The following is a 71,295-nucleotide window of genomic DNA, read 5'->3' on the forward strand; positions in this document are numbered from 1 at the left end:
AGTTTACTAATTTTGTTATCTATATAGTATAATTATATTAAAAACAACATCTTGTGTTTTTGCCATTATCTAATTCAAATGCTACTATGATCACAACACTTAGTAGTGACAAAAATGGTTAGCAACTTCCATAGTTAGACCAAAGCATGCATTCAAATGCATAACTTTGAAGTAAATACTCTCACTAATTTCCATAACATCTTGCAGTTTCATTTCCACGAGAAGGCTTAAACTCACCAAATTTTTAGCATTAATTTCAATAATATCAAAAATTTTAAAAATTACAGAACCACATACACAAGCACAGCTTTTCTTACTTCTTAGATGGCTATAAACAAAAATTTGAAACTATCACATCTTTTCCAACTAATCCAAGAACACAAGTAAAATTTAGAATATCTGTGACCATGATAGTTTTCAGATCTGAAAATTTCACATGAAAATGTCAGTTAATACCATAAACTGTGGTACCTTTGCTTAACTTAGTAACTCTTCCACTTACACAATAGTTCCTCATAGGCAAACGTTTTCCCTATTTTAGAAAGGCTTTGCTTCAACTTTGTAAGCGTGGCCGAGTTCAACTTGATCCCCCTTTCAATCATATCCTCGCCACACTTCACTGCTTCTGGAAGCCGGTTCATGTCGCGAAGCCCCACAACCAACAAGTTGCCAGTTTCATCCAAATCAAAAGTGTAACTCTCAATCATACACCGCCACACCTTGAGTCCCATATGGGGATCCCCGGAAGCTATGTACGTCTTGACTGCTGCACAGCAGTCTTGATGCATAGGCACAAACTCATTTTTAATCATCTCCTTGAACACCGGAATGGCCTCTCTGAGCCGTTTGTGCTCGATCAAGCTATGGAACAGTACACCATAGGTCTCTGAATCAGGAAACGCTTGGTAATAAACCATCTCATCTAATAACTTCTCAGCTGCATCAAAATCCCTTGTACTGCAAAACAATGAAATCAACGATTTGTACATCGCTGCATTTGGAAGACAAATGTTCTTCCCCACAATCGCATCCCAAACTACCTTAGCTGATCTGACATCACTCTTCCTAACAGATTCATCAATAGCAAACTTGAAAAACTTCATCCCGGGATAACACCCCCTTTCAGTCATCGCACTAAAATCCTTCATCGCTTCACGCATTCCATCCGGACCCTCAATCAGAGTACACAGGAACGAATCATAAGCACGTGCATTCCTCTTATCCCATCCAATATCACTCACCATTTCAGAGAAAGTAATCCGCGCTCTGCCCACTTCCCTTTCCCTCTCCCAACCCTCAAGTAGTATCGCATACGTTTCAGCATCAACCCTGACCCTCTCCTTGACAATCCGAAAATATTTCTCAGCCAGTCGAGTCTTTCCACGACTGCAGATTGCATATAGCAAGCAGTTCAAAGCTGCAACATCACTTGGAATGCCGTATTGATCCATGACCTCAAAACTAGTAATAGCATCCTGCACGCGATCAGAAACCACATAATTATCGAATACAGACTTAAAAGTAGCCATGGAGAGCAAAAATTCTTTCCTCATGGACTTAATTGCATCCCACATTGCTTCAAACAAGCAATTCCTCCCCAACAAATCAACAATCAAATCCCACGCCTGAGCACTATGCCTTTCATTCAACTGCAAACTCGCCCACCGGAAAAATTTCACCGCAGACCCCGGGCAATCGTAACTCAATTTAAGCACCTTCACCACGTCTTCCGGAGAAACCCTAACACCAGATTCTTCTAGCACTCTCTCCACAGCCGTAGCAGGGGTTTTAGCGACAATTTCACACAAAATTTTCAGCTTTGGGGCTACAGAAGGTGCTTCATGATACGGAGCGGAATTAGATCGCTTACCAAATACACGGTGGCCGGAATCGAGATGCGGGGTGAATTGATTGTAGGAGTCCCCAAAATTAAAATCGGGATATCGGTGGTGATGGGGTTTTTTGTGTCGGTCGAGTTTAGACGATGATGAAGAGGACGAATCTTCGTCTTGCGATCTTTTCCTTGAGTTCCTCATGGATTTCAATTTTTGATTGCAGCAACGAGCGTAATCAATCGGATAATTTAGGGATTATCTGAAACCCTAGATACCACCGAAGGGTCTAACAGAAACATTCATCATCAGCTAATGGAGTGGCAAATTTCTCTCTTCGGGTCATTATACTAATAAGATTCCCAATTTAGGAAGTTTATTTTTAAATTCCAGCAGAGTGAGAGACGCATAACTCGTCTCATTAACCGGAGACGCATAAGTTTCATGTGTCTAATAGGTGGACGTGGGGCGATGACGAGATATCCTTTTTTTTAGAATCAATTTCCTTTTACCTATGGATTCACATGTGAAATCGTTGAACGTCTTCCTTTCGATGCAGAGGAACGTGGTGCCGAAGCGTGGTGAAGTCCCATGTTTTTGTTTTGAGCATCGAGAAACGTCGGAGGAAGAGTCGGTGCATAGGAACATGGTCTGACTCTGAACAGGGCGTGGTGTTTGTCTTCCTCTCAATTCCGATTAAAGTATGCGACTTTTACTTTTGCGAGATTTAAAAAATAAGCTTCTCAATTTCGAGAGAGAGATTAGATTTGAATATGGCGATTTCAGAGGTGAAATTGAAGAATTTTCCAACTATACCCCTCTGCATCGATCAATATATTGGTTCATCCATATCCGCTATTTAGATCCAGTGGATCAGGATCGGTCCTACTTAAATCAAGTTTAAAAAAATACTAAAAAATTGACCAAAATCAGAAAACAAATAATGATTTTACTCTTGCAAAAAGCAGGATAATTGCTTGGAGTATCACTCTGCAACATTTTACAATCAAAATTTCGGACCCATGTAGATAATTTTAAAGGTTAACAATATAATATATTTAGGATTTGAAACATTATGTTTTGTGTTAGGTTTGTGTTTCAACAGTTTTATAATATTCAAATCATCCACTTACTAGGACTTGTTGTTTAGGTTGTATACAGATGAAAAAAAAATATAAACCTACATAAAATCGAGGTAATGCTATTGGGTCCCATAAACCTCGGTGTCAAGCCCAAATCGCAATAGGGTCCAGTAGAATAAACTACACGCATTCGATAACCTAATAAAATCATATGTACACTTGGCAATCATTATGGCATTCTATTCAAATAATTTGATATGATAATTTTAGCATTATTACATCAATTTCATATCCTAATTGAATTTTACGTCTTATATATGTAAATAACAGAAGTTTTAAAAATCAGTGGAATATAAAATAATAAATTAATTTTATAGTAAAATATAAGTGAAGTAAATTACTACTCCCTTAGTTTCTTTATAGCTTAGTTATTTTTTCATTTCGAAAAGTTTCTTCATAGTTGAGTCATTTCCATATATAGTAACCTTTTTCTCTCTCTTATTTTACTCTCTCTTACTTTATTATCTCTAATTTATTCACGTTTTCCTTTAATCTCTCTACATTTTTCATAATCTCTTACTTTTTTATATAATTTATTTAACACTCTCAATATCTCTTCTTAAACTCCGTACGAAAAGTTCCACTTCAATGATTAGAGAATAGAGGGAGTAGAATTTAACGGACTAAAATAATAAAATGTAATTTTTATGGTGGGACGGCGGAATTACTTTATCATGTGTTAAAAAAGGTTAGGAATAATTTCTTTCTATCTCATTATCCTTCTCTCACTTTAAAAGGCATCCATTTAATTATAATTTAAAAATCTACTAATTTAGGCTAAATTAATTTCCATTTGAGAATCATATTAGTATCAAACACATAATTAGGGGCAAAGCATTAATGAATTCGAAGGCGCAGAAGAACAGATCTCCTCTGTCAAGAACGGTTGTTGAGAGTATTTCGATCCGATCACGAAATAATTCCAATAAATTAATTGGGTGGTCACCAAACTCAAATTGCACCTCCAAAAATTATTATTTTTATACCAAATAGTATTAATTGCATCTTCCCAAATAATGTGAAGTCAATAATTCTATCAAACAATCACTTAACCATAAGCTTCCCCTCCTTCTCTCCCTCTATTTTATTCTCTTCATTTTTCAGTATTCTTTTCTTTTTCTTACATTAATGGATTCTAATTGTCTCTTCCAACTCCCAACTCCAGACATTGTGCTACTAATTTTTGGTAGTTGCAGAATCTAATCTCTTGACTGAAAAAGGGTTTGCGTAGTGCAATTTATTCTTCGCTTTGGGTTTTTGAAATTGGGACCATCTCTCACCTTCTCCCATTATTCTGTATAGAGATTCACCAGACTCCCTTTTTTTAGTAGGTTGTTTAAGCACATTTGCATCAATTTCCCCAATTCTATCTTCCTTTTCACTCTTGACTTATTTCCTCTCCTTTAAAGCAAACTCGATTCCCATCTTTTCATCCTTTATCTTGCTTTCCCGTTTCTGGGTTTCTGTGCTCTTTTCTTTTCGTATTGAGAGATCCCTTTTGGATAAAAAATGGGGTTTTCAAGAAATAGTTGCATCGACGCCACGGAGCCTCCGCAATTTCATGTAAAGACTCAAGCTTTATGTGGTGATCAGTTGTTGTATGACTGCGAGAGCTCTGAATTGGACGATTGCGAGGTAAAGTTCAAGTCTTTGCTGCATAAGATGTTCTGGGATTTCGGTCTGGGCTGTGTGATCCCCCGCCGCCAGCGGCGGAGCTCCGGCAAGAATGGGGAGAAGGGTGGGCGGGGTTTGGACCACAACAAGGCCTGGCTGCTGGCGGAGTCCGGCGGCTGCGGGGCGGAGGAGCCGCACTCGGTTCACTCCTCTTTCAGGTTCAGCTTGTGCTCTCAGGTTGAGCTGGAGTCCATGGCTGTGAATCGAAGCAATACTGCCACAGTTTTGATGGTGAATTTGGATAGTGGTGTGTTGACTGATTCAAAATCAGAAGATTTGAAATGGAGAAGAATTGAGTCTTTGGAGAGGAGAATTTCCCCCCTGGCTCATTCTCTGATTAGGTTCAGCTACTCTGATATCCTCTCTGCCACCAGAAATTTCTCCAAAGGTAATTAGATGCTTCATTTTCAATGTTTCTGAAATTTGATGTTGATATGAATGGAATTTGATGATTGAATCAGAAATTGTTTGTGTTGAGTAGGTAGGGTGTTGGGGAGAGGGGCATTGAGCTGTGTGTTTAGAGGGAGAGTGGGATTCATGAGGCGTGCTGTGGCGATCAAGAGGTTGGAGAGGGACGATAAGGAGTCTTCCAAGGCGTTTTGCAGGGAATTGATGATTGCTAGCTCTTTGCATAACCCTCACATTGTTCCACTGGTAGGGTTCTGTTTAGATGCTGAGATGGGCTTGTTTTTGGTGTACAAGTACGTCTCCGGTGGAAGCTTGGAACGATCCTTGCACGGTATTATTCAGTTTTTGTTCGTAGCATTAGTCTTGATTCCAAATTTCCAATCTGGTTTAGTGATTTGAAATGTGTTGTTTACAAATTGCAGGGAAGAAGAGGGGTTGTCCAGCTCTGCCATGGCTGGTTAGGTACAAGGTCGCAGTGGGGATTGCTGAGGCAATCGACTACTTGCACAATGGAACGGAAAGATGTGTTGTTCACAGGGACATAAAGCCCTCAAACATCCTCGTTTCCTCCAGGAAGACGCCCAAAGTAAGGGGAAAAGCCTCGTTTGCGAACTCTTCTTGCTTAACTTGTTTTTCTAGTGCTAAACGTTTTCCAAAATGATCTTGTCAGTTGTGTGACTTTGGCTTGGCAACATGGACTCCTGCGCCTTCGGTGCCATTCCTTTGCAAAACCGTTAAAGGAACATTTGGGTATGAATCTTCGTAGTTTATGTGAAAGAAATGCTTACTAGTCCTATGCTTCTTGATTTTAATGGTGGGAGTTTGTTTCATTGTTCAGATACTTGGCACCGGAATACTTCCAGCATGGGAAAGTGTCGGATAAAACTGATGTTTACGCCTTTGGCGTCGTGCTCTTGGAACTCATCACTGGTAGGAAGCCGATTGAATCCAGCAGAGGGCCGGGAGAAGAGAATCTGGTTCAATGGGTATGCCTTGACTTTTGTTTATGTCTTTAAGCTGCGTTTTTAGCATTTTCGAATCTTGAATATCGAGTTTTTAATGAAAATGATGTATTTGTTCCCATTTGTTCATGACAGGCAAAGCCCCTATTGCAGCAAGGAGGTGTAGAAAAACTGCTAGATCCACGGCTCGTACTCACCCTGAAGAGCACGAGTCAAGTCACACGGATGGCACGAGCTGCAGCTGCCTGCATAAACAACGAGTCGAGGAGGCCGGAGATGGGAGAGATTGTCACGATATTAAAAGGAGACGAATCCGGTGCCTTAACCAGAAACAAGACTCTCAAGAATAGTGTGAATGATTCTCACATTGAGTTGCTGCGGACAAAGAGTGAAATGAAAAATCACTTCGCCTTGGCCATGCTCGGAGTTGATCTCGACGACGAAGACAGCCTTGATCGCCGGTGATCCGCAGCCTCACAACATTGACCTTTTCTTATTTTTAGGCAGTTTTAAGGAGAAACTTAGGGTTAGGCACAACAAGTTTGACTTTTGTATAGAAAGCCCCTATTGTTGTCTGAACTTTTTTGGTATCATAATTTTTGGAATGATACATTTGGTACAATTGATAACCCCTTTTTTCGCACAACATGAGCTGTGTGTTGCCTTATAGAAGGGGATGTGCAACGCGTGTGTGAAAATTTTACGCAACGTTGAAGAACGCTCGACACAACGTGTACCACGCCTGCCTGTGTAAGTTACGTTGCACGCCTTTATTCGCGCAATGGTTGTTGTGTGACATAAAATAAAAACAAGCATGCATTTGATATCAAACAAAACATTATAGTCATGTATAAAAAGAAAGAAAAGAATGTAATAGTGAATGAATTTGAGAGGAAAAAAATGAACAAGTTAGAATATCTTGGCCACATCCTTGACTAGTCCCCTATTTGCACGAGCAAAGGTGGTGAACTCTTCGTAGGAGATGAAGCCGTCGCCATCAGAGTCGATTTCGACCATCATGTTCTGGACTTCTTCGGGGGTGACGCAGCCGAGCGTCTTGAGGGCGTCGCCGAGCTCGCTGGCCGAGATCTGGCCGTCACCGTTGGCATCGAAGTGCTTGAAGAGCCGCTCGCGGTCAGCTACATCTTGTGGATCATCATCGGCCATTTTTTGTTTCTTGAGAAATTTGGAGTTGTTTTTAAACCGAATTGTTAGACTGTGGAAAGCATTAGGTTAATATTATGATGTGGTTTGGTTAGAGAGCATAAGGTCATCCTTGATAGTAGGGGTGGAAGGTGGATTTACTATAAATGTATGTGGCCATCCAATTTTTCCTCCCAAACCAGTCGTTATCATATTTCAATTTCTCTATCTCATATATCTTATTTTATCACATTGTGCATTTTAATTTTTTTAGGGAGTCCTATATGGTCAAGTGATGATGTTAATTGATTATGATAGGAATCCTTTAGCGATTCAAGAAACATGCACCCTCAATTAATAATAGTGTAGAATAAATTTTTCTTTAAATACAATATGAACATGTGCCAACTTTGACTCAAATTTTTAATTGAACCAACCATGTGGTTCCCATAATTGATGATAGGAATAATATGTGAAAACAGTATCATATTCGATGCATGTTTCTGAAAACAGAGAACATTTTGGCCCCCATCTTTCAGATTGACATCTTGTATGTCCCCATTTATGCAATCTTGTAACAATAATTATCTATCATACTATTCTTGCTCATGAATATAGTCAAAAGTTACAGAAAATATATAAATGACTAAAATCTATTTTGGTCTTAAACATATGTCTGTTTTACGATTTTGAGCTAGAATACTAAGTTTGATACCTTCTTGTCCTTGACTTATTGATTTGATACATTTTTTGTCAAATTTTGACGGAGACGTAAAAAACTTGGCGGTCAATTCTTATTTGGCCCAATTAATATACTAATTCATACTTAAAAAACACAAAAGTATTTATAAAGATGAAGAGATGGATTTTCTCATCTCCCCTTAACCTGGATTCACCAATTTCACCTTCTTAACCCAAAATACGACTCCATTTCACTTGGACCTATCATTTCCAAATTTAATTGCCATACGCCACAATAAAATTCGAAATCGTCAATTTAAGAACACTAAACGTTGCGACCTCTTATCTAACACATAGGTTCAAACCATCCCAGATCGAGAAGAATCAAATTTAAAATCTTGCATATTGAGCTGTAAATAAGTCAAGAGCTAAGAATATTATGATTCGATAAAAATCGTTCGGGCTTCCATAAGAGAAAGAAGCACAGTTCAAACTTAATCATGCCTGAACCTTTAGCTAGTGACCAAGCTCATGGTCATATTTGTGTTCAATACAAGATGTCTGCAAGAAAACTCGAAACGACCAAGTCTATCCTAGATAACATCCCTGAAAACAACAATCAAATCAGCCTCTCTACACGGGAAAAGAGCGATACCTTGGAAATGAGTTCTAAGCTACAGGCTTGAGCAGGGCTTTGAGCACTGTCTCTCTGGTGGGCAGAGCAGGAATAGCGCCTCTTTCCATCACGGTCAACGCTCCACAAGCATTAGCGAATCTCAGTGCATCTCTCAGTCGATCCTCATTCTGTAAACGGGTCGTGGTGGATGTTATATTTGCATACATGTTTCAGAAAAACCAATAGAAAGCGACAAAATAATAGTGCTTCTCAGTAACAAATCAAGACTGGATTAAGAGCTGCTCCAATATAACTTGTGTCAGATAATTGTATATACGACTTGCTCGAGTTTTTGGAATTACCTTTCTAGAAACTTCTTGTATTCAACGTAAATAATTAGTGAATCATCATTTGTTTTGTTTACGAGTGAATCCATAATAAGAACGAACAGAAGACACATTCTGCAGAGTAAGACAAATGGATAGCAATAATATTACCTGAAGCAACGAGGTGTCAAGAGCTAACTGAGAAAGGATTCCGGCCACAAAAGCATCCCCAGCACCTGTTGTATCAACAGCTTCCGCTTTCAGACCCTTCACCCTTCCACTAAACTCCTGGCAATGGAAAATCATGCAGCATAAGCAGTTGTTAAATAACATATGCGGCACGCTTTCTCAATAATCCTATACTGGAATATGCATCAGAAAATTTAATACTCCCTCCGTCCACGAAAAATAGGACACATTGTGAATGACACAGGTTTTATTGTGGAATTGGTAAAGTAAGAGATAAGCGAAAAAAGTAAGAGAGAAGTAGTGAATGGCACAGGTTTTATTGTGGAATTGGTAAAGTAAGAGAGAAGGGAAAAAAGTAAGAGAAGTTGTTGAAAACTTTCCTTTTCTAAACATGGTCTTTCGTGGACAACCAAAAATGGCAAATGTGGTCTATTTTTCGTGGTTGGAGGGAGTATTTAACTGGATTTTTCATTTGTGAGGGATTGATAGATACAGAAGACTAAAAGGACCTGATGTAGTTTACCGAGATTATCTAATTTCTAAAGGTAACCTTTTTCATGTTAAGAGATATAGAAACAAATGGTTGAAATAGAACTGTGCTTGATCGAATTTGCAGACCAGTTCAGAAAAATAAGATCCTATCTATACGAACCAATAAGAGATCCAAAACATTTGAAGCCATAATGTTACTAATACAAAGACAGCATATATAAAGTGTAACCTTAGCCGAAAACAACCTTATCTATACGAACCAATAAGAGATCCTTGATAATATATAAATACACAAATGAAAAGATTTCATCACTCTTGGACTGAGACTAATTACACCATGCACTGCAGTTTGACTTGTAAAGACAGGATACCTTGGTATAGTATCGGCAACCTTCTGGACCTTCAGTTACCAGGAGTAACTTGAGATTTTCATGGTACAGTTTCCGAACTACATTATCGTCATACGGGTCTTCTCCTTGAGTCAGAAAGCTTATCTCCTCCTCGCTGATCTGATGTTTTTACATCATCCATAACATAAGAGTTAGACCTCATTGGAGCTACGGGGAACAAGTAGGAACAACCGAGTACCTTAATAATATCCGCTGTATCCCATATGCTAAGAATGCCTTCTCTGGCACTATCTGCAGATGGCCACAATGGAAGCCTCAAATTAGGATCATACGACAAGATCACACCGGCCTCCTTTGCAGCCTTCGCAGCAGCTATGTGGGCAGATTTGCAAGGTTCTGTAATCAAGCTTATAGAGCCGTAGTGGAAAATTTTGGCCTGGATGAAGTTCATAATCAATGATCATTTGATCGTCTAAGATCATAAAACCATACTGAATCTTCAACTAATTTTTACTTAACTTAAATAATTGACAAGTGTTTTGGATATCTAATGCACAATGAATTGGTGAAAATGAGAGAGTTGCTACCTTTCTTATCAACTCAAAGTCAAGTTCGGCCTCCTGGAGCAACATATCCGCACTGGGATTGCGATAAAACATGAACTCGCGCTCCCCATCTTTCCTGAGAGTTACAAAAGCAAGTGCAGTTCGAGCACCGGGATCAAACCTCATTCCTTCGTTATTCACATTATTCTCCTTAAGAATATTTGCAAGCATGTATCCAAATTCATCCTCTCCCACCTGAGCACAAATCACACATCAGTTCTCTTCCAAACACTTTAAGCAACAGCTTCCTCGTTTCTTACTAATCTCAAGCTGAATCACCATAACGAATGATGACTAATCAATTCTGGCAAGATGAAGCAAGCTTATCACAAATACCTTCCCTATGAATGCTGATGCACCGCCAAGTCGAGCAATGCCAACAGCCACATTAGCAGGTGCACCTCCAGGAGCTTTCTTAAATGCCGGTGCTTCAGCCAAAGCAAGTCCACTTGTGGTTGGCACAAAATCGATAAGCATTTCCCCGAAGCAAACCACAAGAGATGAATCATCTGCTTCAAATGGGCCATTACCACTTTCTACTGCTTTCCCTATGAAACAAGTAATCAGACTAAGCAAATTACCAAACCAATCAACCAACAAAAAAAAGCAATTCCCTTTCTTGATGCAAAGAAAATCATGTCCAATCCATTCCAACACAATTTAACAATGCAACTTCTAGCTTTCAGATTCTTTGTTAAACCCCAAAACTAACCTCATTTTCTCTCCACAACCACTTAACAAGCACAAATTATTAGGGTAGCTAATAACTATGGATATGTAACAATAACACTAGAAATTGATGAGAGGGGGAGTGATTCTCACCTTGAATTCTGAATCTTGGAAGCGATGGGGAAGATAATCTTGATGGTTTGATGCTGCAGTGCCTGAAGAGAGAAGCTTGAGGGTTGAAAGAGACACAGCAGAAGCTCACGGCAGCACTATGAAGAGCCATTTATTTCAATCACTGCAAAATTGGGAGGGAAGGGGAAAAAGGGTAAACTTGAGTAATTCACTGTGAATTCTCAGTTCGAAGAATTCGAGGGAACGATCAATTCTTAATTTTGGCGTTAGAATTTATGGAATATAGAAAGGGGGCGCGGCTGCGGCAACACAACCTTGGATTAATCGATGTAGAAACAAAATTTCCAGCAAAACAAACGTAAATTTAGAGATAAGAAAAGAAAAATGAAAAGAGCAATAATTGTTGGGGAAAGTGAGTGAAGCTCACAAATCATTGGGCGCACACAATCACAACCCACAAACATATCTGAATTTATGTTAGCATATAGTCTATTATGCTTCATTCATAACAAATTATTCAGTATTCATTTTTTTCAATTTTCAGTTTAATAATGAACTCCATTTTAATTGTTGTTTTAGTATGTTCTTTCATGTTGATGGTGTTTTGTCTTTGTCAGTTGTTGACCAATGTGGATCTCCTATTCCAATACTCCTACACTATTCTTACTCCAACACTCATAATAAAATAATGTTATAAAATCCCACCATCACTTACATGTTTATAATATTAGTTTATTTTATTGTGAGTGTTGGAGTAGGAGATCCTTTTCGGTTGTTGACATACTTTTATTAAGTTGTTACATCAACATTGCCTCGCTGATCAACCTTTTCATTCAAGCGGGAAAATTGTGAATTCTCTATGGAGGTACTACCCGGCGTTTTCGAAGCCTCTCTTTTCGACTTCCTCTTGCTCGCTTTGTGTCCAACAAGACGGGTCTCTGACGCTACCTCCGTGTAAAAACTCTATTCCATAAAATGATCAGGACGAGTTATATCTCGGTTGATGAGTTGCGGTTGTCGCTCCTCAAGTGCGGCGTGGTATGTTCACTCACGGAATGTCATAAAATGATCAAATCCCTGACCGTCGGTACCCGCGTAAGTTTCGAGCAATTCAAAAAGAATGTAACTCAGGGTTATGAATTTCATTAAACTGCTAGTTTTTTCGTTTCTTCTTTTTTCCCGAGAAAAATTGAGTTGTTGAAATTACTGATGTGAATAAAAGAGTTAGCATTTAATTAATGGAATCAATATAGTCCAGTTCCATTTTTAATTTCAATTTTTATTATTATTATTATTATTATTATTATTATTATTATTATATCGTTGTAGATTAATTTTTTTGTGGTTGAATAAGTGTATTTGGATTGGTAAAGATCAGCAACTTAGACATTATTGTATGAGGTGACGAGTTCGAACCCTCTTTACATTATTTGTAATTTTCTCTTTTATATAGAAGTTCACTTAAAAAAATAAAAAATAAAACCGATACACTTGAATTGATGTTTGGAAGAGAAAAATTAATGGAATTATGCCCGCGCTTTATGCCTCAAAATTCAGTTTCAATACTAGAAAGAACTTTACCACTTTCTACATGTAAAATATCATGCAGTAACCTCTTATCGATTGGATTGACAACTTAATCTGCATGTGTACCCTTATATGTCCAAATACACATATTTTCACGCAGTAACCTTAAAGTAGTCTCTTAATTTATTCTCACCATATACTATAATACACAAAACACATGGATCCCTTTCAATAATTTATCCAGCATTTGGTAACACATACCAACTCTCAAGCAATATCCTGCTTGAAAACACCAACTAACTGTATGCATCACACCACCAACCATCTAGAGAGGAAAAGCACACACCAACTACCTCTAGGGAAATGAGAGCATGTTTCTGCATAGTGAGCTATGCGTAAGTAACGCTAACAGTTAACGCAGCACAAGGCAATCTTGAGGGAGATGTGGGGAGACTTGTGTAGTGCCAGAGCCATAACTAGTCTCCTCTGTGCTGATAAAGTCCCTGTCTTCTTGCAAATTAGCAGCCTCACGGACGTACTGTTCCACCTCCTGGAATCTCTCATCTGAGAGAGAAACATCCGAGAGAAGCTTCCATGCATATTGTTCAGAAGCTTCATCGTAATCCTTTCTCCGCTTGAGCACCATATGTCCACTTATTTCCCAGACAGCAGGGTTCACCTGAGTATCAAGAAGCTCCTGCTCTACTTCTCCACGTGCTTGTTTCTCAGCATAGCACTGCAGTCCATCATAACGGACGGAGACTATAAATCTCCTTTTCAGGAACATTTGACAATTATAATAGCCTATGTACAGTAATTCTAACCCCCCCCCCCCCCCCAAAAAAAAAAAAAAATCATATTTTGCCACATTTCCCTGATAGTGTGCTATTCCCAATTCCAATGGAAAACGAAGCAACGTGGAAAGGGATAATAAACTTTAATAGTAGGCATATAATAGTAAAACATATAGCTGCAAGGTAAGAAACCAGGTGTCCAAGGCAATAATTGAACATAACAATTACTGGGGTGTGAGATGAGAAGGGATCAAAGATCCATACTTGCTAGTTGCTACAGCACAGCACTAATTTGGCTTCCGTCAAATATTTCAACAGTGGTCAGAAGATAAAACTAGTAGTAATTCGCTAAGTATGATTGTTAAGCATGAAATTTGATGGTAACTAGAAGGTCATGAACACTAAAAAGGACCAATCTGATTAGTCAAATTCGACAACCAAATCACAATTCTCTAGACCATCAGCTGATGATAGAGTAGACCAATGATTGGGCATTTCAATGTATTGGGACCTTAGGAGTAAAACTAAATGATAACGTCAGAGGAATCTATGATCATTGACAATATAAATATTGGAGTGTTCATAATACATTGGTCGAGACCAAAAAATTAAAGGATGGACAGGAAAAGAGATCACCTGAGGTAGTAGAAATACTCTCTTTCCACAATCAGAAATAAGTAGATTGAAAGCAACATTGTTACTTTCGAGAAGGATGCAAGAGCTTGCTACGGCATCACATAGATCACGCAACTTATTTCCACCCTCAAAGACAAGTCCTTTGACAGGATAATTCAGCAGCTTAGAGACCATCACCCTAGTATCTTTGCTGCTCATTATTTTGCATGTTGGTGCTTTCTCGATTGGAAAAGGGGCAGACAAGAAGTATGCCTGCCATTGATGCAATGTTACGGTAACATAGCTATAAGAACTAAGAGCCAGATAACTCTAAGCAGTTTATACCTGAAAGTGAAGATGGTTGATGGTGGCAAATGCACCTAAACTGTTATAGCCCACTCTGAAAAAGGGATTCGACGCCTCTTTAGCAAAGTGAAGAGCAAGCATAAGGCCGTCATGAACAATTTTCTGGGGTAAGCAATCAAGGACCCGGGGAATTAGAAGCACATGTCCGTACTCAATGGGACTCACCTGAAAAAAGTTGTTGTGATCTATAAGAAGAAACAAACACAAGGCCATTGCAAGCCGGCATCAGATCAGAAATCTAAAAAGGTAGTGAAATAGCATACATTAATTGCAACGACACTGGCCGAGGGATCAATTTGAGAGCAAGGAAAATAACTAGTTTTTCCATCTTCACTTGGCTCAAACCTGAAGAGCACTTCCTCTTGACCCACTTTTGTAAAGTTGAATTTGTTCTTGTCAAAAGGTTGGAGAACCTTGTCAACCCGAAACTCTGTCGGCCGTTTCTTAAGGTGACGTCCTTCATTCAGCTGTGCCACAAAGCCATATGTTCCAGGAATAACCTTAGTCTCACAAGAGGTAACATCATACCTGAAAAGCCCCCGAGTCATACGATTTTCCCACTGCCCTAGCAACAAATTGTTTAAATAGGACTTTTCAGGAGATTTGCCATCACAAGATGCATCAACTTCGTCGTGACCTTGCTCTTCCTCATCCGTACTGAATGCATAGAGAGGCAGCTTCGAAACTGAGAAGTTAAACATACTCAGAAAAGAAGATAACTGGAATTGCTATCCAAACACAAATCTATCACACTGTCTTGCTCGGTAGAATTATTCCACCAATGCGATTGATAAACAAACTTGCTGAAAAGGGGGCATTCAAAAAACAAAACAAAATCAAAGATGGAATCTTCACGATTACATTACATGCATCTGTACCGGAAAATTAATAAATCCATAGCCAATTTACATAATATCGCCGAAATAAAATAAAACAAATCTTACGATCAAATTCCGAAACCCTAAAAGCATAAAACCGCATATGATAGACGAGAATGTACCAGGCAAGCAGCAGCTTCCGAGGCAATTTCGGCCGCAGCCCTGCGCCATAGATGCGAGGTCATCAGTAGACGCATTCTCCTGGTAGTTAGAAACCACGGTGGCAACCCTCTTTATCGTCAATTTCCTCTCTAATACAGACACCATATCTACGAACCACTCTCGGTTATACTCAAAGGGGATAGGATGATTATGGAAGAAAAATTACGAGAAATGAATTAATTAAAAAAAAGTCAGAGTTAGGCGGCGAAAGAGAAGAAGGGGCCGCCGCCGGCGAGGAAGAGGAGATCGGATGGGGAGCCGCCTTCGGAGGGTAAGGCACCCCGGCCGCCGTGCGGGGAAGGAATCCGGCCCTTGTCGTCCACCGTAAGACTGGACGGCGAAGATCTCCGGAGATGGTGGATGGTTGGCGGTTGGAAGAGATAATCAAATGAAGCCGTGATTGTGTTTGGAAATTGAACCGAGGAAAAAATTAGACGACGCCACCACGAATTGGATGGTGAGAGAGATGGAGCATAGCGTGGATCAGAGAGATGGTAATCGCTAATCCGCCGGAGTATGTGGTGGAATGGTTGGATTGAGAGAGAGAGATGAAGAAAAGAGGGATGGGGTTTGGATTTTGACATTTGTAAATGCTCTGTATCTGTTCGGGTCAAAATTAGGAGGCTGGGCCTCTTGACCCGTTTGGATTTTAATGGGCCCTCAGTTCACATTCCAAATCGGCGGGAAATTCAGTTGATGTTTCCAATTTTTTTTGTAAACCAAAAAATAGGAAAATGGTAGTAATTGAAATTAGGAGGTTGGGCCTTTTCTCGTTGTTATATAAGAAGTTTCCATGACAACCGATTTCGTCATATATTCCCTCCAATTTTTTTAAAATAGCAACTATCTCAATTTTGGTCTGTTCCTTAAAAATATTTTTGGACATAGACCCCGCAATTCACTAATTCTATTTTCACAATTTTTTCTATTTTCACAATATTTCTATTTTCACTTTACTTTTCACTTACTTTACCAATTGTGTATTAAAATCTGTGTCGTTTCAAATGTTTCTATTTTTTTAATACGGAGAAAGTATTTATTACTCCCACCCTATCGCATATGTATAGGCCATAAACTTTGCATGAGCACTTCGATTTATTTCCGACAAATTTGCATATAGATAAATAATTAGAAGTGTGAAAAGAGAGATTGAGGTGTGAAAAAATTGAAGGAATATTTATAGAGAAAATAGTAGTATATATTAAATTAATAGAACTAACAAAAAAAAAAAAAAACTAAAATTTCACACGGAAGCCAGTCAATCAGCCGGGGCCGAACATGGGGTGTAAAGCCCAACGACCTTATGGAGAAGAGTACCTGGAATGTAGACCCACTGGGTTGGCAACCAAGCAAGGGTGGATGCAGAAAATATTTTGGTATGAGCTATTTATTCTAAAATCAAAGTTCATTTTGAAACAATAATATTCATATACTTCGTTGAAAATGGTAGAGACTTTTGCACAATAATTTACATTTTAGTCAATTGCCAACTAATTAACAATCCCAAATTAAGACCAAATCTTAGTCATTAGGTTATGAGATATAATGATTGAAATAATGACAAATTGATTATATTTTAAATTTAAAAAGTTATTAAATAAATTTAAATGGTATTAATGTCAATGATTATATATGGAAGTTAAAAATAACCTCTTTCTCTCTCCTCAAAATCATCTTAACATTTAAAATTTATGTAACTCTCTCGATTTAGCATATTTTTCCGTAAAAAATTTATCAAGTTAAAGGTAATTTCATAAGGATTCTAACGAGATGTCAATTGCATATATTTCGACGATGATCGGATGATGAAATTTTATAATTTTTATTTCAATTTTCGTATATGCTAAACATATTTTATATCAACAAATGTATCAAAAACTATCAATATAATGCATGTACAATATTAATAAAACTGTGTTGATGTTTTCGGGTACTTATGTTGAAATTATCATGTCAATGTGTTGATATTTGTAATAAACAATGTTGATATAAAAAAACCCGTGAAAATTATTACTCTCTCCGTCGCCATTAGAAGGTCTCATTTAGTGGAATAAGGTTCCCACTTATGTAGATTAATTTTAAATGAAATGTGAATGAAATGAGTTAGTGGAAGGCGAGACTATATTACCATTTATGGTAAAAGTGAACCGAGATTCCCATTCACGGACGGACTAAAATGGAAAAACGGGACTCCTATTCGCAGACAGAGGGAGTATATTATAACAAATTGACTATTTTACCATTTTGTTGATATTTTATCTACTATTGATTGAAATCCTTGAGCTTTAATCTTATCCACTCATTTTAAGATCTAATAGTGTATAATTGAATTTAGTTGTGAGTCGGATGCTATGGGTATTTTAACATGACCCATTTACATAAAATGCCATAAATTTAAAGATATTACTACTATTTAATAAAAAAAATTAAAATAAATAGAGCTTAAACTTCTCGTAGCTTGTACATGGTTCCGCGTTCCGCCATTGACCCGGGCGGAGCATCCAAAAACAACGTATGTTGATCAGTTTTCCTGACAATATTCGATTGATGCATGAACTTTGACGGCCATGTTAATATTAGATTTAAGTGTATTACCTAGCAATATTTTTTAATTACTGAGCATAAATTTTAATGAAGCTGTGACAACAATCCTTCTTCGCTCTTTCTAATAATTCATCATCATTACTTAACCAAGAATGTTGAGCATTAGCATGTCAAAATATTTGTGTTGGCTGGCCGATAAAGTATATAGAATCAAATAAATAGATCTTGTTATAAAATAATTGAAGATTAACCTCAAATTTGATATTGTTGATTGTGCAAACTACAGTTCAATAAATTTTCAAAATTCAGGCTATAAATGAAACCTCAAAAGTTCACACTATAAAATATACTAAATCAAAATTAAGGTTAGATAAAGTTGAAACATTTTTCAAAGTTCGGACTATAAAGTAAAATAAATAAAAATTTAATATATATGCTGAAAGGCTTAAAGTTGATTATATATAAGTTATACAATTAACCACTTTTTTAATACTACAATGAGAGACAAGGAAAGGAATGGAGAAAGGGAAAGAAAGATATACTACTTGACATTGCACATGGGACGGGAATAAATAATTGTTTCGAGATAAATCAAATTATAAAATATGTTATCATCAACTTACCTAATCTTGCATAAATTATGTACGGTACCTCATAATGATTGCATATAATCCGAAATATGCAAGAATATGTAAACGATTTACTTACCTAAATATGGATTTTATTGGTAAAATAGCCCATTAATTAGTTGCCCAAAATATAATGGTTTAGAATATTAAAAAAGGGGAACAAATTCCATGCATGAGAGAGTTTCTTGTTAACTTCCAAATATGAGTGAGACCGTGAGAAACAATTCTGTTTCGCATTTCTAAAGTTGAAAGACATGTTTCAGTTTCGTATTCACCTAGAAAAAACAATGTAGTTGGATAGCTCAAATTATGAAGTGGTAGATTTAAGTGCCTCTGTATTTAATTGGATTAAGTTTGAATCTAATTAATTCGTAGTAGTATTTTTAGGTGGTGTTCGGTTGTCATGATTAAGTTGTGGGCTTATTTTAGTTGGAGGGAGGAAGCTATGACTAATTATCATGAGGCTATCTATCTAAGATTAAGTTGAGGGGATCAATCTTATGAACCAAACATAATACATATTTAATTATGAGATTTAGTCTTGCCAACCGAACACCCCCTTAGTTTATTCTTAAGGACTTCAAACACAAAAGCACAAAAATGGGATGGGAGATGTGAACTCAGGATTTTGATGAGTACAAGATCTTAATACCACCAAACACACCACTTGATCAATTGAAATATTTACAATTTATGAGGTGTTTTCATTGAGTTTCAGTTTCATTTAAATGAAACTCAAACGCGTCGCATCTTGGAGATGCGAAATTAAAACGTGTCTTACCCACTTTTAGAGCTAAAAAAAATCTTCCAAACAGCATACACATGTATCATTGGTGAAGTTACTTTCTTCTCCCAAGTTTACAACAAAATGGTTATAGATGGATTAGATGCCCAACCCATTGCCCTAGGCAAGAATAAACGTAAATGAGAACAATTCTAACAACCTTCATTTTAAGAATCACGTCAATACTAGGTGATGTTTATTTAAAGGTTATATATATATTTGAATCGATTAATATTATCAACAATCATAAGCTAATTAAGATTTGAGGATTGCTTATTTAATTTATAGACATTAATTAGGTGTAAGGTTACACCAACATACAATCAATATCATTTAAAAATACATGTTTATGAATTAAGATCTCAACTTGTATTTTATTACATTAGCTATATTATTATTATTATTATTATTATTATTATTATTATTATTATTATTATTTATTTGATAAGGATCCATGTGTTTTATGATTCATTTCCCAAGGATTACCCATTTAATGATGCTTGATCTAACTATTTTTGTGAGATTGATTTTCAATTTATCAATAAAACAAAGGATAAGGTAGACCTAACCACAAAAGTTGAATCTAAACAAGAATTGATGGAAGATTAGGAATGGAAAGCATGTGTATAATGATGAGATGAAAGAGTTATGACCTTAGGACCTTGACCAAAATAATGGAAACAACCCTAGGCAACTTTCAATAGCTCTATCACCCCTTGGCTCCACTACTCAATGGATACACTCCATTGATGCATACCTCTACTTGAATCAATTTATGAAATTGAGACAAGCAACCTTCAAGGAAGGAATTGGATACATTCCTCAAAGAGGAAAAACTCACTAGGGAGATAATTTCAATCACAATCTTATCTTAATCTTAATCTAGAATGAAAAATGACACCAAAAGGTATTTATACTAAGGGCCCAAAATGTGGAAAAAGGCCCTCAAAAACTAAGACTCGGGTGATTTACCCGGTCGGGTGAATTGCAGGGTGCAAAACACCCGCCCGGGTGTTCTCTCTGGACTCCCTCGCCAGTTCTTCTGTAAAACCGCCATAACTCCCTCATTCGGACTCCGATTGAGATGTGCAAGATACCCACGCGAAGCTGTTTCCAAGAAGAAGACGATGATAGTGGTTTCATAGCTTTCGGATATCATCTTGATAGGGCGGTTTCCGGTTGAATCCAGCTGCAGTTGAAATCCTTGATGCACGACTTCCAAGATCGTATCATTCTCCCCTTCTTGGAAAGGATTTGTCCTCAAATCTGAGCCTTCCCTCTTCCTCGCTTCTCTGGCCATCCCTCGAGCTGTATTGGGTATGTGGCATGACCTCCCTCTTATCCTTGGGCCCCAATCAATCCATGGCTCATGCCGAAGTGAAGACCCTTGACGTCTAGCACTCGTGGTCTCATCATCGACGTCTAGCACTCGTGGTCTCATCATCATCACATCACCATCATCATCATCATCATCATCATCATCATCATCATCATCATCATCATCATCATCATCATCATCATCATCATCATCATTATTATTATTATTATTATTATTATTATTATTATTATTATTATTATTATTATTATTATTATTATTATTATTATTATTATTATTATTCATGTAATGTACACATGTTCGATTGTTAAAATAAAATACAAATTGTTTCACTGTCTAAATATGCAATCATCTTGTCAATACAGTCACATCTAGCTGTGTTGATTAGTTTTAGCCATGACAAATGTTTCAATTTATTTCGTGTTATATTATGTATTTTTAGTGCGGCAGCCTGCCTAATTAGTATTCTTAATTAGCTAGATTATCTGAGTGGCATAGATATATTACTGTTACACACCTTAGTACCTTAATCATACATACTAAATTAGAGTGTTTATTTTGCAGTGTATGGATTTTTATTGGGACAATTTCCCGTTTATATAATCACGCAAACTTTAATGAGTATTATTTGAACGACTACTCACTTGTTATAATAGTATTAATATTTTTTTCCTGTAAATAGTACTCCTACTTTATAAATTTATACAAATTAAAGTATTTCCGGGTACTATTGTACATGTTTGAACTTTTAAAGTGTATGAAAGGTAAAGTTTCCTTTTACATATTTTACAAGAAAATTTCCTAAACGTCGTAATTGTAAGGAATCCAAGGTTGTATATTAATCGATTAATTACGTTCAATTATCATCAACAATTATTAATTATCTAATTAAGACTTTAAAATTCCCATCTATAAACATTAGGTGTAAGGTTACACCAACCATCAAACCAATAGCAATTAAAAATTGTTCCAACAACACTATAAATCGAGAAGATAAACCCCCCTATTAACTCAAACACTAAACTTATCCAAATTCAGCAATGGCAAACCAAGTAGAAACCCTAGTTGCTAGTTCTCCAACAAAAACCCCATCTGAAAAATACTACACTTTCTTCAAATTCCGCCTAACCGAGATCGTCACCATATATCCCGCCGTTTATAAGAGTGCTGAGGTCATCGAAGGAGAGCTAGGGGTCGCCGGCTGCAAAACGCTCTGGACTTATGCTCTCGGTATAAATTTCTTTTCGACACTGTTGGCAATTGAAACTAAAAAAATAACATATAACTGTCCCACATCGGTGTCAAGAGAAAACTGAAACTAGTAAATAAATCTCATGGGTCACTCCTCCTATCACCAATTGATTTTAGGATGGAACCCATCGATTTCTATCAGACACTACTATTAATATTCAGATCCAATTTCTAAGTGTTTGATATCAAACCTATTTTTGCATGCAGGAGAGCTATCAATGGGGATGAAGGTTTTGAGTGAAGTGATAGATGATGCTACAAAAACCATAAAACTTACTGTGTTGGACGGAGATGTGTTGAAATTGTACAAGAGTTTTGCGTGCACACTTAAAGTGAGTGAGGGTTCGGCGCAATGGGTTATAGAGTATGAGAGAGCAAGTCCTCTCACTCTACCTCCTCTGGCCTATGTTCCCATTTTAACGACTCTCATCACTCTTGTGGATGCCTACCTCCTCATCAACTAAAACCGCAATGGGTTGGTTATGACTTATGTGTGTATTGATGGTCATGACGACCATTTTATTGTGTTAATATTGTTATGTTGTTTGGAATGGTTATTTGATGCATGTGTTATGCATACTATGTATTTTAATTTTATTAAATAAAACCCATTGTGGGCATGGTTTGTTGTAAATTGAGTATTTGTACTGTATATGCATCTTGCATTTTATCCGTTATTTTTTATATAATATAAGTGGAAATGCAATGTTTAATTGTTTTGCTTTAACATGGAAACTTCATAATATATGTTGTTTAATTAGTGCATTCTGAAAAGAGCTTCCAAGAAAATGGAAATTCTCTCGAGCCGAAGTAGTATAAACTAATATTAGAGGATGCAATTGGAAAGCATCTTAAAAAAGCATAAGAATAAATTAATTTATCCTTCATTTAAGACGTTTTATTTTACATTTTAAATTATTGTTAATTTTAAAAAATTTTCAATGCAAGTAATTGTGTCTTAATTTTTACTACTACCTCCGTCCCCCAAAATTTGCTACACTTTGACCCGACACGGGTTTTAAGAAATGTAATGGAAAGTGAGTTGAAAAAGTTGGTGGGATGTGGGTCCTACTTTTAAAGTATTAGTTTTATAATAAAATGTGAGTAGGAATGAGTTAGTGGAATATGAGGTCCACTACCAAAAATGGTAAAAGTGAAGTGTATCAAATTTTCAGGGACGGACCGAAATGGTAATATGTATCAAATTTTCAGGGACAGAGGTAGTATGTCCTTAAAATATACTCTCTTCGTCGCTACAAAAATCTTACTCCTTCCATCCCACAAGAATATGCACTCTTTCTTTTTTAGTCTGTTCCATTAAAATATGTACTTTCTAATTTTGGAAAGTCTTTTCTCTCTAATAAAGTGGGACCCATTCTCCACTAACAATACTTCATTTACTTTTTCTCTCTACCTTTCTCTTACTTTAACAATTTTACATTAAAACCCGTGCTGAACCTAAAGTGCATAATCTTTGGGGACGGATGAAGTATATTATAAGGATAAAAAAATCGAAAAGCAATCACTTGCGTTGGAAAATTTTAACAATATCAACAATTTAAGACGCAAAAGAAAGTGTTCCGAAATTTAAGGACAAATTAACTTAAACTTTTGCATTTTTAGGACGCTTCCACTTGCGTCCTCTAATTTTAGTTGGGACACCAACAATATTGATATTTTTTGAAGTGTAGGTGGTATATTTAGAAACAAAAACTACCATCTTTAACTGCATTAAAAAATGTCCTTAACGTTTTTTTTTGTTCTATTGCATCCATCAATAAACTTCTCATTTTGTCATTTTCGTCCGTCCACCAATAAACTACTCATTTGCTTTTTACTAGTTTTGGTAATATACTCCAGGTTTCACTAAATTTATTTGCAATATTTTGTTACTCTCTTTGTTCCATAGTAGTTGAATCATTTTGTCATTTTGGTACGTTCCATAGTGGTGAAGTCATTTCCTTTTTAGTAAAAGTCACACATTTAATTTCTTTTCACTTACTTTACTCTCTCTTACTATTTTGTCTCTTCATCTCTCTATCTTTTTCATTTCCTACTTTATTCTTCCTTTACTTAACACATTTAACACAATTTTTCTTTAATCTCGTGCTGAAAAGAAACGGTACCCCTACCGTGGATGGAGTACTATAAAACTAAAAGTAGGATCCACCACTAACCTTTTCAACCAACTTTCTACTATATTTCTTATAATGAAATGAGTGACTTTAGGTGGGACGTTCCAAAAAGAAATACGAGACACTTTTGGTGAAACGGAAAAAGAAGCGTCTCACTTAATTCTCTCTATATTATTCTCTTTCTTACTTTACACTCTCTCCACTCTAACTATTTTATACTCCCTCCGTTCCACTAGAAGTGACTATTACCTAAAAACTTGTGCCCAAAAGAAATGTGTCACATGTAACGGGACGGAGGGAGTATTATTTTCCCAAAACGAGTGCGGAAAAAAAAGCGTCTCACTTATCTTGGGACGTAAGAAGTACTCCTTCCGTCCCATAATAGATGTCACACTTTCCTTTTTAGTTTGTACCACAAAAGATGTCACATTTTCATTTTTGAAAAAAGTTCTCTCTCACATGAATATAAAAATTATATTTTCTCTCTTCATTTAACACACAAAACAAAACCTCCTAAAATTCCGTGCCGTCTCACAAGTGTGACATCTTTTAGGAGACGGAGGGAGTATTTGTTATGATATATTTTGAATTTTTATATTGAATACACACACAATGGAGCTCCAATTAAAAATATTTTTTACACCCTTCACTGTTGTTATCTCTGCGTTATGCGAGTTGAATTTTCTCAATACTCTGCAGCATTAATTCGATATAATAGATATCCTCATCCATTTATAGCCTACACATCATCACAGATTCTATAATCTCATCTATATTGGTGGTTTTGACGAGATATTAAAAATCTAATTGTCGAGATAATTATCCTAGCATCTAATACGTATATACTGTTGACATGATAATCATGTGTTGTCTGCAAAAATCAACCACAATAATTAATAATGAAAACATGCAAAGAGAAATAATAATTAATAAAAGCATAAGTTCGTCATCGCTGAGTTTGCATTAGTTGATGGGTAGGTAACTGGTGAGTAGATCACTATAATTACAAAATAATTTTTCACTACGAAATAATACGCGCATTTCGTGATTCACGTTACTTAAGACTAATGGATTTATATATTTGAGAAAAATTACTAGTTTCTAAATTAATGGAGAGATAGGTTTCGTATTCTAGAATTATAATGTTTATAAGAGAAACTTTTTTTAACGACGGAGTGTAGGATAGAATTAAGACCAACCTTTATTAATTATTGTTGTATTCGTATAATAGAGTTTCAACCCAAAAACGGTTGAACATGTGAAAGTGAAATCGTATTTATTGCAACTAAGTTTTAGTACTAATACAAATATATAGTATTATTTGTTGCTTGTATACTTATACTGTTATACATATTTAAGCTACTATTTCAAGTAAGAAAGTTAATCAAATATGATTCTTACATTCCTACTTTTACATATTGATTTTGTAATAAAATGTGAGTGAAAATAAGTTAGTGTAATGTGAGATTCAGTACTAAAAATTGCAGTAAAATATAAGTGTGACATGTTAAAAGTTCAGTCATATCCATAACTCATGCATGCATAAGTACACGGGCGGCGCCAGCATGTATGGAGCAGGGTCAAATGCCCCTCCTCATGCCTTCAACATTATTGTATTTTTACATAAAAATTCTCAATTATATTAACAAAATACTCTAAATGCCCCTCTCAAATGCATAAAATTTTTCTATATAATATATTTTTGCCCATCCTGAAGTGAAATCCTAACTCTGCCCCTGCATAAGTATCTAGTTTCATTAATTAAAATTGACTGATTAAATTTGAAGAATAACTACGCAATTATTATCTCAATCCACTAATTATTTAAGCCCAGTCGTGAATCATTAGTTAAGATATCTTCTCCGATTTCAAAGTGGGCCACTAATTACAAGATTCTTTAGGTGTGGATTAGATGAATATACAACCAATACTATTTAAATAATGTTGCCACAGCAATATAAATTCAGAAGATAATAGTATTGCAAGTCCAAACACACTGAACTAAATACTACAACCAAAATGGCAAACAAGGTAGAAACCCTAGTTGCAAGCGCTGCAATCAAATGCCCAGCTGATAAGTTCTACAATTTCTTCAAGCTCGACATGAACGAAATTGTCAAGATATTCCCGGCAGCCTTCACCGGAGTTGAGCTCGTCGAAGGGGAGGAGGGCGCCGTTGGCTGCGTCAAGATCTGGCACTACATTGTTGGTATAAAATGTTCCACAAATTAAATCATATATTTTGGTGGATATTATATAGTTTGATGCATACTATATTTATTTGATGACAGGAGCAATTCCAACAACTGCCAAGGCTTTGATAGAGGCAATAGATGATGCTGCAAAAATCATCACATTTTCTATTTTGGAAGGAGATCTTCTGAAAGTGTACAAGAGTTTTAAAGTGACTCTTAGTGTGAGTGATGGTTTGGCAAAATGGAGCTTTGAGTATGAGAAATCTACTATTCTCTCTCCTCCTCCTCAACTCTATGTTCCTCTTGCCGTTACTCTCTGCACTCTCGTCGATGCCTATCTTCTCATCAACTGAGTTGCGTTCCTTTTATCTCCGATTTGTAATCGTTTCATCTCCTATACTATCCTACTGTCTGGTTATGTGTGTTGATGCTACTCATGTTTGGATTTGATGTATTATGTGTATCACACCAGTTCGTGTGATCATATATAAAATAATATAAGTTTCCCTTTGTGTGATAATATGTACAGTACTATATTTGATATACTTTCTGCTTCATGTTTTTAAAATATATTATAAGGATGTAATTTACTACTCCCTCGGAGGGAGTAATAATTAGTAAAATTTAACTAATAACAATCATTTTCTTCGTCCCTGAAAAATATGAATGTTTGGTTCGACACAGATTTTAATGATAATGCAAATAGTGTTAGTAGTGTACTGATATAAGTTTGAATAAAATGATGTGTCGTTTAATTTTTCCAAAATTAGAAAGTTCATACTTTTTAAGGACAGATTAGTTAGGAAATACTCCATCCGTCCCACAAAAGATGTCACACTTATGGACGGCACGAGATTTTAGGAGGTTTTGTTTTGTAAGTTAATGTGAGAGAGAACTTTTTCCAAAAATGGAAACGTGACATCTTTAATGGAACAAACTAAAAAGGAAAGTGTGACATCTTTATGGGACGGAGGGAGTACTAATTTATACTTTTCAGGGATAGATGAAGTGATAAATATGGATCATTAGATTTAAAGATATGATGGTCGGGGTGCGTTAAAATGACAACACCTCTTAAAATAACAACATACAACCATTCCTAACCAATCATTTGTACATGTGGACGAATAATCAGCTGTCATATGACAATCATAAAAGATGCGGGTAAATTTTCTCTGCCAGCAATATCCAATACGCTAGACAACAATCTATAGATTGCTGTCTAGCGTTTATACTATTGTCGTGTAGCGTTTATAATATTGCTGGATACGTGGTGTCACAGTGTCACTTTAAAAGGTGTTTTCATTTTAACACAAACCTATTATAATGGCCTAATACAATGTTAGCGTGTAACAAAAAGTGATTTGAACTATAAAATGAACAAGCAATATATATGAGAAGTTGTCGCTCCTAATACATTAGACATAATATGGAAACATTGAATTATCAAATCATTCTTATAGATTGAGACGTGGAAAATACTCCATATATGTTGCTAACATAAACACGTTAAAGAAGGGGTTAACTTTGTGGATAGCTAAATATACGGTTGTATTATATGCAAAATTAGTGTCAATACACAACTTAGAACAATTACGTGAAGGTCATTATTAGAAGACACGAAGTTCATGTGTTTTTAGTTCATTTAAAATATATTCCTGTTATCGTTGATTCATCTCGTGATTTTGTCAAACATATTACACGGAAAATGTTAATGAACTAAAAACTCACTAATTATAAACTTCTTGTTATGACAATGACCTAATCTATTTTGGTTTGACGTTCTGCATTTAAAATTAATTTTACTGTGATCAAACACTACCAAACATACATCCCAAGGTTATTAAAGATACTATGGATGCACGGGATGCTAGAGCCACTATTATTCGTCTCTATTGACAAAGTCTACTACCAAGCTATGGATTGAACAAGTTTGGATTGATAGTGAAAATACCCAAATTTGATTAAATATTGATAATTGCATTATACCGTAAAAAGTAGAAAATACCCAAATTCGATTAAATATTGATAATTGCATTATACCGTAAAAAGTAGAAAATACCCAAATTCGATCAATTTAATGTTATAAAATTTTATTCTTTAGTTGGGCAGTTCTATATGTGGCTCAATCTTTTAAAGATCCACTTAAACAAATATGGATTACTTATAGCTCCCAAAAGAAGTAAAGAATTATCAGGAGTACATGCATCTAGGCCTTTCAAATCATGTATCCACAGATACCCGATCCGAAAATTTCGAGTACCCGATCCCGAATTTCCCAAAAACTACTACCCGATACCCGATCCGAAAATGATTTCAGATACCCGGATACACGACTCGGGTATCCAGTCCCGAAAAATCGGGTATCCAGTCAGCAGTCACGATTGGACACCGGTGGTAGAGGGCAACAACGGTGGACAATTGTGGTTGGGCAGTAGGTGGTGGGCGGCGGTGGATGGCCGAGAGCGCTGCACTGGGAGTATAATTCTGTTTTTGTATGTGTAAATAAAACAATTTGATAGGCTTTTGTTTCTTTGCAAATAAAGTGGTGTAAAATGATTAATTAACTATTTCTATAACCTATTACACTAAATTAAGTTATGAAGGAAGAAATATACGAGTATTTTGAAGGAAGACAAAATAGCTTAGAAAACAAAGTACGGCGTCTGTTTTTGGGAGCACAGCTTGGTGCTGTGCTTGTTTCCACTGCAGAGGTGACTTCACAGGGAAGAGTTTTTGGGATACATTTAATTATTTAATTTTTTAAATAATAAAATAAATATATAATTTATTAAATTTAAAAAAAAATAAAAATTCGGATAATTCGGGTATATTCGATCGGTTATCAGATTACCCGATATTTGATAATTCCAAAATCATGTACCTGAACCCGATCTCGAAACCCGAAAAATTGGGTATCGATATCCAATATCCAATTATCCAATTTTTTGGGTTTGGATATTGGATATTCAATATCCGATATCCATTTTGACACCCCTACATGCATCTATATGAATGTGCTGGTGTTATAAATGCAAGCCCAATTCCGAGCCCAACAACCAACGTTGAGGGAACGTTCTACAGATTGATAAAATTGCAAAACAAACGTCCGATTTGTTCAATAGTATTACTTCCTCCGTCCATAATAATAATCTTATTTATAGACGACACGAGTTTTAATGAAAAATTGATAAAGTAAAATAGAGAAGGAGAAAAAGTAGAAGGTAAGAGTAACAAGGGAGAAAAAGTGAGTAAAATATGAGAGCATAGCAGTGGTGACCGATAGCAAGGCTAAGCAATCGGTCACCATATCGGCTCCTACCGGCTCCCATTGTGGAGTGGGAGCCGATGAACACCTCCAATCCCCTCCCGCCCAGGGCCGCTCCATCGTCTCAGTCGATGGGCAATTGACTTTTCATAGGCCCTGCCATCGGCTCCCATTGCAGGGAGCCGAGGCTAATATTTTTTTATTATTATTAAATTTCTTCTCCTATTATAAATTCCTTACTATCTCATTCATTTCACACACCACATCTCAATTAAATTATTTGACATTGATATAAAAAATAAAATAAAATAAAATAGTGATGATGTGGAAATGAGATGTGTTCTGAGATAGGCTATGGGATGAGCTCTCATTGCTGGGAGATAGGCTCTGAGATGGGCCTGCTGACGTGACAGGAGAAAATTGAGATAAGCCCTGAGATATGCTCCGGAGAAAGGTCACCACTGCTAATGCTTTGAGAGAGATGTGAAAAAGTGAGTAAAGTATAAGAGAAAAACTTTCTATATTTTCGTGAAGGTGTTTTTGGAAAAAAAAAACTTTCCATATTTAGAAATGGAACTATATTTTGTGTACATCCCAAAATGACAAAATGAGATTATTATTCATGGACGGAGGGAGTATGATTTTTTTTATTTTGAAAAATTGTACTCCCTTCGTTCCTTCATAGTTGAGTCCTTTTTTCATTTTTAGGAGTTCCCTCATAGTTTGGGTCATTTCGATATATAGCAATACTAACATTGTTTCACACTCTTACTCTATTATCTCTACTTATTCACTTTCTACTTATACTCTACACTTTTTTTTTTATCTTTCTTACTTTTTTTTATAATCTATTGAACACACTAAACCTCATTTTCTTAAACTCCGTGTTGCAAATTTTCGTCTCAGTTATAAGAGAACGGATGAAGTATTTATCTTTATTCTTTTTAATTTATGGATATTTATAAACTTTCATCCATCTTTAATATAAGGTCATATATTTTTTTTTGGAAAGAAAGGATAACGAAAATATGGAGGAATAGTTTGAATTAAAGATTGCGACACATGTAAACAAACAAAAAAAAAAAATTGTCCAGCCCAGCGGGACAGCCTGCCAGCCCGTCGAGCTGGCCCGCTTAACCCACCGCCTGATTTTTGATCGGTTTATAACTTATCAGCCCTTTAAATTTCACCGTGCTTAAATTATCGATTTCATATTTAACTGACATCCCTAGTTGCACTAATTGTTTTCTTCGACTAAATTGGGTCCACTCGATTGATCTATCTAATCGGTGATAGACTGATAGTCATTGAATTAAGGTTTATTATAAGGAACAATTGACTATAAACCTTAAAAATATTATTCGGATAAATAATTGCATTTCAATATTCACCTTTATGTATATAGAAGGGCAATAATGGCTGTCAACCTTGGATACCCTTCCCTTGGAACACTATAGGCCCCACCAATTCTAGAAATTAAGAAGGGTATTATGATAATATTGATAATTGTAGGGATATTGACATATAATATCATGGAACTTTTCTAAGAAGGGTATTATGATAATATTGATAATTGTAGGGATATTGACATCTAATATCATGGAACTTTCAAAAAGTTAAGTTTTTCCAATGAACTTTAAAATTGGCAAATAATATCACGAACTTTTTGCAAGTTCCATGATACTCCCTCCGTCCTAAGGAAGATGACCCCTTCCTTGGACAGCACGGAAATTTATGCAACTTTATTTTGTGTTGAGTGGAGAGACTAAAGTAAGAGAGATGAAATAAAATAAAGATAAATGAGTTTCCATTTTAAGTAATGAGTCATCTTAGTCGAGACAAACTAAAAAAGAAAGTGAGTCATCTTCAATGGAATGGAGGGAGTATATGTAAACATAATATTAGAGCCGTGATCAATTGCTAATTATTGCTCCCCCCGTCTCACAAGAATATACACTTTTCAATTTTAAAAACTCTCTTCTCTCTAATGGGGTGTGACCCATTTTCCACTGATTACTTTTTCTTTTTACCTCTCTATTAATTACCAATTTTATATTAAAACTCGTGCCAAACCAACGTGTATATTCTTTGAAAACAGAAGGAGTACTAATTTTTGATACAGAACTCAGAACTTTTTTCAATTTTGTATGATCAACACAAAACTGTCATTATAGATGAATTGCTTTAGTGAAAATTGTCAATGTTATTTTGGAGAAGGTCTAATGTCCTAAAGTGGTGTTCTATTATGTTTGGAGAAGGTCGTATGTCTTAAAATGGTTGTCTTTATTATTCCTAAAACTTTCTCAATCTTTATTCATTCACCTATTCACTTTTAAGTTCGCTTTCTGAGCATATGTTATGGCTTGATTTACAAAGGGGAATTGCATGGAGTTCACATTACATTCTTGAACTGATGTTGTATAGGGACGGACATGTTTGAATTGTAGCCATGAGAATTTTGAGGATATTAGAAATGAGTCATTCATGCCTTAAAAGATCTTATAAGGGGAATATTATTCATACTTATATAAACAGGCTAGCATCATTACCAAGTTGACATGGAACAAGATTTAAGATTTTTTAATAGAGGATGTGTTAATTAAATAAAAATATATTGAAATGATAGTGAGGTAAATTTTGGGGTCCAAGCAGGTATACGTAAGAATCATGTCGGTGAAATAAGATACTACATTAATGCAATGTCGTTGGAATATACCAAATGGACCTCCTACCAGTAAAATGATATATATGTCAAGAAACTACACACCAACGCTTTGATAAATGCTCAATACTACTCATCACTTGCCAAGAGAGGCATTTATTTTTGATACAATATTTAAGAAAAAGGATTTTTGGTAGTAAAATGAGAAGTTAATAAAGTAAGAGAAAGAATAAAGTAGAGAGAAAAAACTAAGATATAGAATGCTAAAAAAAGAAACTGAGCCACTTATATTTAGACGAAAAAGAAATATGAATAATTTAGCAAGGGATAGAGAAAGTATGTTATTTTGTCCATTACTGGATTCAAAAACTTATGTTGATCGATTTTATTCCGATCAACTACTGTTACAACATATTGGAGGTGTATTAGTATATAGAAAGGAACAAAATTTGAAAGTTTAATGGAGTAGTTAATTTCTCTCCCAACAATTTTATCTACCAGTATTAGGTTTATCCTCAAAATTTTGTGTTTTGGGGACAGAAAACTAAGCATTAATTCTTCGAACTGACAAGATATGGGCATAAAACACAATGCTATTTCCTGATTTGATGCTACACCAAATTCGGAGGGTTCATCTATAACATTAATTTTTCCTTTTTTACAAACAGCTATCCCCATTATTAATTTATTAATCATATATGATCAACTCTAACAAACTTTTTATTCATATGTTCAACTCTAATAAACTTTCTAAGTATTAATTATGTTTCTTATGACAATTAATGAGTCAATAAAAATGAAAATCTACCATGACATGATAGTATAATAAATGAAAATCATTAGGCACCTTAACTCAGAAAAATATGACCATAAGCTAGTCTCAAAAAATCATTAATCACATTTAAATTATCATCAACTTCTTCTTTTCCATTTTGCTCCGAAACTTTTGAGGACATAATTAGTCTAAATTCATTAATATTTTTTGAATTCAAATCCTAACATTTAAAGTTTATATGTACTAGTAATTTATTAAAAAACTTTTGAATTATACAATAATATAATGTGTTGTAAATAATAAGTAAAAATACACATTGGATTTTCTAAAAAACAGTAACTATACATATTTATATATTTTTGCATAATAACAAAAATACATCAGCAAGTACATTATTATTATTATTATTATTATTATTATTATTATTATTATTATTATTATTATTATTATTATTATTATTAAATGTGATGTATATATATACATCTAAAATTATATTAATATATATGCAAGTAATAATTTAAAAAATCTAAGTTAAAGTATGTCCTAAAAGAGGTAAAATAGGCAAGAAAAAGTTGAGAAGGATTTGAAATGTGAGTAATGATAGTATTACAGAAACATGTGGTTATATTTTTTCGAAATCAGGGTTGATATGGGTGCATCCTTTATTTTGTAAGGATCGATTTAATTTGAAGTTCATGAAGTGCATGATGTGTAATGAAATATTAATACAATGAACACTTTTATTATATTTTTAGAGTTTATCTCACATTTCATTTTACACACAACAAGCATAAAGATATGTGTATATCAATCATCAAACATCAAAGCCTTCTTCATCGGCGCCACCTAGATCGTCGCCAGTAAACGCGCCAGGTCATCATCGGAGAACATAAACGGATTATTTTCCCCATTTTCCGACATCTTGAGCAAGTCTCCCCACCATCGCATGCATTCGTCCATATCATCCTGCTGAGCCGATGAAGACGGCCTTGTTGGATCGTTGTTCGTGGGAGGTTTCTCAGCCGGCATGGATGAGTTCGATATGATTAGTTTGGTGGACCAAGCCGGTGGGTGTGAGTTGGAGAAGGTTCAAGCTCGAGGCCTTACGATGTTGCTCTCGGTGATGGTTTTTTCTTTGGGCGGTCGCTTCGAAATGTGGCTGTTCCAGAAGTTCTTGACGTCGTTGGCAGTCCGTCCGGGAAGTCTGCCGGCGATCAACGACCATCTGCCTCCGTTGTTAAATAAGAAAACGTGTTCAAATTAATTAAACATAACACGTTGAATAATACTTATTTTATTTTTAAAAAAACATAAAAAGTTGAATTGAAAAAACCTAGTACTAAATCACATGCTAAAAAGTGTTAATTTCAAGTTTTCAATGTGAATCGCTGAGATGTCACAACCAAATCACAGTTTGTTGCTTTGTAGATATAAATAAGTGGGGATGACAATTATTTATTGCTTCGAATTTCTTGACTTGAATTTGAGTGAATAGTACTTAGGGTTTGTTCGCTAATTTATTAAGGAGACAGATAAATAAGCTTCAATTGTATTGAAATTTCCCATACACTCGTTTCGATTGAGCATTTATAGTTAATCAGGTTATATAATTTTTAGGATTTAATTACAAGTAATTAGGATTCTTTATATATATAGCACTAGGAAATGAACATGATGAAGATTTGCCTGTTTCCTAACAATTTATGAAGCCTAACAATGAGATCAACTTCATCATTAGTAAAAAAGCCTCTATTGAGATCAGGTATGAGATAATTGAGCCATCTCAGCCTGCAACCCTTCCTACATCTGTTCAACCCTGCAAATATTTATAGTGCTAATAAATTAGAGAAGAAGAAGTAAAATTGTTTGTTTGAAATTGAAGAAGGATGCATGATAATTAAGTTACCAGCTCGGAGAGGGACGAGATGCCATTTGCCTTCTCCGTATTCACGAATGCAGTCTCTGAGAAGATGATCTTCCTCTTTAGTCCAAGCTCCTTTTCTCATTCCATTATTACTTTTATTTTCCATTTCGTTGTGGCGACAAAATGGAGGCGCCTAATGTTCTTTATTTATAACACAAGAAAATGGCTAAGGGGGTGAAAGTAACAGTCGGAAGATTAATTTGTAGGCAATTTATTGAACACATCACTCATGCTTCCATCACTTTTAATGCTCTTCTTCTTCTTCTTCTTCTACCGATCTGATTGACGACGTGTGACTGTGTGTATAGTAAATAATTAATTAAGTTGCCTTTATAGAGTACTCATACGTTTGCTCAACCCATTGGATTTGCTTCAAACAATATAAAAAATCTTAATTAAATAAATACTCCAAATAATAATAGATTAAAATTATAACACTATGTTTATAAATCACAAAGAAAATTACAGATTACAAATTATAAATAATGAGACAACACAATAATTAAATAAAAAATATTACTACAACGTCAAAGGCTTTATTGACCACATATATATATATATGAAAAATAGGCGGTGAACAACTTGTGTTCAAACTATAGTCAATCTTAGCTCCTACTCATAGAGGTGAATCCATACATAGAATTATATTAACGAATAGTTTTTAAATAATGATTAATGAATAGTACATTTGAAGTCTTCAGAGAACTAAATCTGGCAAGACCGCATGAGCATGCATACATCTTAGGAATATTAATATTCTCACCCATACAACAACAAAAATATTTTGGTCTTTTAATTTTAGATTATTTAACCAATTGTAACTTCGCCGAAGGATTCTGGTTGGCTTGATGGAGGTGCTGATGGGGTTGGATTCGGACTGACTGGCTGCATCGAGGCTAAGTTTGAGGAATTCGGTAAATTGTATCGCGAATATTTGTCGGGTATTTGTGTTTGGGTTGAAATTGGCGTTTGAACGGTCAGATTTTGACATTTTGTTTGCTCACAGGGCCTAGGAAAAGCGGTCGGGAAAGGTATGGCCCTGGGATAGTGATGAACTCTCTCTGAGTCCCCACTCTAATAACTTGGCTTGATACCATCTTGGCAGTGGCGGACGCAGAAAAAAATTATGGCAGGGGCTGCATTATATACTTCTTCCATCTTGTTTCATACTCCGTATATCCTTTTTCGTTCGTCTAAGAAAAACTAAATCATTTACCCTCTTTTATTATTTTTCATAATTGGACTCCATATTCCACTAACGACACTTATTACATTTTATTAAAATTAATAGTATATGAAAATATGACTTAAATTTTTTCACTAACTTTTTTAACAGTTTTTCAAACCTAAACAAGAGTTAAAGTAAGATACATAAAATAATAAATCACGAATGGGGGGAATAATTTTTTAGTAATATACATATGAAAAAATATACATAGACAAAATATTAAAATTTCAATTAATTAAATCAAAATTGTCTTACAATAACGTTGTAAATGATAATAAATATACTTACTTTGAGACAAACTTCAAATTATCCAACCTAAACACATCAAACTCTAATCCTAGCATTACAAACTCTAACCCCAAACATAATAAACTTAAATCACAAAATTCTAACATTCAATCCACCATAATTTCTTTTATATTTTCATGCTTAATATATATAGTACAATAAATATTAAAATTTGTTAAAAAATTGAACTGAAAAGATGAAAAAAAAGAGTTAAAAGTTGAAAAGTCAAATACACATGCTCTTTTTGAAAATTGTACTACATTTTTAAATTTTATTACATATTGTACTATTTATTTCTTGGGAGTTGGGTCTTCTTCTTCCCCAAGGCCAAAACCATGACAGCTTATTTCTTCATTTGTCTCTGTATATTTTTCAAGCTGAAATTCATTTCAGCCCCTTCCATCATTCAATCTCGAATAATTTAGTCTTTAATAGCACTGATTTAGGAAGGGCTGAAAATTGTATATTGAAATTTTTAAAAAATTTAACAATAGAAAATAAGAAAAGAAAAATTTGTTGGCATGTGCTGAAGCCCCTCCCCTGGAGCTGCCCAAGGTTTACCGAATCGACGGTTAAAACCGAAACCGTAATCGGCAGTTACGGTTCCGAACCGAAACCGCGAAAATATGCCGAACCGAAATCGTGAATTTTAGAACCGTGGTTCGGTTCAGGTTCCAAATTTTTCGAACCGAAACCGCGACCGAACCGCCGGTTTCGGACGGTTCCGAACCGGCGGTTTCACGGTTCCGAACCGCCAACGCAATGATAAATTTAAACATAGTTAATCCTTATATTAAAAATATACTCCATTAAATAAAACATTGCTGAATGATCCGGTTTATGAGTTTTATACTCTTATATAAATAACTTTCATTTTTAGATTTGGTAATATCTGTAGAAACAATAATGTGGGACAAAATTTTGTAGCAAAAATAACTTTATAATACTATTTGGTAAAATTGGATGGTAAAAACATAAGATAAAAGATAATAAAATAAAAATAACTAAATTACAAGATGGAGTCTATGTTGTATGGTTTATGGTAATAACTTTATAATACTATTTCCGATTTTATTAATTAACACATTTTTTTACGTATGGAATCTATGGAGTATGGATAATTATTAATAAATATTTATCCAACATTTTAAAATAAACTTAGAAGAATTGATTACTTTAAATAAAGTATAATAAATTAACATTGGTTAATGTTGGAGTCTTCAAAATTGATTAGTTGAGTCTTCAAAATTGATTGGTTGACGGTGGGCGATGGCTGCACTATTCAAAATTGATTGCATAAAACACCATTTCTTTTATTTTTATTTATTTATTTATTTATTCTTAAATGTTGATTTTAAATTCAAATTGGATCTCATTTCTCTCTATTTTTATCTATATTAAATACTCCTCTCTATCCTTACTTACACTCACCTCATTTTAGTGTTAACAACTCAATTTAAACTATCAATTTCCTTGTTCCAATTTATTTTATAATTTCAAACTATATGGCAAAAAAAAATTAACGGAAAAAACCGTGAAACCGCTAAACTGAACCTAAATCGCTACGAACCGTCCAAAAACCGGCGGTTCCGAACCGAAACCGAAACCGCCGGTTTTCGAACCGAAACCGAAACCGTGAAACAGACTCACGGTTCGGTTTCGGTTCCGGTTCCATATTTCCCAAAACCGGAACCGACAGTTCCGAACCGAAACCGCCGGTTCATGAACCGTGGACAGGTCTACCCTCCCCAGCTCTACATGTGTCCGCCACTGCATCTTGGAGATGGTAAGCGAAAGAGGCAAGGATTGATATGCTAGACATTGTGATTCGTACAAGATAGTATACACATTTTCTTATTTCTAAATGGATAATTGGGTACAATTCCTCCCTCGTATATAGGAGAGAGGATCACTAAGTAAGAAAAGAATTCATTCTATTATAGAGGCTATATTACTTATTACTAATATTTTATGATCTAAATTGTATCAATCACAAATCTTTTTCCTTCTATATATGCTTTGACAGTTTCATCCACCGATAAGACTACTTTTAGAAAACAAATACTCCCTCCGTTTTATAGTAATGGATGTATTTCTTTTCGGTACGAAAATTAAGAAAAATTGTGTTAAGTGAGTTAAGTAAAGGGAGAATAAAGTGGAAAATGAAAAAGGTAGAGAGGTGAAGAGAGAAAAAAGTAAGAGAGAGTAAAGTAGGTGTGAAAAAATGTGTTGACTTTTATTAAAAAGAGAAATGACTCTATTAATTACTATAAAACAGAGAGAATAGAATAGTAGTACTCCTTTTGCCCCAAGATAGTTAAGCCCTATTCATTTGCCATCTCATGTTAATTGAATCATTTTATTTTTGACAAAAACTTTATCCTCTCACCTACTTTACTTTTTCATTCGTTCAAATACTTTATCCTCTCTTGCTTTATGCTCCTTATATTGAACTTTAACTATCATCTTCTTAAATTTCATATAAGAGGAGAGAGTATTATTTTATTTCGATTTTTATAACGAATTGAACTATTTTGAATTAGGAATGGTGTCTTACAACGTGTATAGTGGGCAGATACATTAGCATATTCCACTCCTGTCTGATCTTGGGAATCTGATGGCGTGGTTTATTTTGTTTCATACACAGATGATAGAAAATAAAATGAACCTTTTTCTTCAATTGTCCGCGCAATGTCAACTTTTTCTTGAATCTTGATATTTTCTATTTTTTTCTAGTTATTCTTTAATGAACACCAAACATTTAGCCGAATGTTATCAATGGACTCAAGTTCTTTACACATTCTACTTGATCAAATATAAGAGAAATCGAAATGGCAAAGAATACGAGTTTTCGAATGATCCAACGAAGGATATACATGGTACGTGAAAGGCAATTAGAATAAGCGCGAATGAGGGAAGTAACAAAATAACGTGGTGCAGGGGTGCATTCAACACAAGAGAAGCAGAGGATTAAATCATCCACACGCGCGGTGCATGAGGAAGCTAGTTAGTTAGTTGGTGTGTTAGATTGAGTGATGTTATTAGTCAGTACTCGCAGCATATATAAGCTGCCATTTCCCATTTTGTAAGGCATGATTTGGATTAATGCAAAATATCTTCTCCTCCCCATCTTCTTCTAATAGTGCATTGCGTATAGGTACTCTCTCGGTTGCCATTCCGGTCACCGGCGACCCTGACTTCGTACCAATACATTTATGGAATTTCTAGTAAATCGAAATGTTAAACATAGATGAGTATATGGTCTACACCAAAGGAACGAGAGCTAAGATTACACGTAATTAGTACAATTACATGAAGAATTTGTAGAAAGAAATAGACACGCGGTACAACATACATTGATCTGTTAAGACCGCGACCTAATTTTGATGTTGGGTTGGCAATTGGCATTATAATTAAATCTTAATATTGAAAAAGAAAATAAAGAAAAAGAAAGCAGAAAGAGAAAGATAAAGGAAAAGAAAAAAAAGATTGTTTTGAGTGTATAATTTGTTACTTCAAAAATGTAATTGGGTCATTAAATGTTTGTCCAGACACCCACACACATAGAGGCAACCACAAACACAGAGTATGATACTATTTGAGAAGGAAAAAAAAAGGAGAATGAGTGAGAAAGGAAAGGAGATAGAGGAGGGGAATGAGAGAGAGATGTTCCATCATTGGAGCCACGAGCATCCACTTACTTTGGTGAAAACTCGTGAAAAAATATACTGTTATGGGTGTAAAAAGGTGTTTAGTATTGGAGAGCAAGCTTATGGATGCAGCACCGAGGGATGTGACTACTCATGATTACTACACGAAGAATGTGCAGCCATGGCGAGAGAGATACGACATCCATTGCACCACCCTCAACACATACTCATCCTAAGGCACGAAGGGTCTTTAATTTCGTGTTGTATATGTGGAAGGACTATTTGGAGCATTGGTTACAAATGCTCAGTATGTTATTTCCAGATGCACATGAGATGCGCACAAGGTGGATGCATGGTCGATGCAACGGGCAATGATGATAAAAGGCGCAACATCATACATCATCTAAGTCATCCTGAGCATAAGTTAAAGTTGTGGAGGAGAAGATGTACCTTCAAGTGCGATGCTTGTTGCACCACCAGCAAAGGGAGTTCCTACGCGTGCACCAATGATGTTTGTGAGTATTGGATCTATGAGACATGTGCTTCCTTGCCCTTCAACCTTCAGAAGGGCAGACCACCATCACTCCCTCTCTTTATCCTTTCGCGTGCCTTTTGAATATCCCAATTTCAACTACAAATGTGATGTGTGCAACACATTTTTGCTGCCCAACTATTGGATATATCATTGCCAAATCAGCAGATTTATTGTCCACGTCAATTACGTTTTCAACAAGCTGCCTCCCATCACTGAGTATGCTTTATTTCTATGTCATTACTCATTAAGATTATCCTTCCTTTATCTTAATCATTGATGAAGGTGAAGTATAAGTTCCTTCATCACCAACTTCAACTCACTCTACTCTCATCTGGCGATCCAACCCAAGAAGAAGAAGAAGAAGACGAGGAGAACTATGGAGTGAGATCGGAATTGATATGTGATGGGTGCATCACTCCTATATCATCATACTACTATATGAGTTGCAGTGAATGCAAATACAATCTTCATGTGGCGTGCTTTCACTTGCCACCTCAACTCTTCTCACTTCCGATCCACCAACATGATGATCACCAGCTTGTCCTCCGATCTTGTCACAAACATCAACCTTGGAAGAGCCAATATTGCAGTGTTTGCGACTATGGTATGAAAGTGCAGATTCAAAGTAGATATCCAATGCGCTTGTATGCCGGATACCATACACCACGCAGCTCACCCTCGAAATCTCCTCGAGCATGTGACTATGTCTGATTTACGCAGAGATATCAACCGACGGCGCTTGTGGTGTGCTGCTGGTTGTGGCGAAGACGTAGACGATTATGATTGTTACAGGTGTTGCAGCAGCCCATGTGATTTCACTGTGCACGTCAGATGCGCTTTGCTGCCAAAGTCGGTCAGCAGCCGTAGATGGGACGAGCACCACCCGCTGTTGTTGACGTATGATGCCACTCTCAACCTTCCTGACGATTTCTACTGCGATCAATGTGAAACACAGAAGAATCCCAGGAGCTGGATGTATCACTGCCGCGCCTGCGATCTATCCTTCCATCCACGATGCTTTATAACTACATCCGGAGAGTATAGAAACAAGAAGTTTGGGCACGAATATGTGATCAATGATGCAATTCATCCACACCATCTCACCTTTCAACTTCTCACCACAAAGCGCCGCTGCGACATTTGACGTAGCAATGATTATGAAAATCAAGGATTTTATTGTGCATTATGCAACTTCTTCATTTGTCTCTACGTCTGCGGTAGCAAAATGATCCAAAAGGGGGACATGAAGGCTGTCGATTGAGAGAAATTATCATACTACTATCTAGGACTTTGTTACTAACGTCCTCTATAAAATCCTTTGTATTTCCCATTTTCACTAATTTTGTTCTAGCGTAATTAAATAGAGTCGTTTTATAACTTTTTAATTAATCTTGTTTGTAACACTCGTTTTATAACATCAATTTTATCTCCGAATTTGATCAAGGACTAATTAAGCTTGATCTAATTTCTATTCTTTTGTTGGAGCTTGATGTATCATTGATATGACACATTTAGGATATGACAATTATTAAGGGGTATAACAGAATAATTTTTCCTAACTCCCCACTAATAATTCTATTCATGTTGGGCTTTGAAGCTAGTTTTAATTCTTGCAATTGTTAGAATTTAATGTACCAAGATCATCATGCTGTAATCATCACTTTATATTGAAATCTTTGGAAAAGATAACTATATAGTATATGAGAAAAGCAAAAGACAGAGAGATTGAATAAAGGAGATTCGTTAAGGATGGTATTTTTGCAATGGAGAGGAAGGTTTTGGGTGGGGCAAGAAATGTGGGTCCACAAATTTATTACATGAAGAATGTGTGGAAATGACTTATTTGTAATTGGCATTATATATAATTAAGAAGATTATAGCAAAGGAACGAGAGCTAAGATTACAAGTAAATTAACATGTCAGTATAGTACAATACAAAGAGGTTAAATCCAATGAAATTTACATTTGGGCCTATCAATTAATTGTTCCAGCCCACTTCATAATTGTTGGGCCACGTTGAAGGAGCCCAAACAAGCAATTTTATAGTGGTATATCAAGCTGCAGATGAAAACTATATTTTCACAGCCGCAACCTCAAATCATTTCCACCACCAATCAAGATTCACTCCTCCAGCCCTTTCAATCTCATGCTGCTTTGGGCCGATAGTGTTGATGATGAAATAGGATTTGGGGCTGATCTTAGAATTTAATTAGTTTGGGCCGTGTGTTTTAATAAATGGCAAGGATAGAATGTTGGGATGAATCAAATTATTAGTTGGGTTAAGTTTCTTCAATTTAGTGAATTAGGAATCTTTTTTTCAATTATTACGATTTGGGCCGACAGGTTGGAGGACTATATAATGGGCTGCATTAATTAATTTCTGAGCTTATTAATGTGACGAATTAAATTCCCTGATTTAATTAATATACGAGGATTTCAGAATTTTCTAAGATTGAGCGAGAAAATAAAGTGAATAACCACGCAGTGACGTACGATGCATCATACATTTCCTAAAGTTTGATCAATATATTGTCTTGTTTTAAAAAGAGGTTTTTACGCACACTACTTGATGGAACGGAAGATCGAGTTGAGGAATTGAGCAAATGAGGTAGGGTTTCTTTTTTAAATATGAATGTTTAATTTTATGTGAAAAATAATGTGGAATATGTTTGTCATGCCGTGTTTATTTTTTTTGATGGAATATATCTGAAGTGGCTTTGTCATATATGTTTAATCGAACTCATGTCCAAGTAGAGCCACAATTCGCACTCGAACTAGTGTACACCCAGTTCGGGCTCCATCTTTCGAGTTGTGGTCTAGTGATTTGGAATGTGGCCACATTCCATGTCATGTATGTTCAGATATGGTATGATGATGATGAACTGCGAAACCATATTTTACGATGAAATGTTTTATTGACTTGGGTCTTTTTAACATCAAAACTCTAAGGTCACTAAAGGGTGGCATGACAAATTTTTTTATGAAAATGTATATTTTGGTAGTGTTCAATGAGTATATCAAATACTCAGCCCTGAAGTCACTCAGTCGTGCATATGGTTTAAAAAATGTGCAAGTTGAGTGGTGATAGATGTGGCGGGTGTTGAGCAAGGTCAATGAAAAAGTATGTGTCATTTAGTATTCTGAATCTATCGTGTCTTCATACATGGCATCATTCGCACTTGAATGCTGGCGCTAAAATATTTTTTTTCAAGTTCACATATTGTTGAGATACTATTAATTTCAAGTTATTTATTGTTGAGATGATACTCTGATTTTATTAAGTTATTTCTATTGTAAAAGTTGTTGATGTGTCATTTTCCTTCTTTCTTTCCCGCTTCTTTAACCCATTAATCGTAATTTATTATCTCTAGAAAATGCAGTCATGACAAGTTGTAAGCTATTATTTGATGTTGGCATAGCTGACAATAGTCACTAAAAAATACGCTAATTAGTGACGGAATTAGTGATGACAACGAAAAGTTCAGGGATTAGTGACGAATAAGCAACTGAAAAATGGTAGTCACTAATTCATGACAAAATAGTCCATCAATAATTCGAATTTACCATGGCAACCGTCTTTGCTATTCGTCATTGTAACTTTAGTGACAAATTTGTTTGTCACTAATATTTTTTACTGACAAGGCTATTATTGACGGATCTGTCATTACTAAATCTGTTAAGTGCCTAAATTTCGCTGATTAGTGACGGAAAATTCCGTCACAAATTGCAAGTTTTTTTTGTAGTGAGTTGCGATACTAGAAAGATGCAATAGAGATGGGTACTGAGAGAGAAATTGTTAAAGGGTGAGAATAGAAACTAGAAATATATATGGTGGTTATCATTAAAAGCACTGAGTTGAAAGAGCCGATAATCCAATATAGATTATAAAGAAAGGCTATAAATAACCACACATCATCATAAAAAAACCATGAATGAAATTCAATATAGATGATAAATAAATTAATACAAGATTAAATAATCTATCTATCATAATCTAAAGTGACAGTTTAACTATTTTGCCCTTTTTGGTGGAAAACTGTGAAGCTATTTTGTTAATCCTTTTGGTCATTTTGAAAAATGACAACCATTGGACAAAAAAGAGGCAGAAATAGTTGGACAAAAAATTGATCCAATAAAACTGTGGCTTCTCAAACAAGATAAAACACTTATACAAACACACACCTTAATTGAGTCTGCATTTTTAATTGATTAATTTACTGATAATTTTATTTTGATTGCAGCATAGGGGGGAAAGGTGTGAAGACAAAAAAGAAGAGGAAGAAGAGAGAAGTACAACATCGGTAAAGGCGGCGACCAGGCAGTGCAGACTCGACAAAATCGGTGAAAAAATGAGAAAGATGAAAGGGAGAGAAAGGAGAAAACTGGCGAGGCCGGCGGCTGTGGCAAAGGTGACGGCAGTGGTCGGCGAAAAGAGAGATGAGGAAAGGAGAGGGCGGCGGTGGGCAGCTGCTGGCCGAGAGAGCCGCCGGCTCTCACCACAGCTAGGCTGGCGAATTCGGCGGGCATGAAACAGGGAGAAAGAACTGACGAGACGGGCGGTGAAGAGAGCGCCGACGAGGAACGAATAAGCCACCGGTCTGGCAACGCCGATAGGGAGAGGAAGAGAGAGAAATGGGTGATACTCCAATTTAGGGTTTAGAAAATAGTTTATGTCATACAGTATATTATTTGGGCTTTAGTTGGGCTTCTAGAGTTTGAATTTTTTTTAATTATGTATGTATACCATAGATTTTAATTGGATTTTTAATGTATTTTATAGTTTAAAGTTTAACTAATAATAGTATATAATTAGTAAAATATAGATTTCTTGATTATGATTGTTTCTCTTGGAATTGTATACTCTTTTTTTAATATAATTATTTTGTATATAAGAATATTTAGCTATGAATTAAGAAATTAAATATTGATCGTTCCAAGTGGATAGCTTGCCTATTAGATTGAGTTTTATAATATGAACTACTAATCTACTATATGGAGTATATGGGTACAGAAACAATAAATAAAAAATGCTAATAAAGAAAGAAAGAAGATGATGGATTACAATTCACACTTGATACAAAATTGTGTATTCATATTCATTTATGATTATTTATTTTTGATTACCCTTTTGCTGTCATATTCATTTCTTATTCTTCTGTCTCAGAGTTCATATTAGAAGATATTACTGACATAACTTTGATTTCTATTTCTCTTTTATGCTTCTCAAAATATTGTGTTTATGTATATTATTAAAGTTTGATAAATAAGATATCTTAAAATTATTATTGTTGATTACGATACTCATTGTAGCAATATGGGAAAAAGAATTTAAAAAGTTTTAAAATTTATCTTACAACTTATTAAAAAAATCTCATATCACTCAAGTCATTTGGCATTTTCATTTTAAATTAAAAAACAATCACTACTATATGCATTTCATATACTCATACATATTTTCTTTATTTGTATATTGAAGGGACTTTAGAGGTACAGTGCGGTTTTGTGATATCACTCGATCTAACAGGTCCAGAGGATCCGACTAGGTCTCAGAGGCTAGAAGATCATGAAACTATTAGAAAGGGGTTGTTGAGTGCACTCTATTCCTTCAAAAACCTCAACCCACTATACTACAACTAGCACAGGGAAGTAAATGATCGATCCCACGGGGACGAAGGTGTTACGAAACTGCATTTGAGGATGTTTTGGGAAAAGGGGGTTGGCTGCTGCCACGCAATTTTGTGGGTCGAGAACTTAAAACTACTGGGTCTGAGAGATAGGAAAAACTTTACTCTACCTACTGGGTCTAAGAATGAGAATGTACGGAACATGCATGACTTTAGAGAAACGAGATATTTTAAAATTCTAAGACAACTGGAGTTAACTTAACTAGACGGACTTTCCTAATATGGACAGACAAGTATAAAGCGAAAAGTGGGGACAAGTTTCCTTAAACTACCAGAGTCTGGAAAAGCATGCAGAAAAGTAAAAAGACAATGCAGATAGTACTGACAGGGTTTGGAGAACATGCAGAAAAAGCAAAGTACATGTGCAGAAAGTACTGACAAAAGCAGATCTGGTACTAACTACCAAAAACTTCATCTTCTCCGGGAATCAAACGAGAATAGTAGATAAACAGAGTATTAAATACCATGAAAACAGAGCAAACTTCAGATCTAAACTTAAAACGAGAATTTAAAGCCTAAACTAACGGATCTACGCTACTGGACCTAAAGGATGCAGAAACAGAAAGTAAATAGCCATAATCATGCAAACGTAAACAGAAAACATCAGATTTACAAAACTCCAACTCAAATCCACCACGAGTCAACAACTCTAAACATCTCCATATGTAAATCCACAACATCCAACAACGAACCAACAGATCTCAGCTCCAAACATCCAACAATAAACAAAACCGAAAGTAAAAAGTGAGAAATAAACATCAACTCAGCAATATCCAACAAAAACCAACATAAACTTCCATAATAAAGAGAAATAGATTCAAATCCAGTAGATCAAAGCAAGAACTAGAGTTACGACACTTAAAACCAACAAGTGTTTGAAACCGAAAGTAAACTAAGCAAAACAAGATAAGTATTGTTTCTTCGCCTTCACAAGGCGGTGTTACACAACAGCAAAACGACGATGAGAACCACGGTGGCCAGAATCACTCCATCTCCAAGTGTGCAGCAAGTGAAATGAGAAATTTGAAGTGTGGAACTAAGGAATGGAACAAGAGCTTGAACTAAAAGTGTGTAGAAGTGGTTGTCTTGTTCTTCAAGGTTGAGCTCTTTATATATGTGAGGCTCTAATCCCTTGGGTATCCCTCTGGTAGTTAGACGTTTTTGCCCTTGAATAAGACTCTTTAAAATAATCTGCTCTTGCTCCATTCTATTCCTGTCGCCAACTTTTAATTCTCCCAGGTCCGAACGACGACTTCTGATTTTTACTTCAATTCCATCTCTTTTGCATCTGTCAGGTCAGGTAACAGCAACTCCTAGGTCCGACAGATTTACTACGCACCTGAACTCATAAACACAGATTAGCGCCCCAAATGCACAGAATTTTAACCCAAAACCAATGCATGAAACGAGCCTTATCATATATCTTATTCTAATTAACTCATACTCCCTCCGTCCCACAAAAGATGTCATACTTGTGGGATGGCACGGGATTTTAGGAGGTTTTGTTTTGTGAGTTAAATGGAGAGAGAAAATATAATTTTTATATTCATGTGAGAGAGAACTTTTTCCAAAAAGGAAAATGTGACATCTTTTGTGGGACAAACTAAAAAGGAAAGTGTGACATCTTTTGTGGGACGGAGAGAGTACTATTTGATCATTAGTCATATATATTCTCTTTGTCATTAATTGTATTGTTTTTACTCCACTTAGATTCTAAATTAAAATTGTATAAAATCGTTTGTCAAATTTGAAATATTTCATTCATGAGTAGTAAATTCTCATTTAGGATGAGACAAGATAAGTACATTTATGTTTTTATTAAATCTTCACATTTATATTGAATTTAAATTTGGCTACACCAAATAATAATTATGAAAAATAAAGTTAAATTAATTTCATTATTAAACAAAGAACAATATTGCATAACAAGAACATGCTTATTAATACGAACACATACTAAATTAATATCAATATCAAACCAAGAACAATATTGCATCACACTAACATTTTTTTTAAAATTTTAGTGTTACTTAAACTCAAGAGGGAAGATAAAACGTATACTACCAATATTGCGTATTAGTAATTGTTGTTGTGTATAGTAATATACAATAATAATTTTAATATATTAGTTTAATTAAATATGTTGAAATTACTTATAAATATATTTATATTCAAGATATATAATTTACAAATATATTTATATTTAAATTACTAGAGGTGCACGTAGTTATAATTGAGTTGATTTTGTTAATCGAAACTGGTGAACTATTTATTCGTTCAAATAGTTTGCTTTTTTTATTCTTTTGTAAATGGTAGTATTACATTTTTCTTTATTTGTATGTCTTATTCTATTTCATCCACACATCTCATCTTTTGTTATTTCTTTTATTTTATACTCCCTCCGTTCCTTCATAGTTGAGTCATTTTTCTATTTTGGGAAGTTCCCTCATAGTTGAGTCATTTCCATATATAATACTCCCTCCGTCCACGAAAATTCGTCCCGGTTTGACCGGGCACGGGTTTTAAGAAATGTAATGAAAAGTGAGTTGAAAAAGTTGGTGGGATGTGGGTCCTACTTTTAAAGTATTAGTTTTATACTAAAATGTGAGTAAGAATGAGTTAGTGGAATATGAGGTCCACTACCAAAAATGGTAAAAGTGAAATGGGACAAATTTTGGGGGACGGACGGAAATGGAAAATTGGGACAAATTTTCGTGGACGAAGGGAGTAACTTTTTCCTCTTTCTTACTTTACTCTCTCTTACTTTATTCTCTCTACCTTTTTCTCTTTCTTACTTTTTTATCTATTTATTTAACACACTCTACATTCATTTCTTAAACTCCGTGCCGAAAAGTTCCGCCTCAACTATGAGGGAACGGAGGGAGTACTACACTCATTTCAAATATTGAAATAAAAAATGTTTCATTGAGAATGAGTTGAGAGAAGTACAATTGTAAAAATATTTTTTTGTTGTTTATAATTGATAAGGCTCGTTTCATGCATTGGTTTAGGATTAAAATTCTGTGCATTTGGGGCGCTAATGTGCGTTTATGAGTTAAGGTGCATAGTAAATCTGCTAGACCTAGGAGTTGCTGTTACCTGACCTGGCAGATGCAAAAGAGATGAAATTGAAGGAAAAATTAGAAGTCGTTGTTCGGACCTGAGAGGATTAAAAGTTGGCGACAGGAGCAGAATGGAGCATGAGCATATTATTTTAAAGAGTCTTGTTCAAGGGCAAAAGCGTCTAATTACCAGAGGGATACCCTAGGGATCAGGTGAACTGACGAAGTTGACTCTTCGTCGCTCTCCGAACTCAGGTGAACTGGATCCCCTGTTGTAAGCCCCGATCGGTGGTAACTGGGAATATCGCTTCTTTGACCCGCCAACTAGTCTGGGCGCTTCTCCAACCAGGTGAGTTGTTCCAGTGTCCGAACCGGTAGCTCCTGTTTATAAACTGAAAAAAGAAACAAAAGAAAACATAGTAAATAAACTATTTACACCAAAACATTCGCAGACACACAAATAACACAATGCATCCCCGGCAACAACGCCATTTTGAAGGGTCTAGAGTAGGACGTGCAGTTTTGCGCTGTGATATATGTCACTCCTTAGCAAGAATTAAGGTTATTAATTACAAGTATATTTTCGTTTTATGTACTCTAGAAAACTATGTTGGTAGTTTCTTTTAAAGAACTATAGTTTTGAGTACATAGTGGCCAAAGCCTGCTTTGAGTATAAGTGGGAGAAAATGTGTGTGAATGTGTAGCACAAGGCCAATAAAGCGGTTGGTATACTCGAAAACATTCTTTGAGTATAAGTGGGAGATTGTTGGGGTTTGTATACTAAAAGATGCTTCAGCTTGTGCATGTATACGAGAAACGCCACGTCCACTTGTTTACCTATTTATGAGAATAAATAATATAATATAATGGTTTATTGTTGAAATATAATAAACAAGTCTAAGGCTTTCTACTAAGAAGGTCAAGTAGGGAAATTCGTTGAATCTCCTCATGAGTTTTCCAGTAGGGGACTTGGCCAGATCTAGTAAGAAGAAAAACGTATTCACAACCTAGATAGGCTTTGGCTACCTATTGGTACGGTTGCGATGTTTGTGATAATTCTCTCTTACCTAAGAAGAGATTAGTAACACCGGTGTGGTACTGAAAGGATCTAATCCGAAATGTATTCTTTATTGCTATCTACTGAAAGAATATATTTCAGAAAGTTTAGTATTTTCTAGTCTATGATATTAATATCAATATTGTTTATTCAATCAAATGCCACTTTGACTTATCAATGTGAGAGTTTGTACGTAACTCAAGTTCATGATATCTTGGGTGGTAGTAATTGAATAACATGAATGTATTGGAATATTATTTCATAGAATTCGCGTGTCCAGAGTGGTATGATTAAATTCCTAAGAGGTGATCCCCAAGAGGTGTTTGAAAAAGGAATTTATTATTCAGAAAACTGCGCAGTTGGAATTTATTCCACGGATAATAAATAAAGTTTCAAACTAGAAAAACTCTTTGGAGAATTAATTTAATTCTAGTCACATAGCAGACAAAAGAATTAAATTGACGGATCAAGATAATCTTAAGCGCGGGAAATATTATAAAATAAAATGGACCCAAGTTATTTGTAATTTGTTGATTTAAGTGGGAGTGCAATATTATTCTTTAGTGGAACAAAATAATATTCCATTGATAATATATTAAATCATGGGTCATTTGATTGAATTAGTTAATTATCTAATGGGTGAGCCCAATACTTAAGTCATTCCATGGATCCCCTTACTAGCCCATTAAGTCCACTATAAATATTGAAGAGATGTGGAAACCCTAGCATAAAATTCAAGACAACACTAAACCCTAACCCTAGCCGCCAAAATCGGCGCCTCTCTCTCTCTCTCCCTCTTGGTCTCGAATTTCGTGCCTAGCACGTGGGAGAATTAGGGTTTTGATTATTGTTCTTGATCTATCCTAATTCATAGGATTAGATCTAGACAATTTCGTGTTGGTATTGGGTTTTCCTAGATCCATTCAAAGCTATTTGTTGATTATCCAAGATCCGCCCACACGGATGGATGATCAAGGACAAGGGAATAGTACGGAAGATTCGTGGTCGATAAACCAAGGTCTCCGAGTGGTGCAGCAAGCAACGTCAATCTAATGATGGATTATGAGGTAACAAATTAATACACGTCGAATATGCATGATTATGTGATTGTTTGATGTGTGTTCTATAGATCTATGTTAATTGCATGAAATTGGAATCGAATGCATAATCACCTAAATAGACCCGTTAAAGACATGTTTGTTTTCCGTGTCTTCCGCTGCGGTAGTCCCAACAATTGGTATCAGAGCCAATTTTTAGGCTCTGATTATGTATTTGATTAATTGAATTTTTCGAAAATTGTAGTGTAAAAACTTAGGATTTTCGAAAATAATGCAATGTGTGTTGGATCTATGTTTTTCTTGATTTTGTTTTTGGATCTATGATATGATGTTCTAGATCGATGATTGAATATTGAGATTATTGGATTTAAATCCTAAGATCTACAAAATATTCTAGATCTATGATGAACAACATTAGATCTATATATTCTAAGTAATATATAATAGATTATATGTTTGTTGATTACATATATATGTATGTGTTTAAGTGAATACGTGTTTGAATCAAGAAATAAAGTGGTCCATGATTGAATACTTGGATCGATGAAAGAATATTATGAATCTTGAATTTTATTTGAGTTTTTCACAAGAATATTCTAGATCTAGCAAGTATTCATAGATCTATAGTTTTATGTTCTTAATATTCAAGAATAATTTAAATTGCTAAAAGCTAGATATTTAAATGTGCATATTTGTGTGAACATAAAGGATTGTTACAAAGTGAGAAACGATTTAATAAGATTTAAGATCGCGGTCAAGCGAAGCGACCGCGATGAATCAAGATGATTAAAATTGAAAACGAATAAATCATCACAAGGGTTTAAACCCGAGTTGTGTTCGAAACCGGGCTGTGGATCTTGCCTTGTCGGGCATCGCCGATCCAGATCCGGCTGAGCGAGGCAGCCACGGTGGCTGGGAATGTCGCCGGCGGGCAGCAGCTCCGGCAGCGTCTGCTTCGTCTTCGGACAGCAGCGCCGGGCAGAAACTGCACAACCACGAGACAGCAGCAGCGATCAGCCTCGTTGGACAACGGCAGCCCTGACTTCGGTTAGGACAGCAGCCGCGGTGTTCCAGGCGACGGAGGGCGACGGCGGAGGAGCTGAGCTCGTTGGACAGCGGCCGACAGAGAGCCTCCCTCAAGAGTGAACGCAGCAGTTGCTGCTGAAGGAGACAGCAGCCGTGGATCTAAGTTGATCCAGCTACGGCAGCGACATCTTCAGGAAATCAGCGGCGGACAACAACTCCGATCCAGTGGGAGCAACTGCCGGCAGCCGTGCAAACGAGCGCAGAAGCGGCGGTCAGCGGCAGCGGTGACGCTGCAGTGGCAGCAGCGCTGGCAGACGCGGGAGGCGGCAGAGGCTAGACGCGGCAGCAGCAGCGAGGCCCGTGGCGGCCCAAACCCTAATTAGGGTTTTGGGTTGCACCGTCGCGTCCTCTCGTTTTTCGTTTTCGTGTTTTTGTTTCTTAAGGCACAAGTTATTTATAATTGTGGTTTAAAATCCTAAACCTAGAATAATTAAATATCTTGTGGGAATTAGAATGATTTTGCAATTAAATCAAGATTCTAATTTAAAAGAGAATGATTGTCTTCTTTAAATATTGTCAATTGAATAATTTGTCGAATAATTGATTTAATTTGTTAATTAATTGATTTTGGTGGATTGTTTCCATCTAGATAATATCGTGGTAATTAACATAAGGAAATTCAATATATGTTTGAACTAATTTTTGGCTTTTCAATAATTTGATGGAATTTTAAAGAATATTCTCGCTATATGCTTTCATGTTTTAATTTTAAGGTTGAATTGAAAATTGTCTATATTTTATTTGGTGTGTTATGGAATTATTTCCTAGAAATATACCTAAGGAAAAGACATGAGTTTTTCAATTTTTTTAAACCTTCAAAATTTTCGAAAATTACATGTTTAATAACTGGATGGGTTTTAATTGGAATCTAATTCCTAGTTTGAATTTTGTCTTTAATATGATGTAGGTGAATTTTATTTCATCTAGATAACATCGGTTTAATTAATGAAGTGAAAAATTCGTTTGGCATTTACATGCTACTTAAATCCTAAATTATTAAAGTTTGAAATAATTATTGGAATTCAATTCCTAGTTTAATTTGAATTTTATCTTTAATTTTGATGAAGGTGAATTTGTTTCATCTAGATAACATCAAATGTGATTTAAAGGTATGAAAATTCATAGAGCATTAATTTTGCTATTAAAATCCTTAATTATTTGTTTAAGTTGAATTTTGTCTTTAATTATGATGAAGGTGAATTTTATTTCATCTAGAAAACATCATTATAAATTAAAGATGTAATAAGATTCTTCTTGTCATGTGATTTTATTTGAAAGCCATGTGAATTTTAATTCTCAAATTTAATTGGTGTGTTTTAAATGGATTTTGTCTTGATTGGATAAATGCGGATTTATATATCCAAGTGGGTTTTTTAAATTGAGACTTAGCTAATCCTTTATGATATACACCTAGACATTAATTTTAGGATAAGGATGGATTAATTCTATCTAAGTAAATCCTAATAAGTATTAAAAGGTAATTCTAATAATCAAGATACGTTATTTTAACTAATAATGTATGATTGTTTAAGATTGGACTTAAAGTCTAGATAATCTTGTTTATGTGAAGATAGAATTTTAATTCTATCTATTTATTTTAGATGCTTAATTAAATGATCAAGTTTCGTCATTATGTTTATGTGAACCTTTTGTAAATGTGTTTACATGTTTTATTGATGAAAGATGGATATTTAATTTGAGTTATGATTTTATTTGTTAAAATCTAGTTGAACTCATGCATCGCCTATGTACTTGTTGCCTTGCATGCATAGCTAGTACATGTTTAATTATTCTTTGAATGTGGATACCTGCCTTATCTGCTTAAGTGATAATTAAACTATTAAAACCACCAACAAGAAAATATGAAGCGATAATTACAACACGTTTGTATATGGCCTCCATAAAATTGGTCTTAGTGCGAAGTAGTGACCGGCCTGTCTTTACGGGAGGAACATTACCAGTTCGTAAGTTTGGACTTCTCTAGATAAAGGTTATTAAAATCGTAAAATTAGTTTTTCAGTAATATCGCGACTGGTCTTTACCGGAGCAATATTGTTGCGAAATTATAAGGATTGTATTTTAATAATGCTTAGAGGGAGCTATAGGAGGAGGTGCTTGTCCGGTTCGACCTTTCTTTAGAGGAGTTCACGCACAAGTAAAGAATCCTTAGTGCTTAATTTTATGGTTATACGCTTTAGCATTGTTAGTCAGTCATGCCATTCTTATGGTCTCTGGACTATCTGTCGACATTGTGGCCAGTAAAAATAATAAATTTCTTGCATGAATAAGACACGGCTTCCTAGTAGAAGAACGTTTGTGCTTGATTTTTGTGGATGTAAAATTAATGAATTGTTTTGTGGTTATTTGCAATTCTTTGAAACTTTACATGTTTATATTATTGGTGTTTATTCTCAACTTGAACGAAACATGATTGATACTTGGGATATTTACTATGCCATACTTAGTTCGAGGAAGCGTGACTCTGAATTGTTTAAGGAATGGAAAAGTAAACTTGATGTTGATCGTTTGTTCAATGACTTGAGATTGATTCTCAGCAAGAATCGTCCGCCCACATACCTGTTAGAGTTTGTATCCTAGAAATCACGTTTCGAGTGATTGAATCCTGTAAAACTCTTATTTTATTTTCCAATGAATAAAACAGATTATTTTTTTCATAATGTTGTTATGTTTTAAATTTAATGGATGTTAATGCATGTTTAAATGTATAAGTTAACTTAACAAAGTCTAAGTCTTTGTTTTAGTAGACCGGTTGTGGGCGTCGTCCACTTTAAGGTAACACGGTCAGTTCTAAACAAAGAAAAAGATGAATTTCACAACCTAGATGGAATTTGACTATCCATCGAGAAAGGTTGCAATGTCAGTCCGCATATTTCTAAGCCTTACTGAAATAAGATGACATTGGTGTGGTATAGCACTGAACGGATCTAACAGCAAGACTTGTCCTTGGGCTATCTACTGAAAGGCGAGGTCTTGATAATATTTGTTTCTTAATCAATGTAGGTTAGCATTGAGCATATGGTATTGCTTATGCATTAGTTTGACTTATCAAATGGTGCGGGTTTTTCGTAACCCAATGATCATGATATATTGGGTAGTGGTGATCAATATCTAGCGGTGCTAGGATTGCCATTATATTGAATCGTGCGCGAGGTGAGTCTCGTTTGATAATGTCCTCAAGAGGAGCGCGAAACAAGGTTTTATTATTCGGAACCTAGCTAGTTGGAGTTTAATTACTCTATGAATAATAATAAGCGTTTCATGCTAAGTCCACTCTTGGAATTAATAAGAAGTTAATTAATTAAGTCCATAGCAGACATTAATTAATTAATGGACATTTTTATCTTAAGCGCGGGAAATGAAAGTTAAACGGAAACCCGGATTACTTATACTTTCGGATTTGGATGGGGAGAGTTCAATTATAACTTATATTAAATTGTGGGTTCAGTTTAATTAGTAAAAAGTAAATTGGATGAGCCCATATCCAAAACCTTCTATAGATCCCTGTCTAGGCCCAAAAGGAACTCAATATGAATAGGAGAATAAAGGAGACAGAATTATCACAATTTCATACCTTGAAATTTTCGAAAATTACCTCTCCAGCTGAGGAGATTTTTGATTTCCACTCCTTTTCCCAAAAGGATTTCTTCTGTCTTCTTTATTTAAGTCCTAGTATTCTGGTGAGATCAGCCCAAACTGATATCGGAGTACAGTTCGAGAACCAGAGAGAAGATTTGTGGTCTAGTATTCAAAGCGTCACGTGGAGAAGCTGCTAGCCATCTTCAATTCTTTGGAGAATTAATTAGGTATTTTTCTGCTTCGTAGAAAAACATGTTTTAGGTTTCAATATTCTAAAGCATGATACATGTGAGAATTACGTGAATAGATTTTGTCTAAATAATCTTCTAAATACATCTGATTATTATGTGATTTATTGGTGTGATTAATGATTGCTAAATTATGTTAATTCATGCAAATTAATGATTATTATGTGATTTATTGGTGTTATTAATGATTGCAAATTAATTGAGCCACCAGCGCTTCCGCTGCCAGTCCCTTGAATTGGTATCAGAGCCAGTCTTTGGCTCTGATTATTTGGATTTAAATTTCGCGAAATTCATGTATGCATGTCTTATTTGATTACGAAGCATGTTCTTGTTATTTTGTTATTTATTTTATGCATGAATTATTCGAATCATAGAACTTGAATTATTCGAACGCACGAGACGTGCGATTCATCGGCGCTTGCGCCGGGACAAATCGCACTACATGCGATCGGAGTAGGGTTGTCGAGTTGAGTGGGAGCTAGGGAGGCGATCAGTCGGCGACGTGCAGATGAGGGCGGTCTCGTGCACGCTGCCGGGAAGGCCGCCGGTCCCGCCGAAATCCACAAAACGTGACCGATCAGTGGGAGCTTCAATGCGATCATCTGGCGACGTGAATACGTGCGTGGGCACGTCCACGCCGCCGGCGAGACCGCGGCGGCGATTTTCTCACGGCATGAACGGTGATCGACGGCGGTGGAGAGCGAACGAGCTCGCTGCTCGTCCGAGAGCAGCAGCCACTCTCCGCCGCGCTAACCCTAACCCTAACCTACCTAAACCCTAGACCGCGCAAGGCACGACCGGAGCAGCGCCGCCGAGAGCGGCTGTTGCTGGTTCGCGCCGGAACGCAGCGGCGGGCGGAGGTCGCCGGAGCAGCATCTTCGGAGCTGCTTGGTGTGTGACGACGGAGGAGGGTGATTCTCGGCCGGCGAGCGTCTCCGGCAGCGTCTTCAAATCTTCGTCGTTGATGATTCGTGCAAACCTCGACTCACTAGATATTGACGAAAGATTATTTTAATGATTATTTAATTCCTAAATTAATAGATATCATTAAAAATAATATTATTTAATGAAATAAAATATTTTGGAAAGATTTCCCTAGATTTTAGGAATATTTTGATTATTTTTTATATCTATGAATATTTTATATCCTAGATGATATAGTTAAGAAAAATTTAATGGTTTCCTAATTATAATATATATCTACAATCTATTAATAGATAGATATATATAAGATTACATTAAATAATATAAAACTATTTTCTTCCTAATCTGAACTTGGAAATTTATATTAATTTAATCTTTCATGTCAAATTAAGATTATAAATAATGTACTTTATTTTAGATATATCTTATGGTATGACATGAATAAGAATTAAATTCTAGAATAAATAAATTCCTAAACTAAGATACTAAAGATAATAAAATATTTAATTATCTGGTCAATTAAATACCAATAGAATTTAATTAGTCTTAATTTGCCTTAAGGCTAAAGGATAATTAATGAAAAACCATAACTCAAATATCTAAGCGATAATTATGAACTAAAAGTTTATATATGGTCTCCATCGATTGGACTGCCAAATTTTGTGAAGCTGATTTTCTAATATTATCGCCACCTACAAAGTAGGGACAATAATCCTACGAAAACAGTAAGTTCATAAGGGCGGACTTCTCACATAATAAATAGAATGAACTAGAAAGTGGTTCCCAATATTATTGCCACCTGCAAAGTGGGGACAATAATCCTAAGGAACTGCGAGTTTCAGGGTTCAATCAGAATTTATGAGATAGCTTGGTTTTGTTAAACATTGTTATGGGAGTGTGTTATAGAAATAAAATTCTGTAATGCTAAATCTGATGGTCGTGCTTAGGCAGCATTAGGCGTGTTGACCTCCAAAGGAGGAAGATATTGATGCGTCGGTGTTGTGACCAGTAAAATTGTCAAAATTTTAATGCGTATTAACCTCCAAAGGAGGATACAATTTATTAATTTTGCTGTTGTAAGATTTTGAAAAGTTTTATGGTTAATCTACTCAATTTCCTTACATAAGTTTATGACAAATAGTAAATTCTTCTGTTTGCAGTGCAATAAAATCCGTCAAAATGTCTTTTAATCCTCTTTCTGCCGTTCTCAAAGAAAACAAACTCGAGAGCCAAAATTACATCGAATGGAAACAAAACTTGGATATCGTTCTCACAGCCGAAGAGTACAAGTTTGTGCTCACTACTCCACGCCCAGCAGTGCCGGCAGCTAATGCCGCACAAGGACTGCGAGATGCGCATAGACAGTGGCATAAGGCGAATGAGATGGCTAAGTGCTACATGTTGGCTTCTATGTCATCAGTACTGAAGCATCAACATTCAGCCATGGAAACTGCCGCCGAGATTATGACAAATCTCGCAAATCTTTTTGGTACTCAGAATCGAACGGCTAAGTCTCAAGCCTTTCGCAGTATCATGACGAAGACTATGAAGGAAGGCTCGTCAGTGAGGACACATGTCCTCGAGATGATGAGCCACCTCAACCAGATTGAGGTTTTGGGAGGGACGATCGATCCCGAGTCCCAGGTTACTATAATCCTTCAAAGTCCTCCCCCTAGCTTCCAACAGTTCAAGCTCAATTTCGAGATGAACAAGCGGAATTACACTTTGGCAGAACTGATGACTGAACTTCAGTCGGCGGAGGACCTCATGGTTCAGGCTAAGGTAGCTATGCTGAGTTTGGCGCCTAATTCGCCTGGCTCTAAGCCTCGCGCAGGAAAGAAAAAGGCACCGAACCCAGTGGCATCTAAGAATGCTAAGGGAAAGAAGAAGAAGCGGGGTGACAAGAAGCCTATTGGAAAGTGCTTCAAGTGTGGAGAGAAAGGTCATTGGAAGCCAGATTGTCCTAAGAAGGGCAAGGCTACAGGTATGCACCATGCTCTAGTAGTTGAGTCATGTTTGGCTTCGACATCTACTCATACTTGGGTTATTGATACTGGAGCAACTGATCATATATGTTTTGATCATGACTTAATGCAGGTGACAAGACGGTTACATGATCGTGAGATCGAAGTCCAGCTGGGCGACGCTACTAAAGTGGCGGCCGTTGCAGTATGGGACGTTTATTTGCGTTTTTCTAGTGATAGATTTTTTATTTTGAAGAATGTTTTGTTGATACCTTCTTTTGGAAGAAATTTAATTTCAGTTTCTAAATTGTCTTTTGATGGATATTCGATTTCTTTTAATGACAATTGCGTTATTAAGAAAGATGGTTCTTATATCTGTCGTGGTATCATGGAAAACAATCTGTACACAATCACTTCTACACAATTTAATCAACGTAAATCAGAACTCAATGCTACATCGAAAATTTCTAAGAAAAGAAAAGAACCTTCAAGTTCAATGAATGATACGTACTTATGGCACCTTAGACTTGGTCATGCCAACGAAAGAAGAATTCATGTGATGGTTGATCAAGATCTTCTCAAAGGTCTTGAGAAGGAACCATTTTCGAAGTGTGAATCCTGTCTCGAAGGCAAGATGACTAAGAGACCTTTTAAGTCAAAGGGGAATAGGGCCAAGGAAGTACTTGAGCTCATTCATACTGATGTGTGTGGACCAATGTCAACCGAGGCAAGGGGCGGCTATCGATACTTCGTCACCTTTATAGATGACTTCTCGAAAGTTGGATACGTCTATTTGATGCGCTACAAGTCTGAAACTTTTGACAAGTTCAAGGAGTTTAAGGCTAAAGTAGAGACGCGTCATGGTAAGACTATCAAATGCCTGCGATCTAATCGCGGAGGCGAATACCTAAGTGCCGAGTTTTTGGACTACTTATCAGTAGCGGGAATTCAATCCCAAACGACTGCGCCGGGCACACCCCAGCAGAATGGCGTAGCTGAAAGAAGGAATAGGACCTTATTAAATATTGTCCGCTCGATGATGAGTTATGCACGATTACCTATTTCGTTTTGGGGGCATGCTTTGTTTTCGGCAAGCTATCTCTTAGACCACTTACCTTCTAAATCAGTTCCTACTACCCCGTATGAGCTGTGGACTGGGCGGAAGCCCAATCTGGAACATCTCAGAGTGTGGGGGTGTCCGACCCATGTATTGGAAAAGGATCCAACTAAGCTGGAATCTAGGACGAAGGTATGTGTGTTTATAGGATACCCTAGAGGAACGAAAGCTTATGAATTCTATAGTCTCAGAGATTAGAAAGTGATTGTGAGCACTTGAAGAGTTGATTTTCTTGCTTGCTGTATCCTATCAATTTCTAATTACACACTTCCTAGATCCAGTAAATCAACTAGATCACAAGGTCTAGAGACTCACAAGACTGGAAGTCTGGTCGTTGGTACGCAAGCAAACCTTCAAAACCCTCAACCACAGATACTAAACTAGCACAGGGAAGTAGGGATCGATCCCACAGAGATGGACTCGTAAAATACATGCGTAGAGAATTGGAAACTATTTTTGGGTTGGCTGCTGCCACGCATATTTTGGGTTGAGGAATTTAACTAAGTGAATTTGGAAATAAAGTATGCTATGCTAACTGCTAGATCTAGGCAAAAAATGAATTATGTATAAGAACTAAATCAAATCAACTACTAGATCTGGGACTTCTACGAACATCTCTAGACCAAGGAGATTAAAACAAGTGGGGACCAAACTCTGAAAAAGGTAAGTACGGACAGAATCGAATCTGCAGCCTAACTAACTAAAGCATCAACTGAAAATGACTTCATCTTCTTCAACGAACACAAATAAATGCAGAGATCGAGAAAAACAAACTCAGATGTAGATCGGAGGCATAATCTTAACAGAAAACTAAACAACGACGGAAATTAAACTGCTAGACGAAGCAAACCAGGCAGAACAAAATCCCCATAATCTCATGCACAAATTTCACCTCCCCTGTTCAGATCCACACTTCGGATGCTAAATCCACTCCGGATCCAAGCATCCGAACAAAAAACCAACCAAACACAACTCCATAGCCATGATTCTCAAATCTATTAAGATATTCAGCAACAAATTCAAGATAGCATCTCAAATAAACAAACCAAAATAGCAAGCGTCATAATAATCAACACGAAATCCAACTTCATCAAGGCAAATCAAACGTAAACAGAACGGTTAAACTAATCCAGCAACAAAAACAGCAAGCTCGACTTCCAAAAGTGAAGTTCGAGACGGAACAGAGTAGTAAACAGAAATTAAGAGAACAATTGTTTCTTCGCCCTCAAGGGACGGTGGTGCACTGATACGTAATTCACGAAAACGAAAACCACCCCAAATTTCCCATTTCCCTAGTGTGTGTGCTAAGAGCGTGACTGTGTGTGGAGTGTAACCGATCTGCCATTCTTGTTGCGCACTCCTTTATTTATAAGCTTCGAGGTGGGGCCCAGCGAGGTATTGATTGACTTGATTGCCCTCAGCTTTTGGCTTCCTTCCTCTAGCTTTTCCTCGTGATTCCGTTCCTGCTCCTCGCTAGATATCCTCCTCCAGCATCTCCTGGATCTAGCGCTACACACACACCTGGCTTAACAAAACTTGTTAGATCCAGCAGAAATGTGATGTTTTTCACTACATAACCAATGCATGAAATTAGCCTTATCAAACTGCTCACACTTAAACCATACTTGTCCTCAAGTATAAAGACAAGAAGAAAAGAAGAATAAGGCGAATTTCAAGCATGGTTATCCCCTTGACCGACTCTACAGACTCTAGACAAAACTCCTACACCTAGACACAACTGAGGCAAAGCTAGACACTAAAACAAAGAGTACATAATCACATAGGATGAAAACATATAAACACATATGCATGAACTGGTTTCAACTTTTAGGCAACCGTCCCCACAAGATTAAGATCAATCCAACAGGCTGCACTCCTCCAAATAGGCCTTTTTCTCCCCTCTACCTAGCCAACCTGTCAGCTCGTCAAGATAGCCTTTTACTTCCCCAATTGTTAGATTCACTCGATCGCTCATTCCTTACCAGGGATGTTAGGACCGATTCTCTCTTAAGTTATTGCCAAACCACTGAAACCTCGGGTTATGAGAATTCCTCCTTCTATCCTCCGTCACTATCCCCCTTTTTTCTTTTTTTTTTTTTTTTTTTTTTTTTCTTTCTGGACTTCGTCCAGCTTATACCTCCTTGATTTCCTGGACTTCGTCCAGCTTATACCTCCTTGATTTCCTGGACTTCGTCCAGCTTATACCTCCTTGATTTTTTTCTCTCTTTTTATTTCCTCCTCTGGACTTCGTCCAGCTTATACCTCCAAATTTTTGCGATTATATATTTTCTCCTTTCCCTTTTTTTTATTATTTTTTTCTTTTCTCTTTTCCTTCAGCATTCAGTGGCAGACTTTTGACATGTGTTAGCTCTAAGTGTTATCACAGGCTTATAACTCACCTCTAGAGTAGGGCTTCACAACTAGGCAAGTAAAGGCATTTACTATCGTTCTTGCTTCATTCAGATTGGTTCGGCTTACTAAAGAATCAGGCTTCTAAGTTGGAATACCTCCTATTTTCAATTACTCTCCCTAAGGGAATCTGCCGTATTATATCCACTAGTTCATGCGATACAATCCTAGACCTACAACTCCTCAAAGCATAATAACACTGCATTGATTCCTCTCCCCCTCCCACTTCACTCAAGCTTGTCCTCAAGCCATCGTCGTGAAGGGGGGAAAACAGAGAATTCAATGCAGAATTAAACAACAATTTCACTTCTCACACTTAGACCGAGCAACGGGCTAAGTGGGAGAAGAATAAACCAACAGAAAACATAGAACTTCTCACACTTAGACCAAGCATTGGGCTAAGTGGGAGAAGATAGCATAAAACACAGCAACGCATGGAAATAAAACACAGAAAAAGAAACACAAAAACTAAAATTTACTTGGTCTGGGGAAATTGCTCATTTCTGGGGCTGGCTCCCGCGAGAGCCAGACGGTGGTGGAACACTGGGGCGGTTTGTTTTCACTTTCTTCTTCGCTGGTTGCTCCAGCTCTTCCTTTCCTTCTGCAGCTTGATCGAGTCCTGGTTTCCTCATTAGCATTTTCGTCCTCGGTGGATTTGGAACTTTCTCGGGAATAGTCGGGGTGGTCAACTGCTGGAATGGCTTGATCGAGGGACTGCTGTGGATGATCTTCTGTGCCTCGCCACTTGACCCAGGAGTCGACTTCGACTGGGTCAAGGGAAGCGTCTGATGCAGCCATTTCAACATCCTCGTAGATATCTCTACAGCTTCCGCCACTCTTTCACTTTGCTTGGCACATTTCGTGGCCAAATCTGCTACGTTGCTGCTCAGACCTTTCACTTCCTCCCGACTCCCATTGAGTTCCTTTCGTACCCCACCTAGTTCCTTCATCATCTCCTTCCTCATCAGCTGCATTTCCTTCCTAACGTCTTGCACTTCTTTCCTCATCTCCTGCACCTCCTTCCTAAGCTCTTCCACCTCTTCACTTGGCATGGCCTCCTCAGCTTCCTCTAATTGATTCCCTTGACCGCGACCTAAAAAAATATGAAGACCCCAGACTCCTGGGTCAAGGTTAAAGTACGAGACATAAACCCCCTTTGAGTTTGGGTCTTCGAAAATATTTTTGGAAATTTTTGAATTTTTATTTTGTTTGGATTTTCTTTGTCTTCTAAAGCAATTAAACTATGTACAATTACCTTTGAATATTCTCGAATCCCCTGGATCAGTGTGTAAAAACATAACATTTCCCTTGACCCAGGAGTTCATCGAGAATATTCCTTTGTCTGGCTAAGTGATAACTGAGAGCGCACGTAGTGGTATTTCCTCCACTACGCATAGCTCAGAATTATCCCTATAGACTTTCAATCGATGGCCATTAACAAGAAAAGGGACCGAGTTAGGAGCACTTCCCTGGATTTCCACTGCTCCGTGTGCGCGGAGGCCAACGATGGTATATGGACCTACCCACTTTGACTTCAACTTCCCTGGCATTAGCTTGAGTCTGGACTGAAATAGAAGTACTTTCTGCCCCACCTGAAGTTCCTTGACCCGGAGGTTCTTGTCGTGCCAGAGCTTCGTTCTTTCCTTGTACCACATTGCTGAATCGAATGCCTCTAGCCGTAGTTCCTCCAGCTCCTGTAATTGCAGCTTCCTTTCTTCTTCACATGCCACAGACTTCATATTCATTTCCTTAATGGCCCAGTATGCCTTGTGCTCCACTTCCACGGGTAAGTGACACATTTTCCCAAACACCAACCTATAAGGTGACATCCCGATTGGTGTCTTGTAAGCAGTTCTATACGCCCACAAAGCATCGTCAAGGCGTTTACTCCAATCCTTCCTTGTGGTGTTAACTGATTTTTCCAAAATACTCTTTATCTCCCTATTAGAGACTTCAGCTTGCCCATTCGATTGGGGGTGATATGGTGTAGACAATCTATGATGCACGCCGTATTTCCTCATGAGCGCTTCTATAGTGCGGTTGCAGAAGTGTGTTCCTTGATCTGAGATAATCGCTCTAGGAACTCCATATCTGCTGAAAATGTTTGACTTCAGAAACTTGGCCACCTCTTTAGACTCACAAGTGGGCGTAGCCTTCGCCTCTATCCATTTGGAAACGTAGTCTACAGCGACCAATATGTAAGCATTTCCGTACGACGACGGAAATGGGCCCATAAAATCCATCCCCCAAACATCGAAAATTTCGCAGATCACTATGGGCACTTGGGGCATCTCATCTCGTCTCGAGATTCCCCCTGTCTGTTGACACCTTTCGCAGCATTGACAGTATTCAAAGGCATCCTTGTTCAATGTAGGCCAGTAGAATCCACTGTCTAGAACTTTCCTTGCGGTTCTCCTTGGTCCGAAATGCCCTCCACACGCCAAGGAGTGACAATGATGGAGTACATCTCTTTGTTCCCATTCAGGAATGCAACGTCGAATTATCTGATCTGCACACATCTTCCAAAGATAAGGATCATCCCAGAAGTAATATTTGGCTTCGCTTTTAAGCTTCATCTTCTGGGCCCGGGAAGCTTCCTCTGAACTTGGCACCTCTCCCGTGACCAAGTAATTTGCCAGGTCAGCGTACCATGGTTCTGCGTTACGTACGCGCTTTCCTCGATCAGATTCTCCTGGACCTGTTAAAACTAAGACAGATTCCCAGCTTATCGGTCTAGGTGGTTCGTCCATATAGTACAAATGCTCTTCGGGAAAAACATCGGGAATAGCCTCGTCCGTATCTCCTTGATGAATTCTACTCAAGTGGTCAGCCACTCGATTCTCTGTTCCTCTTTTGTCTCTTACTTCCCAATCAAACTCCTGTAGAAGTAGGACCCATCGAATTAGCCTTGGCTTTGATTCTTTCTTAGCTAGCAAGTACTTTATTGCTGCATGATCAGTGAAAACAATAACCTTTGACCCAAGAAGATAAGGGCGGAATTTTTCGAACGAGTAGACGACAGCCAACATTTCCTTCTCCGTAGTATCGTAATTCTTCTGAGCTTGATTTAGTGTCTTGGACGCATAGAAAATTACGTAGTTTTTCCCATCTATCTTCTGCCCTAGGACGGCTCCCACAGCGAAATCGCTCGCGTCGCACATTATCTCAAAAGGGTGATTCCAGTCTGGTGCCCTGATAATTGGTGCGGACACTAGTCTATCCTTGAGCAATTGAAATGCCCTCTTGCATCCCTCATCAAACTCGAACTCCACATCGTTGTGCAGCAAATGAGTGAGTGGTTGCGCAATTTTTGCAAAGTCCTTGATAAACCTTCGATAAAACCCTGCGTGACCGAGGAATCCTCTAACTTCCTTTTGATTTGTAGGGTAAGGTAGCTTTGCAATCACTTCCACCTTTGCCTTGTCCACTTGTATTCCTCTTTCAGAGACCACATGACCTAAAACAATCCCCTCAGTTACCATGAAGTGACATTTTTCAAAATTCAGAACTAGATGTTTCTCTTGACATCTTTGCAGCACTAGGTCAAGGCTGGCTAAACAAGTGTCAAATGAGCCTCCATATACAGTGAAATCATCCATGAATATCTCGATGCACACCTCTAGTAGATCCGAAAAAATACTCATCATACAACGTTGGAATGTCCCTGGTGCATTACATAGACCAAATGGCATCCTTCGGTAGGCATAAGTTCCAAAAGGGCATGTAAATGTGGTCTTTTCCTGGTCCTCTGGGTTCACGAAAATCTGGAAATAACCGCTATATCCGTCGAGGAAACAGAAATACTGTTTGCCAGCCAGCCTCTCTAGCATCTGGTCAATGAATGGTAAAGGAAAATGATCCTTTTTGGTGGCTTCATTTAGTTTCCTATAGTCGATGCACATCCTCCATCCAGTGACCAGTCGAGTAGGCACCAACTCGTTCTTGTCATTCTTCACCACTTGTATTCCAGATTTCTTCGGTACCATGTGAACCGGACTGACCCACTCGCTATCTGGAATAGAGTATATGATTCCAAGGGACAGTAGTTTCAGAACTTCCTTGAGCACTTCCTCCCTCATGTTTGGATTCAGTTTCCTTTGTGGATCACGCCGAGCCTTTGCCCCTTCCTCTAGTCTGATGTGGTGCATGCAAAGATCAGGGCTAATTCCAACTAGGTCAGAAAGTGTCCACCCTATGGCCTTCTTGTTCCTCCTTATTACTTCCAGCAGCGCACTCTCTTGGTCTTCAGTCAAGCGGCTGTTAATTATCACTGGACAAGTTTCTCCTTCCTCCAGGTATGCATACTTTAAATTTTCAGGCAAAGTTTTCAACTCCTTCTTCGGTGTGATGGCTTCCTGAGGTAAAGGGTTCTCCGCCTTACTTCTTGGCGCCATTTCCTCTAGATTCGCTCCCTCGTCTGGGCTCTTCTCCTGAACAGATCTGGCTGATTGGAATGATAGTGGCTGGTGGCAGAATGCCATGATCGCTTCATTGATCTGATCATCTGTCAAGTCCTGTGTGAAAAAAGTTTCACACCATCCTGTCACCTCCTTTTCTACAGTCTGGCTCAGCTCCGAATTGTCAAACTGTTCCTGCATTAGTTCAGTCTCAAGATATTCTTGGACTAGGGGGTTAATTACATCTACAACATGCAAGTTTTCAACATCAAGCGGTTTTTTCATAGCTTCTTCAATGTTGAAGGTGTATTTCTCCCCATGATAGTCCAGGCATATGGTTCCATCAAACACATCAATAACAGTCTTCGCGGTGCGAAGGAAAGGTCTCCCCAGTAACACCCCACTAGACTCAGCAGATTCATTACCCCTCATTTTTATCACATGAAAATCAGCTGGGTATAGGAAATCATGCACTCTGACTATGACATTTTCCAATACTCCCTCAGGCGATATGCATGTTCTATCGGCCAACTGAATCACTACTTTAGTATCGACCAAACTGACTCCCACCAATTTTTTATATATTGACAGCGGTAGGACATTTATCGAAGCACCTAGATCACACATGGCATGCTCAATTTTAATATCACCTATAGAAATAGGAAGAGTGAACATACCTGGATCTGTACACTTTGACGGCATCCTCCTCTTTTGTATCACGGCGGATACATTTTCTCCTATAACAATCTTCCCATCAGGTTTGGTTTTTCCTGCTATGAATTCCTTGATGAACTTGCTGAAGGTGGGTATTTTCAGAGCCTGCAAAAAGGGTAGGTTAATCTCCAGCTTACTAAATATTTCCACAAGGTCCTCAGTATCATCTTTCTTTTTCTTGGCTTCTCCTCGATATGGGAATGGTTTGGGTCGCTTTACTGCATTCGTGGAACTCCCTGCTGGGGCTGCACCTGTCTCCCTGCTTCCCTCTTTAAGTTCCAACTCAGGTTCTGGATCAAGGAAAAATGGGTCACTTAGTCGAGGCATAGATCCCCTTAAATCTCCCTCCTGGAGGTCATCCTGTATAGGAATTTCTCTGAGTCCAGGATCATCTCCTCGAGACTTCTGATTCCCCTTTTCTCCGTTCATCTGTGAGGGTGTCTCCTCGTTTATCACTTGCTTCGGTCCTTCATAGCCTTTCCCCGATCTCAAGGTAATTTGACTAATATTTGCTCGGTCTGGTGGTTTGACAGTGGCAGGCAATTTCCCTTCATTTCCCCGCATTTCGTTCAGCGACGTGGCCAACTGGGACATCTGCTTTGCCAACATGTCCATGGCAGACTTCTGCTCCTGCTGGGCATCTTGAATTTTGTGCACCACGTCATTGTTAGCCTGCATGTTATTCTGCATGTGTTGTTGGAAATTTACCAGGTCATGCACCATGTCATCAAGATTCCGCTGTGGTCGGAAACCTTGAATTGAACTGGGATTAAATCCTTGATTTTGATTGGTTCCAACCACCTGGTTCTGGCGAAAATTTCCCTGACCTCCTTGATTATTGTTGTACTGGGTTGCTGGACCTGGGTGACTCTGTTGGAAATTTTGATTGTTTCCTGAATTGTTCCTCTGATGCGGTGGCACATAAGAATTCCCTTGGTTGCTCTGGTTCCTGTTGTTCCAGTTATGCTGATCCCCTTGGTTACGGAAATTCCAGTTGTTCAGCCCCTCTTGCTGCTTCCCTGCCCAGTTAGAATTATGCTGTGGTCCTTCCTGATTCCGGCTGGGCCATGTCTGCTGGTTCTCCGCTGGACCTGGGTGTTGTGACTGTGGTTGTTGGTTCCCTTCAGCCCATCTGAAACAAGGATTGTCCCTCCATGGTGCCTCCTTAATCTTCCACTGGTTCCAGTTGGTATTTTGATTACTTTGATTCCAATTCCCCATTGCATTCACTTGAGCTTGGAAATCTCCATCGAGTGAGGGATTATTGTAAAATTGAAGCTGATGTTCCTCTTGACCTGGGTTTTTTTCCTTATCAGTCGACCCAGGGGTATTTTTCTTTTCAATGGCATTTAGCAGTGCCTTCTCCAGTCGATCTATTCTGTCTCTAACCTCTTCTCCTTCTCGTTCCTTAACTGTGTTCGCGGAGCTTCTCCTCATGATAGCACGCGGGCAGTCATACGCCTTCTTCGCGTCGATTAATCTTCCCAGAATCTCGCGTGCCTCGCTTGCCTTATTCTTGGTGAAATTCCCCCCGCTCGAGGAATTCATTAAGTCCTTGGACTCAGGATTTGCCCCTTCGTAGAATAGATAAAATGTTTCAGCCTCCGTCATCCTGTGATTTGGGCAAGCGTCAAGCAGGCCTTTAAACCGAGACCAATATTGGCTTAAAGATTCATCGTAGTCCTGCTTACACTCTTGAATTTCTTTTTTCAAAGCGTTTGTCTTATTGGACGGAAAGAAATAGTCCAGGAACTCCAATTTGAAATCCCTCCATGTGGTGATCGAGTCAGGTGGAAGCCTCAGCAACCAAGTGTTTGCCTCTCCTTTCAATGCAAATGGAATCGCTCGCAGGCGATAGTCCTCCTCGGTAGTTTCGTTAGGCCTTTTCTGGATGCTACATAGCTTACTAAACTCGTTCAAAAACTCATAAGGACACTCATTCCTCCGTCCAGAGAATGTAGGTAAAACGCCCAGCACATTCGTCTTGATCTCAATAGACCGCTGACGTTGATTTGACACTATGGCATGAGCTGGCTCTCCGTCGAGATGTGCAGTTAGCGAACCAATCTCTGGGTCTAGGTCCACTAAGTTTGCCATTACAGACTCCTCTTCCTCCCTTTCCGAATGCTCAGTTTCTGACGACGACCGTGAATCCTCTTTCCCCGATGAATTCCACTCTTCTTCACTCCCTGATTCAAACGGAAATGGATCTACAGTTGACAACCCCGATCTGGTAGTTATGGCGGATGTTGATTCCTTAACTTGCCACTTCAACTGCACGTTCCTTGACCAAGATGGGTTGCTCCAGATTCCTGACCTTGAGCCCTTGCTCATAAACTGCCAAAAGCGAAATTCAAAAGATTAAAACTATTTACACCAAATCTCTAAACACATAAACAAACTACGCCATCCATCCCCGGCAACGGCGTGAAGACTATGTAATGAATCATAAGCCTAACAGTGAGATAGCTCTTGATGAGCTAACTCAAGTCATAACTTCCATTAACCAAGAACAATTACCTAGTGTAACAACAATTCCAGAAACTTCAACTAATACACCAGATGTTGTAGTGCTGCGCCGCAGTGGGAGGGTCTCTCATGAGCCCGATAGATACATTGGTTTGGGTGAGTGCATGGATCAATCCTCGGACAACAATGTACTTGATCCCTGGAATTTTACAGAGGTGCAGGCAGATGTCGATCATTGCGAATGGGTGAAAACAATGGATTCGGAACTACAATCAATGGTAGACAAAGACGTCTATGATTTGTCTGTCCTACCCGAAGGCTGTACTGCCATTGGGAGCAAGTGGATATACAAACGTAAACGTGGACCCGATGGACGAGTTAAAGTCTTTAAGGCAAGACTAGTGGCTAAGGGGTATACCCAAAAGGAAGGCATCGATTACGATGAGACCTTCTCCCCAGATGGACGTTAAGACTGCGTTTTTGAATGGGAGTCTTGAGGAGACCATCTACATGGAACAACCCGAAGGCTATGTGGTAAAGGGCAAGGAACACATGGTTTGGAAGCTTAAGAAGGCCATTTATGGCCTCAAGCAAGCATCTAGATCATGGAACCAGTGTTTCGATCAAACTGTTCAAAAGTTTGGATTCGAAAAATGCCCTAATGAAAGCTGTGTGTATAAGAAGGTTGAAAAGGGAAATGTTGTGTTCTTAGTTTTGTATGTAGATGACATTCTTCTAATTG

General features: G+C 37.0%; 7 protein-coding genes and 2 pseudogenes across 7 annotated transcripts; 4 read left to right on the forward strand and 5 right to left on the reverse strand.

Moving 5' to 3' along the window:
- Window positions 1-227: 227 nt before the first annotated feature.
- Window positions 228-2,186, reverse strand: LOC125206893 (pentatricopeptide repeat-containing protein At3g61360-like). The gene has a single exon (XM_048106138.2). The coding sequence runs from the start codon at window positions 2,034-2,036 to the stop codon at window positions 483-485; it is 1,554 nt and encodes a 517-aa protein (XP_047962095.1). The 5' UTR covers window positions 2,037-2,186; the 3' UTR covers window positions 228-482.
- A 1,827-nt stretch (window positions 2,187-4,013) lies between these two features.
- Window positions 4,014-6,664, forward strand: LOC125202700 (putative serine/threonine-protein kinase PBL7). The gene is made up of 6 exons (XM_048101146.2): window positions 4,014-5,036; window positions 5,130-5,387; window positions 5,479-5,642; window positions 5,727-5,806; window positions 5,895-6,042; window positions 6,154-6,664. The coding sequence occupies exons 1-6, from the start codon at window positions 4,484-4,486 to the stop codon at window positions 6,481-6,483; spliced, it is 1,533 nt and encodes a 510-aa protein (XP_047957103.1). The 5' UTR covers window positions 4,014-4,483; the 3' UTR covers window positions 6,484-6,664.
- A 139-nt stretch (window positions 6,665-6,803) lies between these two features.
- Window positions 6,804-7,260, reverse strand: LOC125202701 (polcalcin Ole e 3-like). The gene has a single exon (XM_048101148.2). It carries the CDS (start codon window positions 7,183-7,185, stop codon window positions 6,928-6,930), a length of 258 nt encoding a protein of 85 aa, XP_047957105.1. The 5' UTR covers window positions 7,186-7,260; the 3' UTR covers window positions 6,804-6,927.
- A 999-nt stretch (window positions 7,261-8,259) lies between these two features.
- On the reverse strand, window positions 8,260-11,686 carry LOC125202517 (putative fructokinase-6, chloroplastic). The gene is made up of 7 exons (XM_048100922.2): window positions 11,243-11,686; window positions 10,757-10,968; window positions 10,403-10,615; window positions 10,054-10,251; window positions 9,837-9,974; window positions 8,956-9,072; window positions 8,260-8,646 (listed from the first exon to the last, which is right to left on the reverse strand). The coding sequence occupies exons 1-7, from the start codon at window positions 11,370-11,372 to the stop codon at window positions 8,512-8,514; spliced, it is 1,143 nt and encodes a 380-aa protein (XP_047956879.1). The 5' UTR covers window positions 11,373-11,686; the 3' UTR covers window positions 8,260-8,511.
- Window positions 11,687-12,908: 1,222 nt separating this feature from the next.
- On the reverse strand, window positions 12,909-16,125 carry LOC125201173 (GDP-L-galactose phosphorylase 1-like). Its single transcript, XM_048099148.2, has 5 exons — window positions 15,524-16,125; window positions 14,787-15,208; window positions 14,503-14,688; window positions 14,179-14,430; window positions 12,909-13,484 (listed from the first exon to the last, which is right to left on the reverse strand). The coding sequence occupies exons 1-5, from the start codon at window positions 15,666-15,668 to the stop codon at window positions 13,161-13,163; spliced, it is 1,329 nt and encodes a 442-aa protein (XP_047955105.1). The 5' UTR covers window positions 15,669-16,125; the 3' UTR covers window positions 12,909-13,160.
- Window positions 16,126-21,875: 5,750 nt separating this feature from the next.
- LOC125202196 (major latex protein 146-like) lies at window positions 21,876-22,820 on the forward strand. Its single transcript, XM_048100557.2, has 2 exons — window positions 21,876-22,086; window positions 22,315-22,820. The coding sequence occupies exons 1-2, from the start codon at window positions 21,897-21,899 to the stop codon at window positions 22,569-22,571; spliced, it is 447 nt and encodes a 148-aa protein (XP_047956514.1). The 5' UTR covers window positions 21,876-21,896; the 3' UTR covers window positions 22,572-22,820.
- Window positions 22,821-26,239: 3,419 nt separating this feature from the next.
- On the forward strand, window positions 26,240-26,957 carry LOC125202338 (MLP-like protein 43). The gene is made up of 2 exons (XM_048100717.2): window positions 26,240-26,451; window positions 26,534-26,957. Exons 1-2 carry the CDS (start codon window positions 26,262-26,264, stop codon window positions 26,788-26,790), a joined length of 447 nt encoding a protein of 148 aa, XP_047956674.1. The 5' UTR covers window positions 26,240-26,261; the 3' UTR covers window positions 26,791-26,957.
- A 7,031-nt stretch (window positions 26,958-33,988) lies between these two features.
- LOC125187471 (transcription factor MYB114 pseudogene) lies at window positions 33,989-35,187 on the reverse strand (annotated as a pseudogene).
- Window positions 35,188-40,413: 5,226 nt separating this feature from the next.
- Window positions 40,414-42,028, forward strand: LOC148931623 (uncharacterized; annotated as a pseudogene).
- Window positions 42,029-71,295: the final 29,267 nt, after the last annotated feature.

Source organism: Salvia hispanica, chromosome 2 (genome assembly GCF_029641045.1).
Source record: "Salvia hispanica isolate PSC_SH4W2 chromosome 2, Shi_PSC_v1, whole genome shotgun sequence".
Taxonomy (NCBI): Eukaryota; Viridiplantae; Streptophyta; class Magnoliopsida; order Lamiales; family Lamiaceae; genus Salvia; species Salvia hispanica.

What these genes read in the sequence shown, in the direction of transcription:
- LOC125206893 (XM_048106138.2), bottom strand. Translation starts at nt 2,036, where the DNA reads ATGAGGAACTCAAGGAAAAGATCGCAAGACGAAGATTCGTCCTCTTCA.
- LOC125202700 (XM_048101146.2), top strand. Translation starts at nt 4,484, where the DNA reads ATGGGGTTTTCAAGAAATAGTTGCATCGACGCCACGGAGCCTCCGCAA. An exon ending in ACCGTTAAAGGAACATTTGG is followed by an intron (nt 5,807 to 5,894) that starts GTATGAATCTTC and finishes TTCATTGTTCAG; the next exon opens with ATACTTGGCACCGGAATACT. An exon ending in AAGAGAATCTGGTTCAATGG is followed by an intron (nt 6,043 to 6,153) that starts GTATGCCTTGAC and finishes TGTTCATGACAG; the next exon opens with GCAAAGCCCCTATTGCAGCA.
- LOC125202701 (XM_048101148.2), bottom strand. Translation starts at nt 7,185, where the DNA reads ATGGCCGATGATGATCCACAAGATGTAGCTGACCGCGAGCGGCTCTTC.
- LOC125202517 (XM_048100922.2), bottom strand. Translation starts at nt 11,372, where the DNA reads ATGGCTCTTCATAGTGCTGCCGTGAGCTTCTGCTGTGTCTCTTTCAAC. An exon ending in TCCAAGATTCAGAATTCAAG is followed by an intron (nt 10,969 to 11,242) that starts GTGAGAATCACT and finishes CTTGTTTCATAG; the next exon opens with GGAAAGCAGTAGAAAGTGGT. An exon ending in TTGACACCTCGTTGCTTCAG is followed by an intron (nt 8,647 to 8,955) that starts GTAATATTATTG and finishes ACCCGTTTACAG; the next exon opens with AATGAGGATCGACTGAGAGA.
- LOC125201173 (XM_048099148.2), bottom strand. Translation starts at nt 15,668, where the DNA reads ATGGTGTCTGTATTAGAGAGGAAATTGACGATAAAGAGGGTTGCCACC. An exon ending in CGGAAGCTGCTGCTTGCCTG is followed by an intron (nt 15,209 to 15,523) that starts GTACATTCTCGT and finishes TTAACTTCTCAG; the next exon opens with TTTCGAAGCTGCCTCTCTAT. An exon ending in GAGTATTTCTACTACCTCAG is followed by an intron (nt 13,485 to 14,178) that starts GTGATCTCTTTT and finishes GATGGACTGCAG; the next exon opens with TGCTATGCTGAGAAACAAGC.
- LOC125202196 (XM_048100557.2), top strand. Translation starts at nt 21,897, where the DNA reads ATGGCAAACCAAGTAGAAACCCTAGTTGCTAGTTCTCCAACAAAAACC. An exon ending in GCTCTGGACTTATGCTCTCG is followed by an intron (nt 22,087 to 22,314) that starts GTATAAATTTCT and finishes TTTTGCATGCAG; the next exon opens with GAGAGCTATCAATGGGGATG.
- LOC125202338 (XM_048100717.2), top strand. Translation starts at nt 26,262, where the DNA reads ATGGCAAACAAGGTAGAAACCCTAGTTGCAAGCGCTGCAATCAAATGC. An exon ending in GATCTGGCACTACATTGTTG is followed by an intron (nt 26,452 to 26,533) that starts GTATAAAATGTT and finishes ATTTGATGACAG; the next exon opens with GAGCAATTCCAACAACTGCC.